Source organism: Lutjanus erythropterus, chromosome 19, assembly GCF_056507025.1.
Source record: "Lutjanus erythropterus isolate fLutEry1 chromosome 19, fLutEry1.hap2, whole genome shotgun sequence".
NCBI lineage: Eukaryota > Metazoa > Chordata > Actinopteri > Lutjaniformes > Lutjanidae > Lutjanus > Lutjanus erythropterus.
Window position 1 is genome coordinate 34,433,583 of NC_139335.1, and position 57,726 is coordinate 34,491,308.

Here is a 57,726-nt window from a genome sequence, read left to right on the forward strand (position 1 = left end):
GTGAACCCTTCACGGAACTGGACAATCAGTATTTTCGGTAAACTTAACTTGGTTTTGACATGGATTTATCTCATCACTGGAGTCATAAGTAAGCCGAGTTGTAAGATGATCACTAGCAGTGTACAGTATCTCACAAAAGTGAGTACACCCCTCACATTTCTGCAAATATTTAATTATATCTTTTCATGGGACAACACTGAAGAAATGACACTTCAATACAATGTAAAGTAGTCAGTGTACAGCTTGTATAACAGTGTAAATTTACTGTCCCCTCAAAATAACTCAACACACAGCCATTAATGTCTAAACCGCTGGCAACAAAAGTGAGTACACCCCTAGGTGAAAATGTCCAAATTGGGCCCAAAGTGTCAATATTTTGTGTGGCCACCATTATTTTCCAGCACTGCCTTAACCCTCTTGGGCATGGAGTTCACCAGCGCTTCACAGGTTGCCACTGGAATCTTCTTCCACTCCTCCATGATGACATCACGGGGCTGGTGGAATGTTAGAGACCTTGTGTTCCTCCACCTTCCGTTTGAAGATGCCCCACAGATGCTCAGTAGGGTTTAGGTCTGGAGACATGCTTGGCCAGTCCATCACCTTTACCCTCAGCTTCTTTAGCAAGGCAGTATACTGCCCTGCGGCCCAGTTTCTGAAGGGAAGGGATCATGCTCTGCTTCAGTATTTCACAGTACATGTTGGCATTCATGGTTCCCTCAATGAACTGTAGCTCCCCAGTGCCGGCAGCACTCATGCAGCCCCAGACCATGACACTCCCACCACCATACTTGACTGTAAGCAAGACACACTTGTCTTTGTACTCCTCACTCGGTCGCCACCACACATGCTTGACACCATCTGAACCAAATAAGTTTATCTTGGTCTCATCAGACCACAGGACATGGTTCTAGTAATCCATGTCCTTAGTCTGCTTGTCTTTAGCAAACTGTTTGCAGGCTTTCATGTGCATCATCTTTAGAAGAGGTTTCCTTCTGGGATGACAGCCATGAAGACCAATATGATGCAGTGTGCGGTGTATGGTCTGAGCACTGACAGGCTGACCCCCCACCCCTTCAACCTCTGCAACAATGCTGGCAGCACTCATACGTCTATTTACCAAAGACAACCAAAGACAACCAACCTGGATATGACGCTGAGCATGTGCACTCAACTTCTTTGGTCAACCATGGTGAGGCCTGTTCTGAGTGGAACCTGTCCTGTCCGGTGGCCAAGACCACTGTATGGTCTTGGCCACCGTGCTGCAGCTTTATCTTCTAATAGCCTAGTCCATCTCTATGTAGAGCAACAATTCTTTTTTTCAGATCCTCAGAGAGTTCTTTGCCATGAGGTTCCATGTTGAACTTCCAGTGACCAGTATGAGAGAGTGTGAGAGCGATAACACCAAATTTAACACACCTGCTCCCCATTCACACCAGAGACCTTGTAACACTGACGAGTCACATGACACCAGGGAGGAAAAATGGCTAATTGGGCCCAATTTGGACATTTTCACCTAGGGGTGTACTCACTTTTGTTGCCAGTGGTTTAGACATCAATGGCTGTGTATTGAGTTATTTTGAGGGGACAGCAAATTTACACTGTTATACAAGCTGTACATTGACTACTTTACATTGTATCAAAGTGTCATTTCTTCAGTGTTGTCCCATGAAAAGATATAATTAAATATTTGCAGAAATGTGAGGGGTGTACTCACTTTTGTGAGATACTGTATGTTTGCATCAGTGTGGGTCAAAGAAAATATGTTTTTAAAATTACAAACTATCTGATACATTACTTTAAGCTGTTTCCAACTCCTATATGGCTGATTGATTACTTTACAGAGATGTAGTTCAGTCTGACAGCCCAGGCTTGATCGCACAGCTGCCAAACTCCAGCTAGCTCTAGAGGAGAGTCGCAATTCTGTTCAGATTCGACTTTGTGAATGCAAAGTCAAATCCGAACGTGGGGGTGGGGGCTATAGACTGGAGGGTCATAACAGAAACAACTGGCGTCTCTTGTGCTTTCCAGAGATGGTGCACTAAACTCAGACACACCCTGAGGCAGACATTAGCTTTACTTTCAGTACAAACACCAACACCACACCAACACCAACAATAACCCATAACCAGTACCAAACCATGAGAAACTCTTATACTGGGTCATGTTAAATAAAGGCACAGACCCAGTGATTCCCCTTATTAGCTGCCAGTTAACCGCTAGTTTTGCAGCTGTACAAACACTGAAGCCCTCTGGCTACTAACACTAACGTTACCTGACCCTTTCCCGAATTCAACACTAATTTGTTGTCCAGACAAAGATTGTTTGTGTGCTGGAAAGACTTATAGGTACCTAGCAATGGCGTTTGCTAATCGAGTCCATGACTCAAAAGCATCTAACATTTACTAAGCTAGCTAGTTAGCTAGCTTGTTAGGAGTCGGCATCTGGCTTCTTCACTTGTGCCGGCACACATGGTCGGGGGTTAGCAACCTTATTAAATGTCATATTTACAAAATAACTATTTTGATGTATATTTACTTAAAGTGGGCTTACCTGAAGACCAGTTGGGCCTGATAAGAGGGAGCGCTCTCCATCTCCCTCTCCAATGCCGGCCCTCAGTTCCATTGGTGCCAATTGGATAACGTACAGTGGGCCAACCCACAGCCGACTTATTGCTGACTTTGAAATAGAGCACATAAACCTGCTGATGTAGAAGAAGTAGAATGCCCATGCACGATCTGAGGCTGACATCGGTGAGATGTATGCATCCTGTCTGGGATACGCCAGCACGTGAGCATACAGTTGATGCTACCATATTAGCCACAATGCTACAACAGACATACAGCACAGGGAGTGTCAGCTGCCTGGAGGAGGTGCTTCTCCCCTTTTGACGTCACATGGGGAGCTAAATCTGACCGAGTTTTTTGGCCTACATTCACTGAAAGGTGGAGCAAGCAAGATAGGGAGAGAGTGGACTGTAATATCAGGGGAGTCTATAGGCAGGCCAGGACACATATTTTCAGTGGGGAACCACAAAAAAGTGCTTTTTGCATAATATGGGACCTTTAAATGCCACAGAGTGAAGAAATCATCTGAAGGCTCTGTTTGGTGGAGGATTTATGCACACTTTGAGGAGTCAGATGAACTCAGAACCAATCTGCTCATCACCAAAAAAATCACCACAACTTTCTTCATTTTTTAGAAACATTCTTCCTTTCATGATTTCCCCTTTTACTTTTTTAAAATCATGATCATAACTAAAGTCAGAGAGCAGAGTCTGTCTGTCAGTTAGAAAACATTATTACATTATTTATCACCATTTCATTCAGTCACAGGTGAGAGTGATCATTCCTGAGCGTTGTTTGATACAAGTTACATCAATTAAATTTTTTCTGAAACATTTAACATAGTAAATCATTTCTATTGTTCAAAATAGACAATAATCACAGTCTGTGAAATTCAATAATTAATTTACAAACAGAATATAAACACAGGTGAAAAAAATGAATAAATAATATAAACACATTCTGCCTCTGATCAGTATAGTCAAAATACAGACCACAGGTTGTTCTTTATGTGCAAGTGTTTGTTAAACAGGCTGCTGCTCTGACACTGATGAGTATCGTGACTCTTTATTAATATTAACACAGAGCACGTGTATGGACACAAACTCCAGTGCAGCTGTTAAAGCTGACTGACAGCTGATCCAGCTGTGATCAGCTGCCGGCTTCATTACAAAACGGACGTCCTTCACGTGACACTTCAGAGGAAAGGACGTTGCATGTCTCTTAAAACAGATTTCCTTGGGTGGATACTTTTCTTTCATTCATTTCTTCCATCAATTCATCTCCTCAGCACAACAACTCAGCAACATTGAGAACAATATTAAACACTTTAGACCCAGAGACGACGGTTTGTTTGAATATCCTGTAGCTTTCGGTCTTTGTATCACTGGGGTATGAATAATTTTGGACAGTGTGATTTTTTGTTTTCACCCTGTTAAAGATGTTTATTTACACATTCTATCTAAACACAAATCGGTTATGGCTTCAGACTTTCTTTTGTGTCCTATTTAAGTAAAAACTGAGGTGAAATACTAATTTGTGAGTGAAAAAATGAAGAAATCCCTTGTATTTGACAGGGGTATGAATAATTTTGGGCTTAAGTGTAAATGTTCACTGGATCCTATGTGTTCTATCAATTGAGCAGTCAAAATATTTATGGATACAATCAGGGGTGGACTTGCCATCTGGCATACTGGGCACTGTCCCGGTGGGCCAGTGTCTAGTGGGGGCTGTGTTATTTGGTCCAGTAGCAGCAGCATCCGATAGCAGAGGACACACCCCACTGGTCTGTGGGGTGTGTCTGGTGTGTATCCTGGAGCTACCCTCCTGGCTTCACGCTACTTATTGCAATGTCATCACCAGCAGGAGCAAGAGGACCTGGTGACACAACAGGTGATGGAAAGGGAGCCTGTGGAGGCGGGAGTCAGTAATACAAATGAACATGACAGATCTGTAACAACAACCAATTGAGTGTATTGCAGCTAGCAGCACTACTAGCGAAGTTAGCTGAGAGAGAGCTAAATTTTAAAAACGAACTCAGGTCAAAAACAAAAACGCTGTTTTTGCATGCAGACACATTATACGTGTCACTTTACATAGGTCTATAAATGTAATAGACAAACAAGCCTATTGCTGTGCCATGTTATGTGCAGTTTGGCAGTCACTGACTTACTAACCACGTCTGTTACCAGTCATATCTCTTTTGCATGTTGATGCTGTCAGTCTCAAATATTTAATTATAGCTATATTTATTAATTCATTATTTTATATGTAGATATACACTCACTGACCACTGCATTAGGTACACCTGTGCAATCTAATGCAATCAAATACAACTGTTATGCCATAATTTCTATTTTTACAAAGCTTATACATTTTCAGTTTTTGTTGACATTGTCAGGAGTGTGATCATTCTATGTATTGTGTATTATTGAGGTCATAGTGGATGGTGGTGCTATAGAGCAGACAACCCAGCCGAGCATAAACATACAGATATCTTCAAATCTTCAAATGCCTTTATGAAGATTTATACTATGTGTGTGATCATATGAGACTCAGTTCTTTATCAGAGTCCCTGCCTCTTTCTATTCCATCCTCTCTTCTGTCTCATCAGGTTGTCTTGAGCTGTTAAGTTCCTTTGTCAGCTTCCCTTTTGGGCAAATGGGCCTTTTAGAGTTGGCGAGTATACAACCTATTGTCCAATAGGTGTCACTACAGCACCAAAAGCAGAGCATATATATGCAGATAGTGTATTTGCTCTGCTGGATTGCAATTGTTTTCCAACTTGTCAAGTTTTTATAGGCCTCTGAAGATGTCTTTGAATTTTTGTTCTGAAAATCCGACCTTTCTGTCAGTTTTTGTCCTTGCGTTCAAAAATCAGTGCTTGATTCAGTCAACCAATAATGTTGTGGGCCAGTCTGGGCCAAAAATGCCAGGGCTGATTTTTAGCCCCAGTCCACCCCTGGATACAATAATATAAATCAGAATAAGAGTGTTCTGTCCAAAATTAACAATCTTGTTAATGAGCTTAAATTTAGATACTCAACCAATAACATTGTGTTGGGAGGTGACTTTAATATGGTAGACAATGACTGGCTGGATCACTCACCCACAAAGTTTTATAACTCTCAGATGAAAAATAGATTTTTTGGCTAATTTCTGACATAAAATGATGTGTTGCTAACTGCTTCATCTCTACTGCCCCCTTATCTGACCACTGTTATATCAGTTAAAATCTGAAGTTTATCAATGCTGCCAAGTGAAATAAGGGCTATTGAAAGTTTATGCCAGCCTGTCACACTCTGAGGCCTACTGCCAAGGGGTTTAAGATATTATTACTGAAATTACTGGTGATGCTAACTTTTCTTCTTACATCAGTGGGAATTCCTGAAATTCAGAATTAGAAACTTCACCATCTCATTTAGTAAACAATTAAAATAATCCTCTAAGTTAGAGAGGATCAACTTGACCACAGAAATAAGTTTGTGTTTCAGCAACTCCATTATCTCTGACACAGATAAAAAGAAATTACTCACACTACAAACCAAACTGGTTGAGGTTTACACACATAAAGCAAAAGGGGCTTATATCAGATCCAAAACAAAATGGATTGAGGAAGGAGAGAGAAACTCTTCCTATTTCTGCAGACTAGAAAAAACTCATCAGGTGAAAAATAACAGGGATACTACTAATTGATAATAATGAATGCTCTGACCCAAATCTATCCTTCTGTAACAATTTGTATTCTTCTAGTTTCTCACCAAAATGCCGCAGAAATCTTCTTTGACAAAATTCAAGGATTCATCCTGCAAATAAGTGAGGATTTCAGAAATAGCTGTGTGCAGAGATTTCACATCAGGAGCAGATGCAATGCCTGAAGCCTGACTGTTCCCCTGGCCCTGATGGCCTTACAACCAATTTCTACAAACATTTCTGGGATCACATTAAAATGCTTCTATTTGAAACTCTCAAAGAAACTATTTAAAAAAAGCATTATTGCCACCAACTATGAGACAAGGTGTGAATGTTCTTACTCCAAAATCAGGCAAAGACCCCAAAATACTAGATAACTGGTGACCAATAACGCTCCACAACATCGATTATAAAATAGTAATACACATACTTTCAAACCGTCTCAAAGAAAGACTCTCCCAAATAATAAGTGAGACTTAGTCAGGATTTATGAAAAGCAGATTAATACATAACAACATCTGACTAGTCCTTGACTTAGTTGACTATTGCGATTACATAAATGATGATGGTTTTATATTATTTCTTGATTTTTATAAGGCATTTGACATGGTAGAACAACCCTTTATTTTCAAAGCATTAGAGCTCTGCGGCTTTGAAGAGAACTTCAGGAAGACAATCAAATGTTTTTATCACAATACTAACAGCTCAGTTTCCTTATTAGGTGGCACCTCTCCTCGTTTCTCAATTAACAGGCATAAAACATGGCTGCCCTGTCTCACCATCAGTTTTTGTAATTGCAGAGAGGCTTTCAATTCTTGTTAAAAACTCTAAGGTTGAGAAATTGAGTGTCTTTTACAGCGATATAGTTGTAAGTCAGCTAGCAGATGACTTAACTATTTTTTTTTATGTCAAGCAGGTTCCAAAAGCCATCAAGACTATTGATCTCTTCTCTCCAGCATCTGGTCTGAAACTGAGTTTGGAAAAATGTGAACTATTAGCCATATGGTATTCCCAACAAATCTCCAGTCAAATATCCAGGTGTGCACATTACAGAGATAATAAACTGAGTGAATCCTTGAATGTCTGGAACAGGATGGATGAATGCAAATCAAGGTTAGACAGGTAGCTGAACAGAAATCTTTCTCTCCTTGGTTGTATATTCATAACAAAGATGAAAAGTCTCTCAAGATGCATTTATCCAGCTTATTCTCTCCCCATATCCAATAAAGCAGTTAAAACTATCAACATCTTAATTTTGTGTTACAGGTCTCAGCCCGAGAACCCATATACAGATAGGGTTCCTGTAGAAAACAGGAGAAAAGAACGGGACAGGCGAAAGAGACTTAAGTTCAATGCAGCTTCGCTCCATAGACTGAGGAAGCAAGAGATAGTGCTGGATAAGAGGGTCTGTGGTACAAGCACAGCGCCACACTGCCTCCTACTAGTGACATTGATATGCAACTGTATTGCAAAGAAGGCTTGCCAAGAAGCCATAATTAACCCTTAAAGCTCCCATTCAAGTGTTTTCCTCCCTGAAATAATATCCTCAAAGTAAGAACATGAATAACATAATTTTGTGTACACTATATAAAAACAAAATTACAGAAATTGCAACCATACATTTTGTGTGTATCACATTTGACTATATCTGGACAAGGAAATCCCACTATTTAAAGAAAGCAACCTTGTTGAAAGATTATGAAGACAGTGGGCTACAGGCCACTGATTTTGACTGTATTAATGCAACTTTAAAGATCAAATGGTTAAGAGCCTTTATGGTAAACAATAACAGTTTGTGCTATTCTGTCTCCAGGGAAGTGTTCAAAATCAAAGTAGTACTGACTTTCTATGCTGTGATTTCTTAGCTCAAAAATTGCCAGTAAAACTTACAGACATTGCTGTATTGAAAGATGTACCAACATAACTTTACACCCCATGATGTTCCCATACTGAACTGCAGATTTATCCTTTTCAAAAATAGATCCTTACTTCTCAGTGTGTGGATGGAGAAAAGTATTTGGTCTGTTACTCATCTATTAGATGGAACTCTGTGTAAAATTTGATTTCCAGTGTAAGCATTAACAATATGATAAAGTCATTAAAAGTATTCCAACTGCTTTTTTTCAGTTTTTGGTAAAAATGCACTCCCCTATGTGGTTGTCCGTTATCACCTTCCCTCACTGATAACTGAGTGGCAGGATTTCTCAAGTGGGACTCTTCTAAATTAAGTGATGTGTGGTCTCTTTACATATACTCTGTATCTACTGCAGTTCATCTGGGACTCAGGCTTTCACACCCTTTGTCAATCAACTTAAAAGAAATTATGTACCAACTTTTTAAAAGTACCTTTACCTCCAAAAGTAAAAGAGCTTCATTTCAAAGTACTTAGTGACATATATCCCTCAAGTGATCTCCTCAGACAAAGATTTGACACTAATAACAAGAACTGTTTACTCTGTGATGAGGACACAGAAACCACAGATCACTTATTTTTCATCAGTCCATTCAGCAATGCCTTTTGGGGTGATATGCATGACTGGCTGGATCCCAAAGTTTGTTTTCTCCCTGACTTCACCAGAAGTGGCATCACATTTGGAATCCTAAGGGAGGATAAGAAATCATAACTTTTATTAAACCCTGTAGTTCTCCTGGGAAAATCTTTATAAATAAAAAAAAGAAAGAAAAAGAAAAGTACCCCTCATGTCCTCTCTCCTCGCTTGGCATCTCTGCATGAATCCCTGGTGGGAGGAAAGCAATTTAAGAGACGTGAGGCATACCCTTACTATTCACCATCCACTTAAAAATCTGTTAATTGCAGGATTATGGTGCTCAGATTCCAGTTGATCTGCAGCTCTGATGGGCCGTTTCATAAAAAGTAAGTTTATGATTAATAGTGGATGTATGTAAGTGGTGCGGAATTGGTACAGGAGCTACGCGCAGAGAAACGTCGGTGACAGCTTCATTTAAGAACACTCAGACGCAAGTGAGGGACGCATGGATGCAGTTTGATAGACCTAGGATGTACATATACTATTGGGGCGCACTACTTTTTGTTTTTCTGCACAAGCGGAAGTGGTGCGCTTTGTTCCGGTCACGTGGTGCAGGGTGGGCGTGCCCAGGCTGCTGATGTAAACACAAAATACGCCTCATCCCCAGTCGGATAAGTCACAGTGGAGCGAATTGGCGAGATTAACCTAAATAACGCTGGCTGTTCGAGGACAGCGCTCCGTATCCGTCGTGTGTAATATGTGTTAGTGTGCAGACAGGCACCGCCATGGACTTCTACATCAACCTGAAGGTGAATTTCAGGGGAAATTCCAAAAATTTACTCCTGTCGGGATCCGAGACCAAGAGCTGGGAGTCGATGGAGGCCATGGTAAGAGAGGGAGAAGCACCGGGCCCGTTCAGCACCACATCACCGAGCACAGCATACACACCTGTCCTACTCTCTCTCTCTCTCTCTCTCTCTCTCTCTCTCTCTCTCTCACACACACACACACACATTTTACTGACTGCTGGTGTGATTATCGATGACATTGGTGTGTCACACCGGAGTGTTGTGTTAACCCTTAAGAGGATAGCCTCCCAGCTGCAGGTATGCTATACAGAGATGCTACTGACACTCAGTACCATCATAGAGTGTGTGTCTATTAAAGCAGTGAGGACAGTGAACCATGAGACTGGCAGCACAGACGGAATAGTGTCATAGAGGACAGGACAGGGAGGATACACTGCAGTCCTTACAGGATTATTATAGTGGTTTGTCGTCATGGAAACGCTGTTTACCAGCTCTACAGAACTGGTCTGAGAGGTTGAATCACACATCCACCATTTGAGATGTATTCCTCCGCCCTGTCATGGTGTAGTGTTGTCTTCATGTCAGGTCAGAGTGTAGTATCACAACCAATACTCCATTCACTAGTCAACATTTAAAGGTAACAGTAGGGGAGGGGGGGGGCTACTTGAAATCCACTAATAATGTGCACTGGCACAGTAACCCCTTGGTAGGGGTAGCTAACACTGAAAAAAATAAGTTATGTTAACCCACATTAAAAGGGCAACACAAAGTAATCACATCACGGCTGTAATATCTAATAGGATAATGTTACTTAAACGTGTGTAAGATTTTGTGACATCAGGTTGTAAACCTACGGTGGCCCCAAAGTCATAAAAAATATGAAAGCCTTCTCTAGATTCAGATATCAGCTCGCCATGAAGCCTCTGCCTGATAGCCTGAAGCCTGATAACAACCAGATCATTTGAATCAGGTGTGTTTGAGCAGAGAAACATCTAAAACATACAGGACAGTGAGCTCTGAAGACCAGGACAGGGGAAACACTGAGTATTGTAGGTTTTCAATTACAATAATTTACCATTTTTAATAATTATTTTTCAATAGTTTACAAATCCTTATGGTCTTTTAAAATAAATAATTTGACTTTTGGAACAGTGAGAGTATTTATATTTTACAAATAATCAAAACAGGTTTCAGTGTATATCTTAATTATTATTGATGTGTATTCATTTCAGGGGCTGTCCAGGACAGCATGTGAGATCAGATGTGGGCCAGGTGAATGGGACCTGGGTAGATGCTGCAGAGGGTGGTTGTTAATCTGTGAATACATAATTAAAATAGAACCCTTGTAGTGACACTTTTGGAGTTTAAAATTTTGCTATGTTTGGTGTGTACTTTAAAAGCAAATATTTCGATTTTGAAAACAAACTTAGTACTTAAACAGGCTAACACTTTTTAAACACATGGACATGTTGCAGGACATTCACAAAAATATCAGTGAATACTGGAATATTGTTGAAGCATTGAGAATAAGTCAGAATGTTGAGTTCTGGACATAGCAACTTTTTTCTCGGCATTTCAACTTCCTTCTGAAGATTTCAGCTTACTCTTGAAATGCAAAACAATCACTATTCTTATCTTTAATTTCTTTTCCTTATCTCTGGCCCTAATATTCTACCATAGATTTCAACTCAAGTTGTAACTTTTTTTGTAATCCAAACCAAGATTCCTTTTTTGCTCGATTTGTGAACCAAAATTAAAGTTAAGTCAATTAAGTGTTGTCCAGTATATTGTATACGAGGGCTGGGCAGTATGACAAAATTTTCATATCACATTTTTTTTTTTTTTTAAATCATATTGGTTTCATGGTATTTGATGGTATTTTTTTTTCATGCAACAGTGTTCTAATGATAAAAGAATTTCTGCAGTTGATTGGCTTTAAATAGCCCATGTTTTGTACATTAATGTGTAAGGTTTGTATTGCACAGTGCAAAGTAACATGCATTTCAGCGGCATTTAAAGTATGATTTGGTGATTGTAGACTGTGATTAACGGCTTCAAATGGCTCTTAATACACACAGTATTTTTTCGGACAGTGTTTAACATTATAAATTAATAAATTATGCTAAATTAGAATCGCTTTCTGAGTGTTTTCTTAGTGTTAGACTAGTTGACTAGTCTAAATTGACAGGGAAATTAGTCACCATGAACATCCCTAGTGCACATGCTCAAGGAAGCATGCCTGTGGTGTTGGTGTGCAGCAGTGAAATGGGTCCCTGCTGAAACACTTTCCCGCTGCGCACGTTCCAGACATTGTTTGGGCTATTCACCGGTATGGCGGTATATGAAAAATTCATATCATAACGAAAATAAAGACTGGTTTTCCGTATGAACCGGTATACCACACAGGCCTATTGTATACTATATATTAATGTTTCTTTCAATTTTTTTCTGTTTTTAGACTTCATAAGTAAGGACGTGTCATTAGAAAATGGACTATGGATGTGATGTGATTGATCTAATTATTGTATAGCCTGGCTCAAGTTAAAAATTGGTTTATGGTTCCTGGGAGGTAACAGGGTCCCATTTTGAGGCTAATAAGTTACATGAGAATGGATTAGTGCATAAACTTGAGTACTTGCCTGTACTAGCAATAGAATTATCGGCATTTCTGATACTGGTAATGGAAGAACCTTGTTGTTGAGTTTTTACACAATGGCTAAAAAGACAAAAAGAACACTAACTTGTTCTGTACAGACAGAGCCATGATCATGTTGTCAGAAAGATGCTGGGTGAAGAAAGGGGAGGCCAGGCAGAGTGTGTCTTAGTCTGTGTCTGTGGCTGCCATTCAAACCCATGTGTCTGATGAGTCACCGTAGATAACACAAGTGACACTTGAGGCAGCTGCACTGTTGTTAAGCTGTCACCCAATTGTTGTCTAAGTCTCACTCAGAGCTGATTGGTACACAGCCACCTGGGGCTCATATGGTGGAGAGGGAAATGTGAATGTAAATGAAGTTGGATACAGTTTTATAGCAATCAGTGAGCACAGATGAATATACTTGTGTTGTTTTGCCATATCAGACAAAGGCATGTTTGTTGTAGTCATCCTTCTGACATCTGCTTGACCAGCCATGATTGACAGCACAGCTGTCAAACCCTGGAAAGTACATGGACCTTATGTTTGTTGCCATCTCCTGATTTATTTCCTTGAACTGGTCAGGATACATTCTGTCTTGTTACTTTAGTGAAAAGGTGCTAATAGTGTGGCAGTGAGCCAGAGTGAACCTGCAGCCACTGAACCAGAAGACCTGTTTTTAATCTCTGGTATTGTAAATGTCCAGTGTGAAGAAAGAAAGTGAAATATGTGCTCAGAGCACCTTTGGATTTATGCACCATCTCTGTTGGCCACAGCAGCCTGGAAGAGTTCATTTGTCTGAGTGCTGCTGAGTCACACACGTCACTTTGACTTGTTGTTTTACCAGTGAGAGAGATGCAAGTGAGTTTGGTGTGCAGGTTTAGTGTTATCTGTTTTTCATCCAACATGAATCACTGGATGAAATATGCAGCATGTATTTGTTGTATGTGAAGAGAAAAAGAGAGTCACTGGCTGAACATCCAGCTTCCAGCTGGCAACAGAGCAACATGAGCCATCCCGTCTCCTCAGAGGTCACCTTTTCATACAGACATGCAGGGACAGGCTGTGCTCACTTAGTTAGTCCCCTGGCAACTATCACCCCCACCCCATCCCCTCTCACACAGACACACACACACACACACACACACACACACACACACACACACACACACACACACACACACACACACAGATACCTACACACCTCAGTCACTGAGTTCATCCTAATTGAAATGACTGTTAGGTCTGACATTGTGATGTCTCGTCCAAAAAGGACAGCTGACTTATCATCCAGTGTTCTTATCACATCTTATTTTGTGTGTGTGTGTGTGTGTGTGTGTGTGTGTGTGTGTGTGTGTGTGTGTGTGTGTTGGTGGGTGTGTGTGTGCAGGTAAAGCGCTCGTTTGGCCTGTGCAGTCTTCAGCTGACATATTTCGATGAAGAGAACGAGGAGGTGAGAGACTGTTTATTGGCTCTATAACATAAGGTTTGGCCATATGTTAAAATTTTCCCATCAACTGGTGACTGGCAACATATTTGTTCCCCATCCTACCTCCTCCCATCCTCTGGAGTCTCAGCTGGGAGATTTGTGCAAGCAGCAGATTCTCTACGTTACGTATGGTGCATATGTTCCAACTCACAAAGTGTCAAGAAATGAAACATTCTCATGCCTATCTTCCTTTTTTAAACCTAAAAATACAACCAATCACCTACTTAATTCAAGTTTCTCTCTTTTACTGAAGTAAGATGAGGGTAATTGGCTGTTAACTCCTCATAAAACACATTTCATTCAGAATCGACTGAAAAACGCAAAACTCATCAAAACTTAGTCTGTCCTCTCTTCCAACAATCACCAACTCTGGTGTGGTCGAAATAAGTCCTGATAAGAGTGCAGAGAGTCTGACTCTGCAGACTGTTTTCATCTCACTCCTTACACAGCTCAGTGCACTCTGCTCTGGCTGAGTGGGTGTGTACACACACAACAATTGGAGGTATAACCTACGTGGATGCTGGTGGGGAGCCTACACATACACCTTCTGATGATGATATTTACATCACATTGACCCTTGCATACTGGTGGATGCAGAAAGTATTATTTTTGTTTTTATTAAGTAATAGGTGGAAGCCTATATAAAGGGATGAATTTATCAAATATTATATATGGCTAAGATTAGGTTAGCTAGAGAATCAAAATATCGGTTTTGGTTACTTTTATTGTAATTCCCCAGCCCTGCTGTCCTGTCATTTTACAGAGGTGCTCCAACAGTTTAGTGTTGCAAGTCCATGAAGTGGAGCGACTTGCAAGAGATAGATTTTTGTTAATTGTCAGAATTGGTGCAACAGAAGCAACAAAAATGCTGGAGCCTACATTTCCACAAATGCAACTCAGAGACATCTTTCTGTAAACCCTCCCTGGCCTCAGCTCAACCTCAGTTCACAGTCTGTAAAACATTTCATCTATAAACCCAGGCTGAGATAACTGCGATGACGTCACAGTGACTGTGTTTTACTAACCACGATGAATAGATATGAATCAACATAAAGAATCTTCTCCTTCTTTCTTCCAGGTGTCCATTAACAGCCAAGGTAAGTCAACATAAACACGAAACAATCTGTTGATTATTTTCTCAATTAATCAATTAGTTGTTTGGTCAATAAAATGTCAGAAAATGGTGAAGAATGATAATCAGTGTTTCCCAAAGTCCAAGATGACATCCTCAACTCCATAACTCAAAGATATTCTGTTTCCTGTCAGAGAGGAGTAAAGAAACCAGAAAATATTCACATTGAAGAAGCTGTAATCAGTAATAAATTAATCAATCTGATTAATCAATTGTCCTAATAGTTTTTGATTCATTAAATAATTGATTATTCAATTAATCATAGCAGCTCTAATTTTAATGTTACCATACATTATATTTATTATGTTAATATATGTATATAATATCAATATTAACAATAAATGATTCTGTTTTTTTCCAGTGGAGTATGAGGAGGCATTGAAGGTAAGTTGATTTGAAGTGCAGTCATTGTTGACATTTCTATACTTATGAAAAGCAAATAAGTACTGTGCAGTACATACTAGTACATTCATCTTGCCTGTTTAAAGTATAGCAGTGGTAAAGATGTGAAGACAGTGACAGTATTGAGACTTATTATAGGAAAGACATTTTTGAAAGATGAAATGGTTAATCCATTCACTTTCTGTTTGGGATCAGTGTAGAAGTAGATATATGAAAGTAGAGTCCTGCTACCTGACACAAACCTGACTGCTCCCAGCAGGCTTTTAGCTTTTAGCTTTGGTTCAAGCTGTTTTGATGCATAAACACAGGGCTCAGGATGGGTTTGAATTTAGTCATTTTCTAGTGCAATTTAAGAAGTCCTTTGAGAAGTCTGGTACTGCCAGACTAATCACAAATCTCTTTTTCAATTTTTGATTTCCAACAAGTGCAGTCCAAAATACATTTTTCAGTTGGCCAGACCTACAACCAATGCAACACATGCACGTTGGGAGGGTGCTTGACCTTTTTTCTAGCAGAAAACAAAACAAAATTTCTTAAATGACAGCTAAAAAGTACACTAAAATGTGTTTCTAAAAGCTTTAGTGGTAGAAATAGACAATGCAGTAACAGAAACATGATCTTTTGAAATCCGGACCAGTGAGGCTCTTCTGTCAGTCATTCTATCAAGCTTCACTCCACTCTCTCAATTTTAAATAAACAGCTGTGATTGGCCTGACCAGATCCAAGACTGGTGGAAATCTGTCACAGGAGGGGGGAGCCCAGACAAGTTTGCCAGAGCCAATGAAACATGACACACAGAGTTTGTTCTAGAAATTGATCCAAAAATGGAAGCAGGTGAGACTAACCCATTTCCTTGATTCCCAGAGTGCAGCGAGGCAAGGGAACCGACTACACATGAACGTGTACGAGACTCGGGGCCAGCCAGCAAGGGTCCCCACCACGAAGACCAGTGCATCAGAGCCCAAAAGGGGCTTCAGACCCCCACAGCACTGCCCCGCTCTGGCCCAGGTGGTCAGTCGAAAAGTCCAGGCTGCAGTGCCGGAACAGGGCATGGTGAGCCCACAGCTGTCTCTGATTTCTATATCACATTTAAAGTCCAGATTCACTCAGATTAAAGCAGAACAATTCCTAAGAGAACATTCCTAGTGCAAGAAAACTGATGAATGTGACAAGGTCTGTTAGAAGAACAATGTTCTCGCACTAGTGAACACTCAGCACAACATGGCAGGGATTTACATTTCCTTTACCACAGGGCTTCCTGCATGAAGGAGTGTCTTTCACTCATGACTAGCTTAGCTCGCATAGTGTGGCTGTGGCAAACAAACACTTCTCTTCCAATAAATTCTTCACAATAAAAGTCTGATATTTTGGTATTTAAAAGCTTTTATTATGAAGCAAATTAGGAAATGTTGGGTTTTCATCAGCTTTAACTTAACATGACTCCTATCAGTTGAAAGCGAACATGAAACAGTAACATAAAGCAAATAACTGGAAGTACAAACAGCAATACAGAAAAGAAACTCAATTTCAAACCACTGAGATCCAGTTAAAAGCTACATAAATACTGAGAGCTGAACACAGACACTTTTAAAAACCTTTTTCTCTCTGCTCTCTATCAGATCAAAGTCCTAGTCGGTCTGACTGACATATAATCATTGAAGTGATCAAAGTTTGATTTCTTACCGGTGGAATTACTGCTTTTAACCTACCCAAATACAGCTATACAGAAAATAGGAAAGATGACTCCAGCGAGCTGTAAGCATCCCTTTAATACCTGAAACTGTAACAACAAGGCAATAACAGAAAGAAAGCACAGTGAAAACACTTACAGGTTTACATGAAAAATGTCTTTCTCCAAATGTTTTTCACCTCTGATCATCACCTGCTTTGTAGGAGGTCACCATGCTCACAGTCTATCAGAATGATCTGAAACAGTCTGATAGTAGGCAAACATTTTGTACAAAGTAGCTTTAACACCAGTTTTCTGTCTGTTGGTGTGGATCATATCAGAGTTGGTTGCAGGTGAAATTATAGTGAAAACTGTCTGGTCATTTAAATTGATAACAATGTAATAAAGACACTGATTTGAAGGTTTTACTACATGAATATTCTCTCTCTTTCTGTTGAACAGGTGATCATGAAAGAACTGAAGGGGACCAAAGAAGAAGACAAGACTCCTCCAGCCTGGTTCACCTCTTATATGGAGAAGGTAAGAACAACCTGATGGAGGGGACAGTTTTTTTTTCTTGAGGGACTGACTGAGACATACACTGATGAGTAAGACCTGAACAGATGTAACAGAGGAGCAGAAGTTCAGCAGAAGGATTCATTTCTAAACCCAGTAATATCATGGCTTAACTTTAAATTACACCAAAGTTAAAACCTTCACAGCAGCCATTTTGACATGAAATACTAAAGTAAAAACAGGTGTCAGCAATGATACAAATTAAGGTTCCATTCCATTCAGGTCAAACAGAGTCAGGGTCCTGCTGTTGTAGATGTTGGCTCACTGGAGAGGGTCTGGAATGGGACCTTAGTATCATTGGTAACTTGAGTGTACCGGCTATTTCATGTCAATATGGCTGCTGTGAAAAGAGTCAGTTAAGAAAAGTCAACTTTAAACCTCTGTTTATTTTACTTTAGGATGGTAACTAGGTAACAAGGATGAGAAGATGTTCCTGTTTTCCAGCAACAGTCCCCAGTTTTGGTGGCCTGTCCCTGGCTGGAACTGTCTCCAGAAATGCCCCCGTTTCTAACTGTGTTCTAAAGAAAACTAGACTTATGGGGAAAAGGGAAACAGAAATTGTCACCCTTTTTATCCTTAAGAACACTGGACACTTTAATGATATTGATTATTGACTGCCAAACTGGAAATGTCCCCAGTTTTCATTTCAGAATTCTGGTCACCTAACTCTAAAGTGAGATTAAATTTAATTCTGTTGAATCAAAAGTTTAAGCTCAATTTAAATTGTGATCCAGTATCAACTTTTAGCTTACACTTGTGGAGGTTTAACTTTTAAAATCGCTGCCTTTTTGGGATGGATGGAGAAAAATAATGAAGTTCCTCAAAGTAAGTTAAGGGACAGACTCAACTACATTTTATGATGCTTTCTTTCTTTCAGTCTTTTTCCCTTACTGTGCTGTTGTTTGTTTTTAATCTTCTATTATTTGGCCATGTTGGTCCATTAATTCAGTCAACATTTTTTTCTCAAAAGAGAAATTAGAGCTTTTTGGCTGATCCATTGTGATACAGCCAATCACTAAGCTAACTAACTTTTTATTCAGCTAGCAGACAATGTAACTTTTTATTAACGTAAACTAGTTAGCAAAAATTGTAATGTTTTGTTCAGGAACACAGAGCACCTGAAAGTTAACAGGTTTCCCCCTCTATTATACTTTCTGGGTCCCACCAGCATGCAGATTTCTTTTTTATTGAATTATTTTACATTGGGTAAGCAAGCATCTCCATATAAACTCCATTGAATTTTGATTTATATCCGTCAACCTGGTGTTACTAAACAGAAATAAGTTTTTAGTTGTACAACAGAGCTCTACTTATTTTTAAGTGTGAATTTACTCATTTTAAACTTAGTTTTGCTAAACTCTGATCGGAACTAAACTTACATTAAGTTAATCTCTGTCGGTACAGCCCAGTCCAAATCAGTGAGCACTCTCCCCTTTCCTTCTCCCACTCTCCCCTCCTCTAAACCTCCCAGTTTAAGGACCAGGTGGTTCGCGAGGCGGTGGAGAAGATCTGCCGGGAGTTTTCTGGACAGTGCTGCATCCACAAGCCCCTGGGAGGAGGAGTAGGGGGAGCAGGAGGAGGAGGTGGAGGTAGAGGGGAAGCAGTAGGAGGAGCGGAGGCCCAGCAGGTCCCTGAGGTCTCCTCCTCCACTCTGCCCGGAGCTCCAACATCCTCCACTCCTCCCTGCTCCTCCTGCAGGGGCCAGACCACTGGAGGAGGCTACCAGTGCAGGTACATGTTGTTGGCAGCTAACTGGCTAACTGCAGATCACCTCTGTAACTGTATTGTATTGTAATTGTAAGTTAATTCCAGCACTGATGTACAACAGCAGTTGAGTCATGCCATACACACCACTCCTCTGCTCTTTGTTTCTCTTGTAATTCAACAGAAATACTTTCATTCACTAATTATTTCCTTTGATCAGGTTTCTATTCATATACAACACTTTTTAAGCAAAACTCCAGAAAAATGCAAATTAATGCCTGAACTGTCGTTGAACAGGGTTGGGGGGGTTACTTTGAAAAATGTATTCTGATACTGTTACTGATAACCTGATAGTCAGTTAGCTAATCCAAGTATCACAATATTAAAGTAATGTAACCTGATTACCTTCCTTTACTTTTAAATTACCTCAATACCGAATATGTTCAAATTGTTTAGTCTAATATGTTCCTTCCTTTGTTATGTGTGAAAGATTAATAACAGTAATTATGCATATTTAAATGTACTTTGAGTGTGAAGTGTGAATAGCTACTTCACACACTTAAAGTAAACTATATAAACTTATTCTGGGCTTGTGTATTTACCTTCCCACATCCCTGTCACCAGCATCACCACATACTTTCCCAAAAATATCAGTAGTAGCATCGACAGGTTAGCTCACTCACTAGATTTCTGTGTAGCTAACGTTATTGACTGGTCCAACCTGTAACATTAACTGGTTATTTAAATTAAATATTTATATATGTTCACATCCATACAGGCTTAAAGAAATTTACAACGTAGGTAGGATGATAATGATATAATGAAAAGATCTGATAAAACAAATACCTAACAGAAATGGCTGGCAAGAATAATTAATAAAAACAGTAAAAATGATTTTAATGTTATTAGTCTCATCTCAGATGATAACAGTATTTTCACAGCTGAAGGCAGGACTTCATATTGTGACATTGTTCACCTTTTCTGATTTAAAAATAAAATAACAGTGAAATTTCCACCCAGTAAAAATATTTTTTCACTGGTTGCTGTGATAGTGAACTGATAGATTAGATGGTTTCACTGGGGCTAGAGTGGTGTTGTGAGACTGGAATGTGTGTGCACTGTGAATGGAAGTATATTGTTCTTTATTTTAAAATGTATTTTAAAGTTGTAGCTACTAATAATCCTCATTTTTACTAAATGTAACTGTAATCTGATTACTGTGATGGCATACAGTTACCTTTTTGTATTCTGATTAAATAATCCCATTACATGTAATCAGTTACTCCCCAAGCCTGGCGAGCAGACAGTAGGGAGGTGTTTTTTATAGTCAATTTTCTTCAGTAAATATAGCACATAGGAACTGAGAAGACCATATTTGCTAAAGTAAGAGTTTTTTAAAATGTGATGAAATATATGAACATGAATATGAATATTGCTGAAATCATAATATGACCAAGTGCAATATCCAGAAGCTTTTTATGAAGGAAAAAGAAGAAATGTGTGGCATTGATTATTATAAAGTACTGTAGTGCTGCAAAGATCCTGCAGATCCTGTTCCTGAGTCGAATCCTGAACTCTGAATTGACTCGGCCTGAAATGGGAAACTCTGAGTTCTAGGCTCCACAACAGCTGATCAGAATTACTTTAATCATCTCTGAGTGTGTTCACTCTGAGCTAAGCATGTGCATCATTATCAATGGAGCTCTGATGCTATGATTCACCATGGCAATGGGTAATCAAAAGGCAGAGCCTCCATCTTAGTCCAGTGGAGTTATTATAAAAAAACATTTCTTTAATGTGCTGGAATCTGACCATATTCTATATTTGATTTTTAAATATATTCATCAGCTGTAACCTGATGGGGACAAAATACAGATGACAGCAACTGTAAATGAAGATATTTCAAAATGAAGTGCTGTGACACATGAAGACAAATGCAGCATACATATAAAAAAGAACTCACTTTTAAACTAGTTTCTGTGCAGAGGAATTGGTTGACAGTCTGACAGCTGTCCTCATGTCCACACAGTCACAGTGTACTAAGAGGGATGAATCCACAATGTCACGGATCATTGTCTGTGTCCTCACGTTGATTGATCACCATAAAATAAAAGTCCTCGGGAAAACTAATGTCTGTCCAGGATTTCATATTGTTTAAAACTTAAACTTTGATGCGTGCTTTAATATACACCACTGTATGAATGAAGAAATTAAATGGGCTGGGGGGGGGGTGGGTCCCACACAGCTGCTGTAGGCTCTGTGTCAGAGTCAGAGAGAGAATCAGAGTTTGTTACAGAAAACCTGGTTTGCTTCACAGAGTCAGTTAAAGTCCCTTGTAACACCCAAATATAAGATTTAGATGATGTCACTCTCAGAAAGAAAGACAGAAAGAGAGAATTTCCCCAAATTGTGACTTATTCCTTTAATCTTTGGATAATGAAGCACCTTCATTTTAATGCTTAGATTTTTTTTTTACTCATTTAGGGGCTTGTTTTTGACATTTCAATACACCACTCTACTAATACAGAAACTCAAATACACTTTCTGAGAGAATGAAATGAAAGGAGTGACAGGAGGAGGCTGAAGGAACAGATATCTGACACGTCAGTTTCTGTTTCCCTGAACAGTCAACTGCAGCTGCTCTGCACTCTCTTCCCACATGCCTCTGCCTCATAGAAACATAGGATGTGGAATTACCCTTTCTCTAATTCACTTTTTTTTCTGGCTCTCCACCGCCTCTCTGTCCCCGTCCGTCCTCTGTCTGTCTCTGCTCAGTGTGTGTACCTCCTGCACTCTGTGTGAGCCCTGCAGCTTCTCTCATGATCCCAGTCACAACCTGGTGAGAGCCAGGACTCCTTTGTCCATCCCAGAGCACGGATCACCGGCCCCAGACCACAGCAGGTACCACACCACACTTTTGTTAGAATCACTTCAAGACTGCTTCCAGTGTTTATACTTTTTAATTTACCACTTAGGGAACAAGATTTAATCGTGATTTATACAAAACTAAGCTGAAAGGTTGTGTTAGAAAATAATAACAACAACAACAATAATAGCAACAATTACTATTATTCATTCATTCATTCATTTTCTGTAACCACTTATTCCGTAAGGGTCGTGGGCTGCTGGAGCCTATCCCAGCTGTCATTGGGCGAGAGGCAGGGTTCACCCTGGACAAGTCGCCAGTTCATCGCAGGGCAGACACATAGAGACAGACAACCACTCACACTCACATTCACACCTACAGGCAATTTAGAGTCACCAATTAACCTAGCATGCATGTCTTTGGACTATGGGAGGAAGCCAGAGAACCCAGAGAGAACCCACACAGACACGGGGAGAACATGCAAACTCTGCACAGAAAGGCCCTGCCAGCCGGGGAGCTGGGGGATCAAACTCAGGACCTTCTTGCTGTGAGGTGGCAGTGCTAATCACTGCACCACCGTGCCGCCCCAATTACTATTATTATTAGATTATTATTATAGATGCATTTCATTGTTGTAGTTGACCAAGGTACAGATAACGTAAGAGTGCATCATATTTTATAAACTTATCATATGTTTTCAAGTCAAATCTGTAGAGTATCTATAGTAGTATAGTAACTATAACAGTTGAGTTGATGTACTTGATAGGTTTGATTCCTCTACAGCCAGGCTAAAGATTCTGTAAGTCTGTAGTGACTGTCAAGCTTATGTTGTGAAATAAATATGAAAAATGTGTTTTTTACCATGTTGACTGTCTTAGTTTAGCCTGCTAACATTTGCTAATTATCTGAGGCTGATGTGAATGTCATCACCAAAGTTGTTACACTTAATCCTAAACATGAATGTCTGAACCCCATTTCATGGCAGTCCATCAACTAGTTGTTTTCTTTCAGTCTGGGCCAAAGTGATGGAGCTGACCTGATCAATGCTGCTACTTGCACAGTTTCTGATACCAGTACTATATATTGGACATTGTATATTTTTGATACTTTGTATTGCAATTGTACTTAGTATTCCTCAGTTACTTATTTATGTACTTTCTCTTTTCTCTCCTGATATCTTTATTTATGTCTCTTTTATTTTTATATTTCATATTGGTCTAAATTTTTTTAGACTTTATATTTCTTCACTTTTACATGCTGCCTGGCCAAAAAACAGTCACACACTTTAGTATTTTGTATTTTTATTATTTAGTATTTTAGCATACTTGCAATAAGCTTGTGCAGTGTCACAACGTTTATTTCTGTCCAGAGTTGCATTAATTTTTCACCAAGATCTTGTATTGATGATGGGAGAGTCAGACCACTGAGTAAAGTCTTCTCCAGCACATCCCAAAGATTCTCAGTGGGGTTAAGGTTTGGACTCTGGGGTGGACAATCCATGTATATGCCCGTGCCATCAGGGAAGAAAAAATCCATTGGTGGAAAAACCTACTCATTCAGTATATTCAGGTAGTGAGCTGAGCTCATTTTTTGGACACATAACACTGCTGAATCCTGACCTGAGCAACTGAAGCAACCTTCCAAAGGAAATGTAATTTACAGAAACTGCGTCTTAGTGTCCCTTTGTCCTGGTAGGGCAGTTTGGTTATCCATCCTTTACTTCGATTATCCTCCACTGCTGAGGTGACTTACATGGGACAGAAATAATGCAATGAATGTCCAGGTGCCAAAGACACGAAGAAGTTCAGACAGCTACCTCATCACTCTGTTGTTTTTTGTGGACAGTGAAGCGATGCATGATAACTTTTTAAATACCAATCCAGTTCACAGTGGTGCTAACAAGCTGTCTGTGTGACTGAACACACAGACTCTGATTTAATGTACATATGGTTGTCTGGTTTAATGTATGTAATGTACAGTTTCATATTGTTGCTTGAATTCTTGAAAGAAATATTATGAAGCTTATATGTATATATGTATGTATTTCCCATTCTTGTTTGGTTTCTCTCTTTCAGGTTCTACAGGCGAGGTGACCGCAGTTTCCGAAAAGCAGAGAAGCAGCGCCTGAAAGCAGAGAAGCGCCTGCTAAAGGCCGAGGTCAAAGAAATCCGCAAACAGCTGCGGATGGAGAGGCGGGGCATACAGTGGAGTTCCTCCCACAGAGATGGAAGCTCCTCCCCTGTCCTTCTGCAGCCACGAGCCACCCAGCACAATAGCCCTGAGTAAGTTTCTAAAAAGCATGATCCAAAGTAGTCAGGTCGGATAAATTTTTCATTTTCTTCTGTTTCAGTAAATAAAGACGTTTTTCAGGGGAAAAAAACAAACAAACAAAAACATAAAAACCAACAACAAAAATAAATAAATATATATATATAAATATATATATATATATATACACATACATACATGTATGTATCGTAAACCCCATTGAGCTGGTTTGGGATGAACTGGACAGAAGAGTGAGAAGCAAAGCAACCTACAAGTGCCACACATTTATGGGAACTTCTGCAACAGTTTGGAAGAACTTTCTGAAAAATATTTGATTTCCATTGTAGAAAAAATGCCACGAGTGTGTTCAGCTGTTATATCTGCCAAAGGTGGCTACTTTGATGAGTCAAAAGTTTAGAATACATTTTGGTTTATAAATTGATTCCATGATTTATTTTTTAACTTCAATTGTTTCTTTGTTCTATGCTTTCATTTCAGAGTACAATGAGACATTAAACTGCATAATTCTCAATAAAAAAGTGGAAAAATTGGGGTGTTCTAAAACTTTTGACCAGTACTGTTGCTCAGATTACTGAAGAAGTTAATGCTGGTTCTGATAGAAATGTGTCAGAATACACATTTCATTGCAGTTTGTTGCGTATGGGGCTGCATAGCTGCAGACCAGTCAGGGTGCTCATGCTGACCCCTGTGCACCGCCGAAAGCACCAACAATGGGCACGCGAGCATCAGAACTGGACCACGGAGCAATGGAAGAAGGTGGCCTGGTCTGATGAATCATGTTTTCTTTTACATTACATGGATGGCCGGGTGCGTGTGTGTCCCTTACCTGGGGAACACATGGCACCAGGATGCACTATGGGAAGAAGGCGAGCTGGTGGAGGCAGTGTGATGCTTTGGGCAATGTTCTGCTGGGAAACCTTGGGTCCTGCTATCCATGTGGATGTTACTTTGACACGTACCACCTACCTAAGCATTGTTGCAGATCATGTGCACCCTTTCATGGAAACAATATTCCGTGAGGACTGTGGCCTTTCAGCAGGATAATACACTGTGCCACAAAGTAAAAATGGTTCAGGAATGAGGACCACAATAACGAGTTTGAGGTGTTGACTTGGCCTCCAAATTCTCCAGATCTCAATCCAAACAAACATCTGTAGGATGTGCTGGACAAACAAGTCTGACCCATGGAGGCCCCGCCTCACAACTTACAGGACTTAAAGGATCTGCTGCTAACATCTTGGTGCCAGATACCACAGCACACCTTCAGGGGTCTAGTGGAGTCCATTCCTCGACGGGTCAGGGCTGTTTTGGCAGCAAAAGGGGGACCAACACAATATTAGGCAGGTGGTCATAATGTTATACCTGATCGGTGTATCCTCATATTGAGGAAGCTCTAACACCAGAAGACCATGTTTTAAGAGTGTGTGAAAACTAGCAAGAAAGCAAGAACAGAAGTGGAAACTGTTATCAATAAATGGCTGAAATAGATAATTCAATGTAATAGATAAACAGTTAAAAAACTTGAAAATGTTGGCTAAAAACAATGGATAAACATTAAAAATAGCTCAAAGTAATGAATAAATGGTTGAAATAGAAAAGTAAAAGTAATAGACTAACAGTTTAAAAAGATGCATGAAAATAATTGATAAATGGATACATTGATAGCTAAAAGTAATAAACTTTCTCGCCCAGGCGTCCAAAGCGTCCCTGTCCCCTGGTAGTTCCAGCCATGACGGCTGCATTTCTTGACGAGAACCTTCCTGATGGAACCCGACTGCGTCCCGGGACCAAGTTTATCAAGTACTGGAAGATGAGGAACACAGGAACAATCAGCTGGAGCGCTGATACAAAGGTAAAGAACTCTGTTTTCCAGGCTACTCTTGTTCATGACGTCTTCTAAATGAAACAAGCTTATTCTCTTGGCAGCAGAGGTGTGTTCAGTAAATTTCATAGAAGGAGCCAGGTGGATTACTGATCACTCATGACTTTTGCCTGGGCCCTGCCGTAGAGCTTAGCAAGCTAATATCTCAGTGAACACAACCTCCAAGACTTACAGTGGCCAGTCTGAAAACAGGGAATGCAGAACTGAGGTGGTTTTCTTGCAACATTTGATGCCTGGCAACCGTGAGTTGAGTCAGCCAATTAGACAGCTAGTTCTTTGACTAACTAATGCCAGCTACAGTTCAGAAGATAGTGGTGCGCTTAGTTTAAAAACAAGTAAACTAATTAATCACTGTCCATCCATCAGGTAACTGCAGAGTAGGCGATAATTCTTTGTGAGTTTGTCACTACAAGTGACACCTCTAAACAGTGTACTGTAGTTTCATAAATAACCACTGAGAAGTGTTTGCTTCCTGCAGCTGAAGTTCATGTGGGGGAACCTAGCAGTGGGATCTGGGGACCGCTGGAGAGAAGTGTCTGTTCCCTTCCTTCAGCCAGGACAGGTAAGACATGAGGGGAGGAAAAGTGTCCATTTTCACTTTGTAACACATGGGTATTGTCAGCAGCACTGCTCTGTCATTGGCTCTGTATTGTACATGTTGATGTGTGTGTGCAGGTTGGTATAGTGAGTGTAGCACTGTGTGCTCCTGCTGTGGAGGGCTCGTACACCTCCCACTGGCGCCTGGCCCATGCTGGGGAACAATTCGGACCCAGGGTCTGGTGCAGCATAGTGGTCGATCCTCTGGCCCCGGCACCCATGATGGCTGATGGGATACTAGTGTCACCCTGTGTCACACCCCAGGTAGAATGAGCCAGCAGATAAATGAAAACAGGGATGCTGGGATGGAAATTAGATGGTGTGTGTGAATAAATAAAGTAGAAGTAGACTGAGGTGGCTTGCCTGTGTCTGCAGGGGAAGAACCCTGTGGCAAAGGATGGAAAAACCTGTGCAACTTCTAGGGAGCAGCCATTAATGTCAGTGGACCAAGAAGAGTACTACATCCCCTCTGTGGACCTGCTCACTGCACAGGTAACAGTCGTCATACTGCTGTACTCAAAGAGCTGAAGTGAATTTGATCGTTCACCAACATGCTTTTTAGGCTTGTACCTAAAAATAATAAATAGATATACAGTATGATAATACCACCTTCTGTAGTCTCACTCAATGTACCACCCACAGCACTTTGATTGATTAGACAACAAGAATAATAGCCAATAAACATTGAAGGCTTTGTGATAGAGACACAGAGCTGCTCTGGTGAGCTAGCCGAGTGCCAAAGGGAAGGCAGCAGATATAACTGAAGATAAAATAAATATCAGAATTGCATTTGCCATTGTGTAGTATTGTCTGAATGTATAGTGAGAATAATAAGTATCCCACAATGTTGTACAACCGATGGTCACTAACCAACTATTTTTCATCAAGCAATGCGCTGACAGAAAGACAACAGCAATGATGTAATTAACAGAGTAGAGAAAATGACCCCAATAGTGTCTGAAAGTCCAAAGTGGTGAATGAGTGAGTGATTTTGTACACAACCCCAGTTACACCACTGAATATGCAAAAAGTAACAGCCTACAAGATTTCTCTTAATGAAAGTAAAAGGGACAGGTTTTTAACCAGTCGCTCTTCCTTTTTCTAAGGAGCAGTATGTAGCCTTTGCCCGTGTAAAAATTAGTCCTGGAGCCCAAAACAAGTTGGAGCCATAGACTGTAAATTAAATAGATTGTAATCATGTTTAATATACAGCCTATGCACATTATTTCTCCCTGCCCCTCCTCTCCAGACATGGCAGAGACAGGCAGGATGCCCACAGGAGCACAGGATGCGTTCAGTGTCATAAATTGACAATAACAATTGAGGACAAGTCACTGTCAGTTGTCTGTCAATGTAAAGTTAACCCTAAAAACAAAAGCCCACTGCTCTGAAATAGCACACTCTGGACAGTGAGTTATGTGGCTACCTGCAGTTACAACTTTAAATAATTACAACAGTTTAACAGTTATAAACATCTATGCCATCTCTGATGATACATCGTCATTTTCTGATTTCTCACAGTAACATATATTAGATATTTACAGTGTTGTGCTTCAGAGTAAGACACTGCACATCTGTCTTGTCTTTTCACTGCAGTCGTGCATCAGGATTTTATTATTTATCTCTTTGAACAGTAACAGCAGCAGTAAAACTATATTTCAGACTATAATAATGGCTGAGTTAAGGCAGCGGTTCACATGCATGCCAAATAGTGGGTGGTGATCCATACGTCATTCTGTTACAACACAATTTATTATAATTAACTGGTTAGTCATGTTTTCTATAACATGCTGTAAGATGCCCATTATAGTTTTCAGAGCCACAGTGACTTCCTCAAATGTCTTGTTTTGTCTAATCAACAGTCTAAAACCCAGAGGGTCAGGTTTACAATGATATGAAACCAAGAAAAACAGTAAATTGGTGAACTCATAGTAGACACATAAAAAAAAAGACACTGCATCCTATATTTTCCATAATATCTGTTGTTGCTGATCTCTCAGGATCTCCTGTCCTTTGAGTTGTTGGACATCAACATCGTGCAAGAGCTGGAGAGTGTCCCCAACAACACCCCTGCTGGTAGGAAGAGCTCTACTGGTCTCCAGTTGTTGCTGGTTGGTTCAGAAAAATGAAGCTCATACTGCTGCTGCAGATGTCTAATAACTCAGCAGAGAGAAGAACGACACATCGACATATTACTGTTGTTGTTTTGTAGCAGGTCCTGTAGTAATTACAAATCACCAAACCTGTCAGTGTACCATGTTAGTAATTGTAGAGGCCTGACTGATAAACAGACCTGCGGTCAGTCAATGTCCTGTCTCTGTGTCCAGACATGACTCCGTGTATGTCCCCCCTGCCTCAAGATGGCCGCCTGCAGGACAAGAGCAGCCCCTCCTTGGGACTCATCCAGGAAGAGACTGAAGTCATCAATAGCATCATGGGTAATGGAGTTTCCTCTTCATACTTGTTTGAAAGTCCTGATTGCGTGTCGTTGATCATTTTTGTTAATGAAAGGGCTGAAGTGGACGAGGTGACAGTTGTTTTTGTTTTTTTTTATTAGAAATGCTTTCTCACAGCTTCACACATAGAACAATGATAAATTTCACTTGTGCATATATGATTGACACTTCCCTTTGTAAAGTCCAATAGCCTTAATGTGAAGCTAGTTGCTGTAGCAACAGAGAAGGATAGAGATCAGAAGCATCAAAGACAGTTAGGACAAGTTACTGTGGCCAAAGATGCTCTGTAACAAAAGATGATGCATTACAGGCTGCACCAGTAGTATCAAATGGTGCACACTTCCTGTCTCCTAAGTGGACGTGGTCAGAAATATGGGAAGTGTTGTGAACTTCATGTCGATGGATGAAAGCAGATTGAGTCTAGGGCTGCAAATGGCAATTATTTTCATTGTTGATTAATATGTTGATAATTTTATTGATAAAATAAAATTATCAACATATTAAACATATAAATTGTGAAAAATGTTGATCATTGGGCCTCACGCAAGAACCACTTGAACAAACACATTTGTTTGGAAGTGGTGTGTACGATTGATTTAGGAGAACTTGTTGTGTTCACCAATTTTCTTGTATTTTGATTTTTTTTCCAGATACAAACACAAATTACAACATCCACACATGTCATAGTCATGTGCAGTCAGTCTGCAAACAAAGTCATTCACTAATGACACTAAAGACATTTTGAGTTTGAAAAATAAATTATACTTCATAATTCTGTCGATATCCTCAGCATCTCAGATTATAATATCATTGTAAATTTACTAGGGGTGGGACTTTAACACGTGTTCCTGGTCCGCTGATCACACTGACCCCACCAGGCGTGGCTGCGCCGCGGCACTCGAAAACATACGCTGCCATTCTAGTCAACCGCTGCAGCGCGTCCCAGAAGCGGCTCGGCGCTCCACTCCTCAGACAATACGCAGCAAGTCTATTTTTGAAGGCTGGCACGTCAATTGCCACAGAGGAGGTCGAACGGGTAGGAAGTCAGCCACGGAAAACATGGGAGAATCCGGTTGATGTTCAAAATAAAAGCCTCGACCTCGTACAGACTCGCAATCATAAAGACAGACAAAATAAACAATTTAATTACGTAACCTGCTTATCCATGGTAGAAGCACAAAGAGCAAGGAAATAGGACTTAATCCACAAAATCAGAGCAAGTAAACATAATCAGACGGACAAAACGCTGCGCTGCTGAAACGCTTCTGAGTTTAAATAAAGTTCTATGAAAGCTTGAATATAACCACCATTATGATTTATAGTGCCATTGTCAGACTGATGCAAAATAAACAATATTTTGTTGTTTAAATGTATGCATGTGTCTATCATTTGATTCAGTAATTTACCAAAATACATTTAAATTGAAAATTGTTGCTTCTTGTGGCAAATATTGTTATGCCATTAAAATGTGATTCATTGAGATTAATTAATCACAAAGCCTCTAATTAATTAGATTAATTTTTTTAATCGAGCCCCACCCCTAAAATTTACACATAAAGCTTCTCACCATTAATTTAATGATATATTATTACCTGCTATCAGGTGTATTGGCCGTATATCTTCTCATGCAGGTCATACAGGTCCCCTGTCTCTTGGATGGAAAATTCCCCTTGACACCCTCCTCTTGCATTTATCAATCATCTTGCTGTGGCAAGATGTTTTTGTCTTTGAAGTCGATACGTTTCTTCTTCACTTCAGTGACAGTTCAGCCCTCAGCTAACATGGCATTAACAACACTCGTTTTTCCTGTTCTTTGTTGTAGCAGGTCTTTTAATTCCACTGCTGACACTGTTGAAATAACAGATTTTCCTTTACGGACCTCTGAAAGCAGGACTTAAATCTCTGAACTTGTAAAGTTCTTCTTTTTAATGCCATTTGGATAAATGAACACTTCCTAACATATGGGGCAGGAAGTGTAGCTTTATATGGGATTACTGGAGCATTAATTGCCCTTATTTACAAGTCTCATGCATGTCCACTCAAATATACATGGGCAGATTATTTACACAGTTATCTGAAGTCACAAGCATTTGCTGAATCTAATATGGTATATTCATACGAGCCCTTCTTACAACAAAAAGTGCAAGAAAGTTAAGATAAGAATACAAAAATGTTCTTGCATGAAGTCCATTGTTTTCCAAAGCCCAAGGTGTCCTCAATGTCTTATTTTGCCCAAGATACTCATTTACTATCATAAAAGAGAACCCAGAAAATGTTTACATTTAAGATGATCAGACAATTTTGACTTTTTTTTTTCTTAAACTTTACGTTTAAAGTTACAACACTACATACACTACAATTTAAATGTTTGCACCATATTTTGCTGCTTGATTTCATCTGCTGGCGTAAGATGTCTCATAATGTTATAGAGCGTCTTTGGGAGAGATGTCTGCATGTCACATCTCACCAGAGCATGTTGCTGACACAGAGACAGGACTCAATCAAAGTTCATTTTCTCCTGAAATAATACATTTTAGTATCAGACTGTTCTGAGGATATGTGGCTTCTGAAAAATGGGTCAAACAGTCCCACCAGGATTTCATGGGCCTTTGTTGGATCATTGTGGCCTAAAATGCCTGCTTTCACGGCACCCTTTCTAACAAATTGTGATGCATGTTGTGATGCTTTTAATTTCAGTTGTGACATATACATATATATATATATATATATATATATATATATATATATATATATATATACATATATATATATATATATATATATATATATATATATATATATAAACATATATATATATATATGTATATATACATATATATATATATATATATATATATATATATATATATATATATATATATATATATATTCATAAAAACTCAAAGGCAACTTGGTCCAGTGAGAAGAAAACCACACTCTTCAGGGTGATTTAACAAAAAGGCGAAGACATGTACCTGGGGGGTATTTCACAAACAAGCAAAATCGTTTTGGAGCTCAAACTCAGTCAGCACAAAATTATAAAATAAAAGTGCACAAAGCGTTGATAACAATGACAAATGTCATGTCTTTTCAGTACCCATGGTGAAATAAAAAGTATAGATGCAAAAACAGTTAAGATCAAATTAAATAAAACAAAAGGTTAACTTAACCTACTAACTTAACCACACACAAGACAATGAGTGTCCTTGCTAGCTGTGTGGCTAACAAAAACACAGAGACACAGACAATGAATGACTTTGCAAGCCAGAGAAGCTTACAAAGCACATGGAGCACCCAACAAGTGTCCAAACTGTAGAGGCTAGCAAGACACATAATGTACAAACTCAAGTGACTTTGCTAGCTAGGAGAGCTAGGAGAGCAGTGATACAAAGAAAAAACAGGTGAAATTAAAGGCATTAAAGGCATAATTTCACTCTGAGGAAAATTATTTCCTTGTTTTCCAAATGAAAACTAAAATACACAGCTTCATAATTGACAATGTATCAATTCTGCTCTCTCAGTAGAGCTGCTTTGTGTGTCTGTAGAAGAGAAACACACAGGAGAAGAAACAGATAAATCTGATTCTGTGTGTAGAAATGAGCGGACACAACTTGATGAATGAGGTCCCTGCTCTGTTCGTCATAACATTCAACTATGTGTTATTGGTCCTCAGATGTCCCTCATGGTGCAGCATCTGGAGCAGAAGGGGGAGGAGTCCCAGCCCAGGAAGAAGGAGAGGATGACATCAGCGGGACTCAGTTTGTTTGCGAGACTGTAATTCGCTCAATGACCCTGGAAGAGGCTCCTGACCACACCCCGCTGAGAGGGTCCCGCCCAGGGACGGGTAAAGGTCAGTCAGTCAGGATGCTGTTCATTAGACTGATTACTGGTCAGTTGGTTTTTACACTCTCCTCAAATTTGAGTCCAGATTTTGAATTATGTGTTTTGAGACAGAGAATCAATCCATCTCACATTTTGAGTATGTCAAGTTAGAATGTTTCCAAAAATTGGTCCTTTGGAATGTGAAAAATGGATCTCATCTAAATCATGTTCCTGGATATTTATGTAATAGAACCTGGACATTTCAGTAACGCAACGGCTCATGAAATCTGTTATGTTGAAAATATGAACTCTCGAGATGGGAGGCAATCCACTGACACTTAGGCCTTTTGTACTACAACTTGAAGACGTGAAACTTAACTTGTAGCCATTTTACAGAGCTTTTTCCTTTATTTCCACTGGCACAGTGGAATTCAATTAAGCAGAACATGTATGTAACAAAACAATGCAAAAAAGTTTGTTTAGGTTACTTCCACAGGCGTAGTTAAGGTTATTTGAAGTGTGGCTGTATGAGGTACTTCTGAGTGAGGTAGTCAGTGTATTACCTACAGTAGATGACAGTCGATGGGCCCCAAGTTTCAAGTAGCAACAGCAGTACCAGTGTAGGAAGCTAAGCAATGTACTGCTGTAGACAGGGTCAGCAGCAACATATATTTTAGACACCTAAAAAAAAGTCAGTTTAAGTGTACTTTATATTTATATTTATTTATATTGTAGTAACAATATAAATAAATCTATAATAAATCTACGACAGAAAAGTCTGTCTGACAGCAATGTAAAGAAGTATCTTTACATTGCTGTCAGACAGACTTTTCTTTTCAGAGTTGTGGGCCTGCCTGTGCCTCGATCTGTTAGTTTATTTGTGTTATTGTGTGACTTTGATGAATCTGAACTAACCTCTTAAACACCCAAACCAATCAAGGCAGGGGTAGAACTGTGTTCTGTAGGGTTGTCACAAGAACTGATGCTTCCGATACCAATTCGATACCAACACGAAAAAAATAATTCGATACTTGCTTTTTTCTGGTACCGTCAGAACCGAATATACTACTTCTCCCTCGGCGAGCCGTGTCGATTCTTGGCGGAACTGACGGGGGCATTATACGCGTGTGAGCAGCACGGAGCAGTCAGTGGCGCTGAAGAATAAAACCTGCCGTCTTAGAAAAAAATAGCTTCAGCAAGTGAGAGTGGTACAACACGTCGGCTCGTCGACAAGACAGGTACTAAGAGTCGCGTGTGGAAATATTTTGCATACCAGGCGGATGAATACGGAGCAGTGCCTCAGAAGTTTTCAAACGAAAGGAGGAAGCACATCAAACCTGGCCAAACACCTCAAAGACAGGCACCCCGACTTGTTTAGAGAATTCAAAGTGAGTGAGTTTCCGTTTACTATCACTGTTGTCACTGTCATGTTATACGTTAACCCGAATATGCCTGCTACGTTCCGTCATTTTGGCATGAGAGTCAGCTGAAGCGCAGCCGTGCAGGCTTCTACTCTCTCGCTCAGTCGTTCCCTCGTGTAGATGACGTTTAACGTAATGTAACGATACGGTCTGCGTCATTATACGTAAGGTGTCAAGATGAGATACTGTCTGACAGTCTCTTATGTTATTCAAACTAAAAGTTTTTTTTTTCCTTTACAGTATCAGTGTGAGCCAGACCAGGAGAAGCAGGAGGAAAGTCACACACTAACACAGCCAAAAATCACTGAAGCTTTTGAAAGGCACAGAAAATATGACTCGAATTCAACTGAGGCAAAAAAAAGCTGAATAGGGCAGTAGTAGAGTTTCTGCGTTTGTTTTTTTTTTGTTTTGTTTTTTTTTATTTTATTTTTTTTTAATCATGGTATCGAATTAGTATCGAGAATCGTGAAAATTCACAGGTATTGGTATCGACTACTGAAATTCTGGTATCGTGACAACCCTAGTGTTCTGTGAGGGACATTCAGGGAGTCTGGTATCCAGCTCTGTAATACATCCATGGAAATAATGTCACAGGAATAGTAAAGAAAAATGCCTCTGCTTGTTTGGGATTTGCATTTAGCCCAGTGATAAAAGTAAGCCAGCAAACACTGCAGATTGGTCAGAGTAGTGTAACATAATGAGTGCATGGCTGAGCAAGCAGCAGAGTGGCATGAATCCAGCTGAGCGGAGGAAATGGTGAGCAGTGAAGTTGTCAGACTGGCAGTAAATGTACAGTGTAGGTTATGGTTTCTTAGCTGCGTCATGTCAAGATCAGAGTAAAGCTTCCATGGGTTTTCTCCCAACTGCTGGAATAGCATTGCTATGATGATCATCTCTGCCTAGTTTGCATTGAAAAATGAAGTAAAAGTAACAAAAGCAAGTAGAGTTGTAGACGAGGCTAGACAATGCCATGCATTCTACAATGACTTCTGTCACCAGCAGCTGAAATTTTACCATCATATACTTAAGGCTTTACCTCCATGAAAAGTCAGGAAGGTCTGGAATATAGATACACAACCCAAGTGTAGTGCTTAAGCACGCTACTGCTGAATGGTGCTTTAGTCATTGAGGGGGAAGTCAATCCTGCACCATCAATTTTCATGAATGTACATGCTTTGTTCACTTTATAATAACCATCATTAATGAATGGTAAATTGATAGTTAAAATAAACTTCAGGGATTTTTTTTATGTTGACACACATTCCTAAAAAGGTTTAGATATGTTTTATTAAGAGATAGTGATAATTTCTAAACAATAACACAATGTCCAGTAGAATTCCAAAACAAAGGCCATAAAAATGACTTAGCTAGGTTTAGAAAAAGATCATTCTGATCCTAGTAAGCACATTAGTTAGGTAAGTTCACATAGGTAACATTATTTACATAAGTATGTAAGATATTCTAGTCAGCAATGGCAATTTTATAACATCCAAATAATGTTTATAGATGGTTTACAAACTATTTAGCAACTATTAACATAGTTGGAAATATCTGATCCATCTTTGTATCTAATGATTTCTTAAATGTTTAAAAAGCATTCAGTAATCATTAATAAATATTTGATGTCGTACATAAAATGTTTAATTGGGGTCAACAATAATTTGTTAGTTTGTAATTGTGATAGTCTCTTATCAGCTATGATACAATATATAATTTATAAACTCTACTTTATATTTCACAACAAATGATGAAATAACAAAAACTAAAACATTACTAATAATTAGGAGACATTTAACAGTAAAATAATATCTATTTATCAGTTATTAATGATGGTTATTATTATATATTATTTTTTCAACTTTAAAAGTCTTAAAATACATTGCCTACTATTGTGTTAATTTGTAACTTCAACATTCTTCCCATTAGTGATTTGGTAAAAAAAAAAATTGTGAGATACAGTTAATGAATTTGATCAGTTTTGTATTACTATTTTCATGATCACTGAAAAAAAACAATTAAAATTGTGATGATGTGATATTTTTTGAGTCTGAACCAAACAAACATGTTTTCTTTCATCTGGAGAACAAGATCTTTAGGTCAGGTCATCTCTGCCCTACAGTACCTTATTATAATGCTGTTTTGTCACACATTTTTCCTCTTTCAAAAAATTGTGATTTGGATGTTGCACTTGGCCATATTGTGATTTTATTGCAATTGCGATTCACTGTGCAGCCCTGCTTCCCATAATAAGTTTTATGTATGGCTGAATGACTGAAATATCCAGGTTCAATCAGTCCAGTAGGCTAACACTGTAATTGGTCATACCATGGAAATGTTGCTTCTAAATAATGAAATGTTCTTCCAGTAAATATGGCTGTCACAAACCAGTTATGAGATCAGATGAAATACCTTTTGAGTAAACTACTGTATGTGAAATGTTCTTTGGCATGTATACTTGGTATCTGTTCGGCTCACTCTGCCTATGTCTGCATGTGATTAGAAGAGAACAGTGTTATAGTCTTTAACAGTGAACCTCCTGTCTGCTCTCAGTGGTGCGTCCGGCTGCTCAGGGTGGCTCCTCTTCTTCCCGTGTGAAGAGTAAAGCACTGAAAACAAACGAGAGCCCCGAGAGCAGTCCCAGCACATCCAAAAGCACCCTCCAGCCGCTGGCTTCGCTCAAAGCTTCCCTCCCTCCCCCGCTGAAAGCCTCCCTGCCTGCTCCCCTGTCTGTGGCCCCAGTCTTGGGACCCGGCCCTAGCTCAGCACCGACCCCAATCCACACTCTGCCCAGGGCCTCCACACTGCAGGAGCACACAGACACAGGTGACAGAGTGGTTGACATCAGATCATAACAACAGTTTTTGATTGGACCATTATTATGTGAGAAAGAGCAGTGTCTGCATGTACAGTATTTTGAACTGACAGTTTATTGCAGACATGCAATTAAGTCATTAATCTGATGACAGTACTAGATTCTCCTTGATTTACAACTCCACATTGAATTTAAAGGAGCAATCTGTAATATATTTACTGTTGTACTTCATAAAATGACCATGATATGTTATCAGAGGTCAAGGAAACATGTTAAGTTAAATACTTGCTTCTCTGACAGCAGTGCTACAGCCGCAGTGTCCTCCTTTGAAACTTCTATTCTGGCCCATAACTTATTATTTCACACAATTAGAGTTCAGTTAATGCAGAATGTTCTGAGAATGGGTTAAATGTCTGTTTATAAGTCATAAGAAATAATAAATAATCTTTTAGAAGGAGCAATTGTTAATAACAGTTAAATTAAGCGCAATGTTAGGAGAATGTGGCAGGCAGTGACACAGGAAGTCACTGAACTCCAACTCCAGAGTGTGTTTTTCAGAGCAGTGGGCTTTTGTTTTCAGGATAACAGGCTGAACTTAACTTGACAGATCAACTGACAGTTATAAATAGCTGATCAACTGACAGTGAAAGACTCACTTGTTATTGTAAAAAAATAATATTGCACTTGTCTTGCGCTCCTGCAGTGTTCTTGGAGCCTTCCTGAGCTTTATGTCTGGCGAGGTGGGGGAAGCTACACACTTCAACCATATATCATATATTAAACAATATTTCAACCTATTTAATATACAATCTGTGGCTCCAAAACACTATTTAGACTGCAGTACTCATTTTTCGATGTGCAGTTGTTACATATTGCTCCTTTAAAGTTACAGTCCTAGAGTTTCCAGTCCTGCATGCTTTGGTGAATGTGGCACTGGTGACTGTGATAACCAGAAGTGTGGTGGTGGTAGGAGCACTTTTTTGAAGAAGTCAGTGGAGCACATTGCTGCTAAGAAAGCTTTAGCGTGACATTTTGGGAAAACAAAATGTACCTCAAATCTTCATAATGACTCACAGTTAAGCATTTCCTAATCCTAAATGACAGGTCTGTTAGACCTGTAAACACTATTTTAAAGTAATTATCTTGACCTTAGACTTGAAAAGTTTTGCAGAAATTGTGAACTTAGAGAATCTATCCTGTGTGTGTCTGAAACTGATCATTTGCTTGATCCTGTCACAGATGAAGGTGAAGAGTCCCACATGGAAAGAGAGAAGAACCCAGAGGAGGACAAGGAGAAAGAGGGAGAAGAGAAGAGAGAAGGGACACGGAGTCGCTCCTCCTCCACCTCCTCAGAGGATTACATCATCATCCTCCCTGATTGCTTTGACACCAGTCGACCACTGGGGGAGTCCATGTACAGGTACCTAAAATGTTGGCTCACGGTTCAGTTTGTGTTGTCATGGAAGTCTGACGTAAGGAACTCTGGATGGTGTGTGTTATCACACTCCCTTTAATCCTCCATTCCCTCTCTTTGCAGCTCTGCTCTGTCCCAGCCAGGTGACATACCAGCCAAGACCCCCACAGACCCAGAAATCACTACTCCTGACCTCACGGGCAGCTCCACCACAGAAGGTGAACTGGATGAGGTGGATGAAGTCACGGCAGCTCCAGGGGTGTCTGGCACCAGCAGTGCCAATGACATGCTTTGTACGTCTCAGACGTTGGACGATGAGCCGCTGACACCTGAGGTGGTGGCACCACCTAACGCCATCGTCACACCCAGGTCCGTATGAAGGGTGGGATGGCACACAGTGGCATGATGTTTGTTTTTTATGATATTGCAAATGGAGCTGCTATGACACAAATTTCAGACTTTGACTATATATTTATACACACACACACACACACACACACACACACACCTACATATGTATATATATGTATATATATGTGTATGTATATATATATATATATATATATATACATATATATATATATATATATATATATATATATATATATATATATATATATATATATATATATATATACATATATATATATATGTGTGTGTGTGTGTGTATATGTATATGTATATGTATATGTATATGTATATATGTATGATAAATTTATGCTGTGCAGTCCAGAGAGCAGTGGAGAAGTTGAGCCTGCTGCAGCTGGAGAAGGAGCAGAGGGCTCTGAACTGTACCAAACTGAGGATGGTAAGCTCAGTACTATATCACTACCAGTGAAATAGCATAACTAAGCTCTGTGAGGCAGTACTTGGGTACAGCAGCTTGGTAGCATCTTCTTCTTCATGTGATACTGCCAAATGTTTCCCAGATGTTGAAAGGTGCAGATGTGAATACAGACTATGTTTTATTGTTGACGCAGGCTAGATGTGGATGGAGTTGAAGATGATGTAATATTTGTTTTCCTTTAGCTTCTGGTCCTGAACAAACACAGACAGATGATACTGAAGCTACTGAAGACACAGAAGAGGACAACCCAGATGACCCCAGGTCTGTCACACACTCACACACACATTGTTCTGTTCTGATAACACCAGAAAGTGGCACAACACAATTTATCTGCACGTCTTTGCACAGCAGCTTGTTCTAAAAGCTTGGCTAGTTGGCAAGCTAACCAATAACATGCTAACCAGACTAAACATGCTAGCTTAGTCTGTCCCTACAGCTCTCCGATCTTCTGTTTTGTACTGATCCATTCACTCCTCCCCAGCATTTTGTTCTCAGGAGCTTGTGAGCTCTGTTACTAATGCGACAGTAAGGTTACACAATTTATACAAAGAAAATATCAGTGGTGGCCTGGAAGCTCAGTCGGTAGCACATTCTCCCCACGGATAGAAGCTGTGAGTCCTCTGCAGTGGCCCTGGGTTTAGAGGCATAAAAGCCCCCAAAAATATATTAAAAGAATATAAGTACCATTTAGTCGTGTCTCATAACTGTCTGTAGATCATTTCTCTTATGAAGAGCAATAGTTTATACTCAATAGAGGAGGTTAAATAAAAGTGAATAGTGCTAGACAGCTAATAAGTTATGTTATTCTATTTTTTGCAACTCTTTGGTGGTTCTCTGTTCTCTTAAATGGACAGTTGCCCAAAATAAGAAAGAAGCGTGCATCTACTCCTGGAGGAGAGGTTATGGCTTGAGGAGGACACTATTGTTAATATCCCACAAGCACGAGCAGTTGTTGTTGAGTAGATGCACACGTTCTTCTGCAAGGTGATATGGTTGCTAAGTGTAGTTCATTGGAAAAAAAAATAGTTCTGTCATGAAACTGCTCACACCAAGGTGTGTGGATTATTCCACTGTGCAACTTACACCAAAACTACCTAGATGTGTTAGACGTGTTTTTGATTTTGGGGTGAACTGTCCCTTTAAAGTTCAGCATTGTCAAAATGCTTGCTGTTGTTAAATGATGTGAAATCACAAGATAAAGTTTACTGAAGCTGAACTTGATGTGAAACATTTGCACAGATCTACTGCATCTGCAAGTATATCCACTAATGTGACTTTATTGTGTGTCCTCAGGCACCCAGGTATCACCAGCGGCCTGATGAAAGGAGCTCTGTCAGTAGCTGCGTCTGCTTACAAAGCCCTGTTCACTGGACAAGGCCCCACCCAGGTCAGCAAGACGTTAAGAGGTCTTAACTCATAGCTCATAGTTCATGTCTTATATCTGTGCAGTTAAGATTTTCATGGTTATCCTAAATTAAACTATGGATGTGCTGCTAAAGTTTTTTTTTAGCTTTGAGTCCATGAGATATCTGCCGATACCAAGGCTGATCTGCTGCTTTTTCAATACGACCTTCTCCTGTCACTTTAAATTATGGATACTGTTTATGACAAGGAGACAAGGATGGCAGCAGGGCTGTTCTTATATATATTTTTAGGGGCACTGTGGCAGAGGTGTGGACTTCAGTCACATGACTTGTACTTGAGTCACAGATTTGATGACATGACACTCGAGATAATCAAAAAAGATTTGCAATTAACACCAATGACTCAAGACTTTACTTGGATTGAACCTTTTGACATGAAATGACTTGATACCTACCTCCAAGGCCAGAGACGAAAGAGTCTTAAAAATTGTAGGAGAGAACCATGAAGGATTAACATTACGTTACAGAGCTCCAGTTGGAAAAAATAAAATCTACCAATGATAATTTCACAAAATTCAGTTTACGAAAACTATGAGCTGGTGAACAAAAAATGAAATGCAATATGCAACTTGTGCAGATTGAAGAGAGATGAAGACAGCTTCCAACTTTGTTCAATATTTTCAGTTACACAACGAACTGTAAGTCGAGGCTCTGTTGTTATAATGTCATTACATTTGGTGAAGAATGCCTTGTGACTTGTGTAGGACTAGAAACTCAAAGTTTAGGACTTGGAACTTGACTTTTTTGACTTGGGACTTGAGTGGAGAGACCTACTTGTGTCTTGCAAAAGAATGGCTTCATACAACCTTGGCACTGAGGCAAACTATCTCAATAATTTGGGTGCTGGAGTATAAACTTATCGAAATCCAATAGAAGAGGACAGAGCTGCTGACATTTGCCTAAATTCTGATTAAATAGCATTGAGGACATACTGTATACTTTACTGCAATATTTCCCTGTTAATAGTCTGCAAGTCACATACTGTTGGTTCCATACTAAAGTTTCTGACATTAATTCAAATCCCAGGAAACAAGAACAACCTCCTAGTTGCATCCTACACACTGAAAATGGCAAATTAGCAACTGGGTTGCTAACAGTATGTACATAAACAAGGTAACAGCTGTTACCTTTTCTTTTGCAGTGATGTAGTCATTTTAATGCCAGAGCTTGATTCCCGACGTGCACATGTTCCAACAAAAACAAGTTCCTCCTCAACGCTATTTTGCAGCAGCACTGGCACATCCTGGGCTCAGGACCACACAAGACATGATTGGTTTAAAGAAATGCATATGAGGCAGGGCGGTTTTTTTCCCTATAGCATAATAATCATGTGTGGAGCCAGACTTTTTTCCAGCACTGAGCGCTGTGGAGAGATGTCTGGCTATGCAAGACTAAGAAATCTTGGATGCTTGTAAAAATAAGTTAGCATCCACCAAGACAGTGAAAAAAGCCCAGATATCTCCAACAGCAGTTTATCCACAAGCACTGGCTGTAGGCATGCTAACATTAGCTGTGGCTGCTGCGAGGACTTTCAAGCTATCAAACACACTTCACTTTTCAGCTTTAGATAATATTTTATGTTTGGTTAGAAGTGTTGCCCTCGCCAGCTTTGCATTTCACATTAAAAATATTGCAGCGAGTGTTGCAATAAATTTGGCACCAATTGATTTAACCTGAATCAGTACTCAGTAGAACCAACATGATTTGGTTGCTACCTTGGTTGCTGGGATGTTTGGTTTTAAGTAGCACAGTTTATGGACTGATGAGATCTTGTGCCCGTGCAGCCTCCAGTGGATGCGTCCACCCAGGACACCATGATGGCAGTGCTGGTAGAGATGGGTTTTGGGGACCGCCCGCTGAACCAGCGGCTTCTCAACAAATACAACTATAACCTGCTGGATGTGGTCAACGAGCTGGTTCAAATGACTGACAATGACTGGTATTCTACACGCTACTGACAACAGACCGAGAGGCAGGAAGGAGTGTAGGAAGAGGTAACAAAAGGAGAGGGGGGGGGGTAAACCATGAGAAATGAAGGTTGAAGAATCAAGAGGAGGAAAGACTGGAGGAAAGAAATTTCTGCTCATCTACCTTTTTACCTTCCTCCCTCTGACCATCTCTGACTGGTCCAAATCAATGGAAATCAATCTTCTCTATGACCATATAAAGGGACATTCCATCACACTCTCTGGGATACTCTAGTAGACCTTCAAACATCCACTGTCCCTGCAGTAGTATCACTTTCAGTGTAGGCTTTGATAGTGGCATATCCAATGACTCCCACTGAGGCCTGCAAAGAGGGCATTACTCTACTTGTTTTGAAAGACTAAGAGAAGTATAACATCAAGTATAGTAGCGAAAATGTATTTCAGTGTGACAGTATGCTAATGAGAAGTTGAGTTTCCCTCAAATACTAAACACTTCCATGTGCGGTAAAGAATCTGCAGTTCATGTTAGATGCAGCTAAGTGGTAGCAGATGAAAATGTATCCACAAGATTGTTAATGTTGAGATGCTACACACAGCACCTTCCTGCTTTGCCCTTTTACCTGGGAAAGTCAAATAATATCAAGTATCGACATCTGCACTGACAGCAGTAGTGAGGAGATCTACATCGCAGGTCACTTTGGTACCAAACCGTTATATCAGAGCATGTATTCACATACTTGCCAGTCACAGAGGAAAGTGTGCTTTTGCCAGACACCAAACAGCTCAGAGCACTCATGTACTTGCTTTTCACAATGTGCTTGTGTGAGCATGATGGTTCCTTTTGGACAGTAACAAAGTACAATTACTTGAGAACTGTACTTAAGTACATTTTCTAGGAAGGTTGTCTGCAGTGTTTTTGTGGGCAAACTGCCACTAGACAACTTCACTGCTAAACCCTCTGGTCTGATCACTAGCACCTGTCTGCTCTCAGCACAGCCACAGGCACTCTTTTTCCCCCTCTTCACTTTTTATCATCCACACCCACTGTGTGCATACACTGCATTGCTTATGCCTCATGTTGATGGAAAATAGATTAGGATTATTCACACATATCGAAAGAAAGCTACACACAGCACAGAAATTTTTGCGGCTCATGTGCAGCTGGAGATGCACAGGCGATATGACATTTAAGTGTGGTGTGAATGCTGTCGTCACATGAGCATTATGCTGACGTGATGTTTGCGGTCTAGACAAAGGGTTAAAGTTTTGCTAATCTGATGCAGGTAACAAATGGCCTGGGCCTGGTTGGCCAAAATGCATGTAGTACTGACGAAACATGTCACATAGGCTGAGAGGGGTGTATTCCTGCTACACAGACTGTTGTAGCATGTGATTATATGCCAGCTGAGGAGATTCAAAGCAGGACAGATGATAGATGATCAGCTTCACTTTAGTTTTTTTCCACCAAATGAGCTCTCATTCTTGAAATGCATCTGTTCAAGATTCTTGAAACCTTGGTGCTGTCAAGCACCCACATTTTCAGTTTTTAGTGGAACCATTGTAATCACAGATGCATTTTCAACCTACAGAAAAAGACACACCCACTTCAGTTCACACTTCAGGTCAAGGAAAACCTACTATTTTGGGGGTTTCAGCTGGTAACTAACTTTTCAGGCTCAAATCAAATTTATGTCTAAATGCTCAGAACGGTTCGAAATTAGGTGCATGAACTAAGGCAGCGCTTGTTCCATGTAGATGGAAAAGGCCTATGTTTGTATATTGAGTTTTTCCAAGTGATAGTGCAGAATTTTCTGCCCGTTTGGATGTGTAGCGTATATTAACTGGTGCTGAATTAATTAACCAGATTGTTTTAACTACAGGATCATGGACACATTTGATTTGATTGATTACAATGTAAAAACATCCACATAGTTGCCCTGCTGCATTACATTGGTACAAACTGATAAAAATTAAGATCGGAATTCAGAAAGGTTAGATTTAGACAGTACTCACTTTTACACCAAAATATGTAGTTTTACCTGTTGGAGAAAAAAAAGACCCGCCATGTAAGAATAGAGATGAGCTGTACGATGCCCGCCTGGGTGTATGCTGCCTCCATGGTGAGTGGAGCAGATTCAGTTGAGTACAGTGGATGTGATCGAGCCACATCTTTAAGGATTAAGCTTTAGGCTACTGCAGAACTCAAATGTACTCTCTTGAAGATACACTTGCAGAGGGAACTATTTTTAATGTCTCCAGTTGCATCAGACTGTTCTGGGTGTTGTTATATATCGAGGAGCAAGATTATTTTGTAATAAGTAGTAAGAAGATACTTTATCAGGCATTTAAGTGACTGCATAAGTCAAAAGCAGGTAGTCATAACTGGTTATTTTATGAAGTTTCCCAATTAAATTTCCAGGCATTTTATTGGAAGTTCCACTGATTCTTGAGGCATACTGATATCGTTATGTAGAATTACATGTACCCCTAATCACATTAAGTAGGGGACCTAGGTAAGTAATGTGTGAATGATGCTGCTTGTGTTGGAGCCACTTGTCCACGCATTAATGTTTGTAAGAAGCAAGTATATGATGTGCCTCATTGTTTGGTACAAAGTGATTATCTGTGCTCACTTAGGTTCAAGTATTTTAAGAGTATGACTGCATTTTTATTATTGTTGTTTTTGTTTTATAAATTCTGTCAATATCACTGGGGTTTCCGCACAGCTCTCACTGCATTACCTGCTGTAGCTTTGTAGATAACGACTGAGAGCAGAAAAATATTCCCTGAGAAGTAGTATTTGCACTTAAGGGACCATTCATTCATTATGTTATTTTCTCATACTAACTTTCCCCTCTTTCACTTATTTTCATCTTGACTTTCAAACATCTTTCCTGAACCTGTTACTTAGTTGTCTTGAACATGTTAGCCAGCTTTCACTATAAGGAGTCTCTGTGTTCCCTTAAACCTTCTGGTCTGACTAAAGGTCTCAGTATGTTTCAAATGAACTGGTTAGTTACAAACAGTGCTGGACTCTGCCTTCTCTGGTTCTACCATTGACATGAGCTTAGACATGTGTGGAATGCTTCATCTTGTTTGTTTGTTTCAAATAAACTCTAGTGTTTTGGTTTAGGCAGGTGTGAAAGATGTCAACGAAATATGGCGCAGACTAAACAACCACATCAAGACTAGCTAAAAAGGAGGGTCTGCTTCCACACCTGCTCTGCTGTGGTTTGTTTGTGGTGTGAAAATAAAATAATCTGACACACCAGATGGTTTGTTACTCAGAACCATCTAGGAAGCCATCCATAGAAACTGTTTGGAAAAGGGCAAGCGCTTTCGGAAAACACTTGGCAGGTGATTGGATGAACCATCTGTCACAGACACGTTCTAACTTTAACCGATCAGATCAACTCACTGAACTGAAGCCAAAGCCAGCCAGAAGAGCAAAAACATATTTTCCATTGTTGCTGCTTTTTGCTCATTTCAATGAAGAAATACTCTCCAATTCTGATATAACTGATGATGATGACTATCACAGCATGTAACCTCATTGTTTGTATGAGATGAGTCATTTCCATGGATGCGTCTTGTTGTTGGCGCACCTAAAACCACGCCTGTAGCTGCCAGTAGTCCCTCCGAGAATGCTGATTGGCTCACACCACCGCTGGTGTGGACACAAACTGATAGCTTGGAGCCGGACAAGATGGATTATTGCATGATCTTGTGATCTTCAGCTGCAGTTAAAAAGCAAAATGGACCAACTAGGGTTGAGGCAATTGAACGACTATATCGTCTATCGACAATGGGCTGAGTCCATCGCTGATTGCTTTTTTGGCCCAATTTTTAGGGTGATATTTCTCATTTTATTTTGCTAATGTAATAGTCTGCAGAGTGACAGCCTCTGCTCTACACCGCGCTCTCATCCGATGGCAAAGTTCACACCCACTCAGCTGACCATGAGTGCGCTGAGCTGGGTGACGAATGAGAAGAAAGCAGCCTGCAGAGTCAGACTCTTTAAACTCTTTCCCCACGGTAAAGTGAGGATTTATTTTGACCAAACCAGAGTTGGTGATTGTTGGAAGAGTGGACAGACTAACAAAGATGGTTTTGGTGAGTTTTGCATGTTTTTCTGTAAGTTTAACTGGAGTGTTTTTTTTTCTGAGGCAATTAAGCTTGTATTAGTTCAGTAAAAGAGAAATTTTAATTCATAAGGTGAACGGTTGTATTTCTCCATTTAAAATGGAAAATAAGTGTGAAAACATGTAATTTGTAGATGCTTTATAAGTTTATTTTGTCCACTGGATGTAGTGAACGTACGCAGCATGCCTAACATAGTGAATTCGCCACTTGCACACATGTCCCAGCTGAGACCCAAGAGGTCGGGAGAAGGTGGGTGGGGGCACGGTGATATCACCAATTGCTGATGATTGCTTGGAAAATTTTAGCATATTGCCGAACTCTAGGACCAAGCAAGACAGTTTGTGATATGGTAGATATGGTATTTCATATTAATGAAGTGGCTTATTTATGCAAATCATTTGGTAACCATGGTAACGTGCACATTGGCACAAGATTTTGGTGATTTAAACGGGAAGTTAAACAGATGTGTTGAGTGCATGTCGTATTCAATGTATTTTGGGAGTTCCTCATTAAAAAGTGAGACAGAGCAACTTCAGTATTACAGTCAATTTCTGGTTGTCGTTAATCAAATGGATCAAGTGCTAATGATGTAAGATGACATCACCAAAACTGTCCAATAATTGAGCTACCTGGCGGTCCGTAAGACTTCATATTTACATCTCTTGGTTTATTTTTTAGTAGCCAGTGTGAACATTAAATGTACCAGAAATAAAAAATTACATTGGATCTATTTTTTCATGGTCCAGACCAAATGAGGGTGTGATGGCAACCTTAGACGATCTAATAAATTCTTTGTTTGAAGCATACTGAGGACTTAAGTTGAAAATTCAACTTTCTAGCACAAATGTTTACAAGTTAGCCAATGTAACATTTTATCAAATCACACTCCACTGTAATTATATTTTAGATATCCCTAATAGCATTTTTCCTGGTCAAAATTGTATTCTTAAAATGGTAATTAAAGATATGCACAATAACATTCTTATGAGTAGAAATTGTATTTCAAGATGTCTATAACTTTGACTGTACTAATCAATCTAAATTTAAGTATCTAAAAATCCTTAAAAAATGTAAAGCAAGCTGTTAAATCATTTAAAATCTAGACTGGATGAATTGCAGATATCTGTAAATCAATTTTGAATATCCAAGAATACACTACGACCAGTAAAAATGTCATTACAGATATCCTAAATGGGCCTTATGACTAGTGAATATGCAGTTTCAGATATCTAATTTGATCATCTGAATTATGACTTGAAACAATGCAACTGCAGATAACCACAAATGTGGTATGGCCATCTGTTGGAATGTTTGGGGTTTTTTTTTTGAACATCTGAAATTAAACTTATGAGTACTAACATTTTGTTGTTGTAGATATCTGAAATGCTCTTTTTGACTAGGAAGAAATGAATAACAGATATCTGTAATACATATCCAGTCCATGGATATTACATATTAAAAGGCTTGCAATGTGTATTTAGTTGAGTTAGATAGTATAAGTTCAAATAGGATTCGGCTGTGTTGAGCTGAGTTTCTTAAGCAAAGCTCATATATGTTCATATCATTTTGCATTCCTGTCATCTGTTCTGTGCTTCTTAATGGTCGGGGTGGGGACTGATACTCCTAAAGGACATGTACTTCCTTTGGTAGAGTACATTAAGAGTATATACAGTACAGTAACATTAAGGTCATTCCAAACAAAAAAAGTGTAACCAAGTCAAAATGTGTTCTTTTTTCCTCTTCACACATGTATGAATATACAGAACCTCCTGGCTGGAATCAGTTCACTTTGTAACTTTAAGTTAAGAGTTCAGCTTGTTTAAGGTGTTTTTGCTTTGAACACTTGAAGGCTGTTTGGAAATGTAAAAAGTTAGAGCTGTGGATGTTGTATTTTAGGCTTACTGTGTGGTGGTTACATTTGCTCTGCTGTGTGTGTGTGTGTGTGTGTGTGTGTGTGTGTGTGTGTGTGTGTGTGTGTGTGTGTGTGTGTGTGTGTGTGCGCGTGCGTGCGTGTGTGCATGCGTGTGTGCGTGTCAATGTTTTTCCTGGTAAAAAATGTTACATGATTGATTGAAGATTGTCTTTTTGTTTGCCAATGAAAAGACTTGAAGGATTTGGGGTTGGAGTTGAAGAAATTATTTAATAAAACAGCACTTATAAAAAGTACTACATCATTCATTGGCACAAGGAAACGTAGTACAGAGATGCTAATTCTGTGTTTTTGTTTTTTTGACCGAGCTACACAGTCAACTAAAAACTCCGCAATGAATTTAAAAGGAATAGTTGGATATTTTGGGAAATTTGCTCATTTGTTTTATTGCAGAGTTGATGAAAATGAGAAGATTGATACCACATTCTTACGGCAAATATGAAGCTACCACAGCCATTAGCTTAGCTTAGCATAAAAATTGGAAGCCTGGGGAGACAGCTAGGTTGGCTGTGCAGGCAAAAACAAAGAGAACAGTGCTTTAAAAGACAAACTTGTCAACCCCACCTTGTACATGTTGGCCCTTTGTGAAGCCAAATGTTAAGTGATGTTGGTAGGTGAGCCATTGACAATGTTAGACAGTAGCATGCTAACAGCCAGTGGTTGGTTTGCTAATATTATCCAAACAAGCATAGTTACTAATTTCTCATATCAATGTTACAAACATCAGTATAAGGTCTGTTTATGTTTGAGGCCACAGTGATGTGAAGAATTAGTAGCTATGCTTGCTTCATAACAGCTGTGTTGTGTATGGAATAGGATGTGAGAAATTAATAACTTGCTAATAAATACATACAAAACAGGATCAGGATCAGGATCACCCTAAGCATTCATGTAGCCAAGTTCAAGGCCCCGGTCATGGCCCAAGGTCCTTCTTTTGGTCTCTGTAGTCTCAGTTTCTTGAGTTTGTTGGTCATCTGTTCTGTTGAACTCAGCTGTAGTCGCCTTGACCTGTATCTGTTCAAATGCTGGTTTGGTTGTTGAAGCTCCCTCTAGTTTATTCTGAGCTTCTGTGGAGGACCATAGTGCAAGAAGACATTAAGTCTCCTCCATGGGCCACTGCTGGTTCAATTTCATGTCCATACTGAACTCCTCTTCTTCTTTTGATTAGGCAGACTAGGCACTATATTATCTCAGTTTTGTTTTGTTTTTTAATGACGGCCACAAAGGTCTTGTTGGTCTTGTTGGTCATGATCATGATAATCTTGCCCCCAGCCTTTTGAAATAAGGTTCTTGGTTCTAGACCAGCAAAGTGGAGGTGCCACCCTCAACCAGGTTTCTTGGCCAAGAACTAGTTGTGTGGCTGGCGAAACACTGGCTCTGAACCAGTCCTTGGTGGAGGACTTGGTGGAAAAGGTAATAAAAACACCGACCAGGACCTCTAAACCTCAGTAATAAGCAGAAGTTCCCACACCCAGCCAAGAAATATTCTGACACATAACCCCTGGTAAACAACATGGCATTTTTACACTTTTTTTTCTTCTTCTTCTTCTTTTGGTTTTTGAACAGTGTTACGGACTGCCGTTTCCGCCCCCCCCCCCCCCCGTGCTTAAACCCTTTTGCCGTGTAGTTCTGTTATGTATTGCAGTGTGTGAGCTCCGGCCCGTGATTGGCCTCCAGCTACGCGGGGCGTTACCTGCGCCATCTACACTCGGCCTGCTGATTGGTGCCCCTTGATTGCCCGTCCACCAATCACAGGAGTGCAGCTGGAAGTCAAAGAGATTTAAGCCAGTGTGCGTGCCAGTCAGGGCGGCTGCCTCTGCCATAGACAGCTTGCCACACGTGCCTCTCGTTACTGTTCTGTTTTAAGTCATTTTGCATGAGGTACTCATTTTGAAAGGGACTGGGCCAGGGAACAGGTTCAATAACTGATGAAGTTGACTCACACACTTGCTAGGATTTTAACTTGTATTAGACTACACCAGGCATAGGAGTGCTGACTCGTTTGTATTTTTGTTTAAACCCCTCAAGGTAGATAGCTACAGGCTTCCCTTTTGTTTTGTTTGTTTTAGCCACTGTAGGAAGTCGTTAAGCCCCATTTTGGGAGCTCTCTTTTTGTTTTATTCTTTTCTCTGAATTGAGCAGCACTCACCGGCCCTGTCGCCTGCTTTGATGCCTCCTTTCCTTGTGTACTTGCCTCTTTAACTGCCGGTACAAATAAATAACTTTTACTTACCAATTACAACTGGTTTTATGTTCCTTCCCTTTTCCCATCACGAGCTAAGGGACGTAACAAACAGGTTGAAAAAACAACATAAAGTGTTCATTAGTGAGTCATAGTGGTACTGGTAGGTTTATTATTGAACTGCAGAGGTTAGCTTGTTCCCCGTTTATAGTGTGCTAAGCTAAACAACTGGCTACTGGCTATAGCTGAATATGCACTGCACACACCAGAGTGGTATCAATATTCTCATCTGTCAGCAAGAGAGCAAATAAGTATATTTCTCATAATGTTGACCTATTCAATTAAGATATCAGATATTGTAACTGGCATTTTGCATTCAGCAGTTGGGGTTGAGGCTGAAGCGTTAAACTGCCATTGACAATACAAAGAGTAAAGTTTTATTCAGAGAGATCACTGTTGCCTTCATACAGCTAATCTTCTCTACAGGTTAATATGGTGTTATGGGACTGCAGGTTAGCAGCAAAGTGATGTGCAAAAAAAGTTTCACCACCTAATCCTAATTTAAACATGTTGTTTGACAATTCTATATATATATATAAAAAAAAGAAACTTGTTGATTCATCAATTTATTTTTTGGAGATGTCTGTTAGAATTCATCTCCAGTTAGGTATCTACAGTTCCTGGAGTAAAGGGTTTTCCAACATGGTTTACTTCAACTTCAAGTTGTGTATTTCAGGGTGTCTTTCACATTCACTCAACTGAATCTTGCCACAGTCCTTTTAAAAGACATCAAGTGTTCTTCACCAAATGAAACCCTGCTGCACTATATTTCTAATCCAAACTGCTGCGTGACGACATGGACCCAGGCTGAAATGTGCACTTGATGAAGGTAAAAGAGCTTCACATACTGTACTGGAAGTCATTTTACTTTAAATTAATGTTTATGTGTTCCACAAGAGGCGCTCCGGTGAAATATTCTTATATTAGGATATGAATACAAGTCAACTATTTGAGGAGGAGGAGAAAAGTCGGAGCTGGATTGTTTGAGTTTTTTTTCTGTGTTGCACTTTATGAACATTGTTATGATGTACAAATCGATCTGTCTCCAATTAAAGTCACTACACCCATGAGGGATTTCTGCTTCATTTTCCTATTTAATAACATGACAACCTGGGTGAAACTGCCAGGGCGGGGTGCTTTTCATATCGCCCTCCTATGGTCACTTATTTTTTTTATCCCTGGTGGGGACACATGTTATCCCTGCTTCTGGTAAGACTGCATAAATTAAATAGCTCGACCTGCCAGTAAATGGTGCAAGTTGATAAAGCCATACAAGCTACTTAAAAATTACCCAGCAAGCAATTTTGCATTCAAAAGTACATCTAATAGCTGTCTCTACATATGCCTGGGCCTCATTTATAAAAAATGATTCTTAGATTTGGACTTAATCTTGAAATCATTTCCAACACCAATAACTTGGATTCATAGAAGATACTGAATATAAAAACTTGTTTATTCAGGTTGTGACAAGACAATTTGTAAGTTATGCACCTGTGAGCTATAAATCTGCACTGAATTTATTGACAGGACCTGCCTTACAATCAGTGATTTACCCTTTTATTATGAAGGAGAAAAAAAATGAAAGTTGAGAAAAGGCAACTTTTTTTCTTTGTTTTTGTGTTTTGTATCAAACTTAAACTCTGAAGTTTTGAAATAGACATGAAGCACAACCATCCAACCAAACCTATAACCATCCAAACTATAATCTGTTGTTGACATAATTCCTTCTTTCCTGGGGAAAACATGAATCTTTCAGTTGACTTTTTGTATTTCTAAACTTGTTGAGTAAACTTGTTTAAGTGAAAGTGAGTAATGGTTAATAATTTCATATTTACAATTACAACCCTTTCATTTTCAAGCACCAAAATAATAAATCGGGTGAAGAACTTAAAATATAGAATTCTTTGTGTTTCTAGACCTCAAAGATCCATGTTTATCTAAAGAAGAAAAATGAATGATTAAATATAATAAAATATTAAGGTGGGGTTTTTTTTACTTTTTAAAAAACTTATGAGTTTGAATCTGACTTAAAACTCAGATATTTAGTTAGGGTACTGTAGCTGCCTTGAAATTAATAGCTTTCTCAAAGTTTTAAAATGTTTTACAGTGAATATTCATAGACCAAAAGAAAAAAACAAACTGGAAGATGAGATCATACTGATGGTAGTTGAGACTGAAGCCAGACATCATGTGTAATTTGGTGGACAAAATAGCGGGGAGTGTGTTGCTATTAATTCCTTATATCTTTAATTTCTAATTTCTTTCGTTCGTAAACCTGATACAAATGTTACCACAGGCTTGGGCTCATATGTGTCCCAAACTAACATAAAATAACCAGCAGGTAAATCACTTGTAAGTCTGAACTTTGCTTAGAGATAGCATCATTTCCAAGTCAAAGTAAGGTCTTATAAATAACTAATGCAAGGTTTTCTACTTAAGTCATGTGTAAGAGATCAAGAAGTCCATTTTAGAAATGAGATCCCTGATGTTGAGGCTAAAACGCAGCCTTTTTGCTGCTGCCAGCAAGATCTTTAGGAGGTAAACATCATTTTTACCCAATCCATCTGGGATATTTCCAAGATAAAGGGTTGTGAATGTTGTACAAATATTAAGACACAGACCTTTCGAGATGATATTTCCTTCCAGAAAGTCTTAATGGAGGGACAAGACCAAAAAACATGGATATAATCAACCATAACCTCTCCACATTCCTTCCAGCAGCACAGTTGAGTGCCATTCTGTTTACACTTCTGCTTGGGAGTAATGAAAAAGTGAATTAAATTTTTCCAACAAGTCTCTTGACGTCCTGGAATTGGCTAAGGATGACCATGTTTCCCAGGCATTCAGCCACATGTCTTACATTATTTCAATATTTAACTCTTTTTCCCATCGTTGTTTCATATAGTCTGCGGTGTCCTTCTTCAGTGAAGTGATGCCACCATATAACTTGCTTATAAGGTCTTTGTTGCTTCCTGAGTTATAAGCATCCATAAATATACGGGTAACTGTTGATGGATTACAGCCTTTTAACTTTTTACAGAAGTAATCACGAAGTTGTAAATACCTATAAAAGTCATGCCCACCCAGCCCATATGTCTGACATAAGTTATTAAAAATATTAAGCTCCCCTTTTTTAAATAATCTTACATATGGAAGTGATACCATAAAAGATCCATTGTTTATATCTATAAGCTTGTGATGCTGGTGTGAATTCAGTGTCAGACGCTGGACGTTTAAGAAGCAGTTATTCTGTCCTCAGTGTGTGTGTCTGTACACAAATTGACAGATAGCTAACACAGATGAAGAGAAAGTCAGAGGCTGGAGTAAAGCGGAATGCCCTTTACTGTTGTCGTCATTCTCATCACAAGATTCTTTTGTAAAACTGAAATAATACAGAAAAACAGCACCAATTAGTGGATGCTATACAAACAACATTATACATAAAATGAAGTAAATGGTTACAACATAATGTATAAATACCACATTTCAACAATTTGTAAATAGCCGTAAATACCTTGTAAACATCTTGTAAGTACTATACATAATGTTCAAAGCTCAAAAACACAACTGTTAATGCACTAGCATACTTGCAGCAGGAAAGCTATTGAACAGCTAGTTTACGCTGGTTTAATGTTCACATATCAACTAATGCATATAATGCTCTGCAGAATACAAACATGATGCCTATGATTAACTAACAACAAAAAAATTACTTACAAGCGGTGCTCTCCAAGACACAACAGAGGAAGGAAAAGATGAGGTAGCTGCAGCTGCAAGCTGTCCACATGTCACCACTGAAGCACTTCTCGAATGAAGTCTCTAAATGATCACCTGACTGTATCATGTGACTCAAACAACCAATGAAAACAGCAGTAGCAAACAACATGAAGATAATAATGAATTACTCGAAATCAACCACTAGGGGGAGAAATACTGAAGATAATGGCAAGTTCTTAGAGAACATGACAGCAGTTAAACCTCTTTTTGGAGTTGGAAGTGTTAAAGCACTTCCTCCCATACACTCAGTGAGAGATTCACCCATTGGTTCTCTGTCTGTAATATTTCCTTTGGTTTTCCCACACAGCCAAGCAGTGATTGTACTGGTGTATCTGTTAAAGATAACCCCATAGTTTTCCATTTGGACACACATGATGGGTTACACCACTATACACAAGGTCTCAACTGAGCTGATTAGTAATAATCGCTCAAAGATGGGAGAGCCATGCCCCCTCTCTCTTCCAGCAGCTGAAGAGTAGAGAATTTTGCCCTCAGTCTCTTTTTTTTTTATCTCAAATGAATTGTTTCTGAGGGATTTCTATTGGCAGTTATGAGAAAAGATACAATAATCTAGGAAGAATATTCATTTCAATTGATCTGTTCTGCTGCCAAAGTTGAGAGGGAGCAGGTCCCACACACCGGTCATATTTTTTTTTTTGTTAATGTAGTTATAGTTAACATTAAATAACTGTGACAGGTCCTTAGATAAACTTACACCCAGGTACTTGATGTGAGGTGAGTACCAGCTGAAATCATGCATTGCAGTGAGTTCTTGTGTGGGTGTATAATTAATCAGAATCAGAATCAGAATCAGAAATACTTTCTTGTTCCCAAGAGGGAAATTGTTAGTGTTACAGTTGCACTCATTCAAGAAAGACTAGAATATAAATATATATATATTTATACAAATATAATCATATAGATATATAGAATATAGAAATTAAAATAGAAATATTCTGTAGAGATAAAGCTTTTAAGAAATAAAAATAAAATATTAGAAAATATGTGCATTGTGCATTAAACTATTTACAACTTACACAGAATGACTCAAATCTCACAATGACTGTCTGCTAAAGGACAAGTACATGTTACAAAAGGAAGCATTGTGTCACTGAGGACACAGTGACACTGATGTGAAATGCCACTTTTACATAGAACACTTGATGCTGTGTATGAGTCAAGAAATGTGTTAAAAATGGATAACTATTGGTAGCTTTGGAGAAAGCGATATTTGGTTTACATAACAGCAGTTTCCCCTCTTAGAAATCTGTCTGACAGCAAGTCAAAGCCATGAAAATACTCTACATACACGATACACTTAAACTGATACTAATTTTTTTCTAGGTGTATTTTTTTATGTTTTGCTGTTGACCTTGTCCACAGCAGCACATAGCTTAGCTTCCTTCACTGGAACTCCTGCTGCTTCTCCAAACTGAGGCTGTGTTGACCACCATCTACTGCAGGTAATATACTGACTGTGGAGAAGTGCCTCAACCACACTTCAAATATCCAAACTATTCCTTTAAGAAGTCTGGGATTAAATAGTAGTTTTTTAATATTTGAAATTTCAAATTAATTGTATTAGTATGATGAGGAAGTGAGTGATACAAACATTACTGGGTGTATGAACAGAGGGGGCAGTGACATGTATATGGTCCAGATATTTGTGTCCTGCAGACATTGCAGTCCTCTCCACACTCATATGGGTTGAAGTTCACTTAAGACAGAAAACAAGCAAAGAAGACCAGCAAAAATTTTGAATAACAGATGAATAAGGCTTCCAAAAATAGACCAAAGGTAGGGCTTTTCTTTATTTCAAAATAAAAGTGGGGTGCAATTTGGCAATGTCCTGTTATCACAGCCCATAATACTACTGCACCCCTGAAAATCTGATTGGCCACCCCAAGTGATGACACTCCATTATCCTGATGTGTGATCTGTCCATCGAGAGGTAGGTCCTTACTTTGAACCAATTTTTTTTTATCAATGTGCTTTGTTTTCTAGTGTATTTCACTTACTTTCTTTTCTTCTTTTTTGGATAAGGTTAATGTATTAAAATAATATATTTTAAAAGTAAAAGCATTTTGCATGGTAGAGTGTGGAGAATGAATTAAACAGTCTCAAAGCCTGAGGAAAGAGGTACAATAGAGATAAAATTTCTGTTGGACAAATAAAGTGTGGAAGATTTACATTATATTTTTTATTGGGTCACTCTGTTATTGTGATTTGGAAGATTTTTTTAAAGTCGTTTTAATCATTTTAAACTTTAAAATGATTAAAAAGAAAGAAAAAAAATCCTGTGTTTAAAATTTAAACACAGAAATGTATGTCACCCCTGCATAAGTCAGTGCCCCACTTTGGCCACCCCAGTGAAAAAAGTCTGGAAACGCCCCTGACTTGGACACCAAAATCTAACTTTAACTAAGCGTATATATGAGAAAAAGAGAAATCCATAAGAAGTCATCTGAAGTATGGCATATCTTGTTTCTTTGTTGTCGTGTACAGAATTGTACACAGGTAAATCATATCAAAACTGCTGCTCACTTTTATTTATTTATTCTAGTCTAATAGTTTTAGGTTTTGGACAGTTGTTTTGGCAAAATAAACATCAAGAAAGTGTCACCATTTAGAAACTGAATATTATCAGGCGATTAATTCACAAGGAAATTAATTAGCTGCAAATGAGCTCCACTTTAACCAACTACAACAGTGCAATT

The 57,726-nt window shown here is 39.3% G+C and overlaps 1 protein-coding gene across 2 annotated transcripts; it reads left to right on the forward strand.

Moving 5' to 3' along the window:
- The first annotated feature begins 9,381 nt into the window (after positions 1-9,381).
- nbr1b (NBR1 autophagy cargo receptor b) lies at positions 9,382-43,842 on the forward strand. 2 transcript variants are annotated; one of them, XM_084743547.1, is made up of 23 exons: positions 9,442-9,630; positions 13,578-13,640; positions 14,755-14,773; positions 15,170-15,192; positions 16,075-16,263; positions 17,342-17,419; positions 18,927-19,186; positions 21,935-22,060; positions 24,101-24,307; positions 26,007-26,166; positions 26,675-26,758; positions 26,872-27,057; positions 27,169-27,285; positions 28,794-28,869; positions 29,121-29,231; positions 32,923-33,099; positions 37,043-37,315; positions 38,544-38,724; positions 38,842-39,087; positions 39,447-39,526; positions 39,748-39,826; positions 40,859-40,952; positions 42,774-43,842. In XM_084743547.1, exons 1-23 carry the CDS (start codon positions 9,529-9,531, stop codon positions 42,945-42,947), a joined length of 3,105 nt encoding a protein of 1,034 aa, XP_084599673.1. In that variant the 5' UTR covers positions 9,442-9,528; the 3' UTR covers positions 42,948-43,842. The 2 variants fall into 2 exon arrangements, with proteins under 2 accessions (XP_084599672.1, XP_084599673.1); XM_084743546.1 differs by lacking the exon at positions 37,043-37,315 and having other exon boundaries at positions 9,382-9,630.
- Positions 43,843-57,726: the final 13,884 nt, after the last annotated feature.

Coding starts and splice junctions, on each gene's coding strand:
- nbr1b (XM_084743547.1), top strand. CDS start 9,529: ATGGACTTCTACATCAACCTGAAGGTGAATTTCAGGGGAAATTCCAAA. Junction 16,264..17,341: donor CAGTGCCGGAACAGGGCATG/GTGAGCCCACAG, acceptor TCTGTTGAACAG/GTGATCATGAAAGAACTGAA. Junction 22,061..24,100: donor CCGGCCCCAGACCACAGCAG/GTACCACACCAC, acceptor TCTCTCTTTCAG/GTTCTACAGGCGAGGTGACC.